Consider the following 72,089-nt stretch of genomic DNA (forward strand, 5'->3'; position numbering starts at 1 on the left):
TTTGGAATCTTTGAAAAACTGAAAAATTCTGTTTTTGGTTTATTTAATCATATTGACCATCAAATCTTACACAATGTTAGATAACAGTGGTGATGATAGACTTGCTTGTCTTGGTTGTGATTTTAGCAAAGTCACTCTTCAAGATAGAAATATTTTATGATGTTAATGAAATATCTTTTTAAATTCTCCTTTAAAGGAATTTTGATCAGAAAAGGACACTGAGTTTTGTCAAATGCTCTTTCAGTATCCATAAAATGACCATTTGCATTTTCTTACTTGATCTATTAATGTAGTATTTTAATAGAACTTCTAAATTAAAAAAAAACCTGTGTTCCTACAGTCAATCCTAGTAGGTCACAGAACAGATTGCAGAGCAATGAATTCTCAAGGGAAGGGCTTTTCCCCAACACATATGCTTTTTGTTGAATTATGTCCCGAGAGGCCATACCACCACCACCTTCCCCCTGGTTACTGCTGGCAGTGCAAGGGTCCTTTGGAGTGTTGGGCAGAAATGGCAAATGAATGCTGGTTTGCTGAGAATTTGGCCCAATCCTAATATAATAATACTTTGGCCACCTGATGCAAAGAATGGACTCATTCGAAAAGACCCTGATGCTGGGAAAGACTGAAGGCAAGAGGAGAAGGGGACGACAAAGGATGAGATGGTATGATGGCATCACCGACTCAATGGACATGAGTTTGAGAAAACTCCGGGAGTTGGTGATGGACAGGGAGGCCTGGCGTGCTGCAGTCCACGGGGTCGCAAAGAGTCGGACACGACTGAGCGACTGAACTGAACTGACTGAATATAACATCCTCACCCACTAGAGTGGAGCTTTAGTTTAGACCCGAGGACTCAAGGACTGCACTAGTAGATTAGAAGCTCCTTCCCCAAGATCCCCCTCCAGAGAACTCACCCTAATGAGGAGACAGTCAAGCCCAGGGAGAAAACTAAAGAAAAGGGTAACAGGGCAGCGCCTGCTCTGTGCCAGCTCCAGTACAATGCTTTACATGTATTATGTGACCGACTCCTGAAACTCTATGAGGTAGTTATCCCCTTTTTAATGATTAGAGGTCTAGAAACCTGCCCAAGGACATAATTACTAAGAAGAGTTGTTCTTTAAAAAATGGGTGTAATCCTGAAGTCTGTGTAAACTGGATCTGTAATTCTCAAGACTGGCCCTCAGGGATGGGTCATGAGGCAGAACTCACTTGCAGTCCTTCCCCATGCCCACTAGGGATCTGTGCGGATCAATCGAGAGCTGTTTCTGGCTGGCCACAGAGGTCCTGGGCGGAGTGCCCATCCCACCCTGCAGGATCCAGGTTCACTACCTAGAAGTGCAGGCAGGGGATCCAGCTGTTCAACTGGCATCATAAAAGCGCACGGTGTGTTGACAGTTTTTGCCCGGTGCTCTGAAAATTCAAGGAAAACAAATATCTGATTTTATTGAGTACCAGAAGTTGTTTTAAGAACTTTCCATGTATTAACAAATTTCACTGTTATAACATCCTTATGAGGCAGGCACCATTATCCCCATGTCACAGATGAAAAAACCAGGCATGAGAGGTTAAGTAACATTCACAGATGGAGGGTAGAGCCAGGATTTAAGCCTAGGCTCTTAACCACTGCGCTCTGTTAAGGACATGAAGGCCGAATGAACTGGAGTCACTAGAACTCACTTAGTTGGTGAGGTTCTGCTCCTGGTCTGGATTCACACACAAATATAAAAATCAGCTAAGTTGTTGCCCTGGTATTCTCGACGAGGTTTCTGTCTAACCTCTCATCACCTTACGCTCTACAATTAACTAAATCTGCAAGAGATTACAGTGTGCATCTTCCTTGGGTTCCAGAAATGGGTTTATTATTAGTGAGTTTCACAGGAAAGGTTGGAAGGTAAGTGATGTTTCCTAATGCTCTTGATTCAATGAGTTTGCTCTAGACTTCTGTGCCAAGCTGACTCCTCCTCTAAATTTTTTCTTTTAAGTATCAAGAGAAATATCAGTATCATGTATCAAAAGAAAGTTCAGAATTTGGCATTCTGAATCAGAGCCAGACTTCCTACTGTTTCTGCAGCAAATAAATCCTGCCCCTTTATTCTCTGGGTGGCTGCCTTCCATGACGGCAGCTTTACTGAGCCCTCGGCCTGGGCGTACATCCACAAAGCCACAGGGCGAAGAGAAGTGGCATCCGATCCAGACAGGAGCCCTCAGTCCACACTTCGGGGATTTCTGGAAGTGCCTATTAGCCCTGGTTTCTCCCTGCATACAAACATTAACATCTGTTTTCAGAAACCTGGAAACCTTAAAGACAGTGAAAGGTTTAGAAAGAAAAAAATTTTATTCAAAGTAAGCAAATGGTAAGAGTGAATCAGCAAGGGAAACCATTCAAAATCATTTCACAGATGTTTTATCAAGAAACCAGTGAAAGCTCAAAGAACCAGGAGTAAGTTATATATGGCATATTTTTACTTTCATGAAAATAGCAAGTAAACAAGCTGCTACTAAGAATATATTCCTTCAAGAGAAGGAAGTTCTAAGTTTCAAGACAGGGTCAGTACAGGTTCAACTCAGTTCCATGGGCTCTGTAACAATTCTTGCCCAGAATCCTCCAAAGAAAAGCAAGTCTAGAGAATGTTCTATATGGTAGTTTTCACTGTGCTGGTCGTCTCAAGCTTTGGAAATTGGTATTCTACCAAAAAAAAGTGAGACTTCAGCTATTTGAATACTCTGCTCCCTGGTCTCTGCCTAAACCTATTTTCTGAACAAACAGCAACATAGAAAGGAAAGAGTAAAGGAGAAAAAAGGAGGGACACTTGGATGCTCTGAAATGTATTTTTTAAGATAAATAACTGCAGTTAAATGATATACTGCCAATTATTGTTAGTCACTCAGTCATGTCTGACTCTTTGCGACCCCAGGGACCCACCAGGCTCTTCTGTCTGCGGAGTTCTCCAGGCAATAATACTGCCGTGGGTAACCATTCTCTCCTCCAGGGGATCTTCCCAACTCAGTGATCAAACCTGGTCTCCAGGATTGCAGGTGGATTCTTTACCGTCTGAGCCGTAATATTCTGCCAAAACTCACTCTATGTACCCTGATTCTTATTTATCCACATCAACTTGAAGTGTGGGATCTTTTATTATATATCTCTAAATTTCTGATTGAAATTACTTACAATAAAGAGTTGGTGGTCAAGAGACATATGCAAAATTTAAATATAAATAATGTTTCAGTGAGAAACTACTTTTATAACTGCTTGGGCATTATCAAAATATAATCTAAAAACCTCTCCTTGTAATCACGTAAATAATCCTTTTTAAGGCACAAATCCAAAGGTTGCAAAATTACCAAAAATTCAGCATAGGGGACCACATTCTCCTAAGGGGCGTTAGGAAATTCAGACAGAAGCTGATGTTATGGCCAGGCTGAAATGGACATGGGCCTCGGCCAGAGGGCCCTGAAAGGCAGTTCATCTTTACAGGGCTGTGGGAAGGCATGGACGGGGCTTCAAGGGGCGCCACTCAGGGAGCTCAGTGCAACAGCTATTTATCAACCTGAAATGAACCGATTCAGTATTTTAGCAACCGATGCAGCTGAACCAGCACAAACTGGCTAAACACCAGCTCTGCCTGCAGCTTTCTGTAAGTGTAACTTGATAAAAACGGTCGACTATGGGCACACTGCTTTACATTAGTTTATTACAAAAGAAAAACAATCCCCAGAGACACAATATACAACCTTCTAACTCCTAAATCCTTTTGCTTTTTCCTTTTTTTAAAAATACTCTTCTGAGTCCACTCTTAGGAACCCAAGCCTGCTCAGTCCACAGGACAACCCAACTCCTTGGCTCCCAGATGCACAAGTCAGAGGTTCCAGCAGTCACAGCCACAGCCAAGGCAGTGAAAACACTCTCCAACGTGGATGAACCCTCTGAGAAAAATTTCAATAGCTGCTAACTCGTTCTAAATAAACAGTGAAAGGACTGTTTCTGCCCCTAAGACTAAACCCCACACATCTGATGCTCAGGCTCAGATCTTCCTGTTTCCACCTGACACCTGGAAAGTATGGTAGAATATTCACCGATGGGTTAATCCTAAGAGTGCTACTTGAGATCCAGATGAGTCAAAATAAATGGTCAGGATATTTTCTAAAAAGCCCACGATGGCCCTTTTGGCTGGGTCACCAGCCAGTGCCTGGACATTGTTTATGTGCCCCAGGGCCGTTCTGACCATCTGGTCTCTCTCCTGCGGGTGGTGGGGTGCTCCGGCGTCATCTTTCTCTGTTCCTGACTTTAAAAACTGTAGGATGAAAGACTGGACCATGTCCCCATGCAGTTCGAGGGTTTCCCTGATGCAGGACAGGTCTGAGGGGCTGGCCAAGCTCAAGAGGTGAATCAGTGCCTGGCAGATTTGGGTCCGCAGGCTGGCACAGTACTTGAACTCTAAAAAGTCTGTGGTGTCTTCACTTTTCTGCAAGGCAGTGACCAGGGCATTCCAGATCTGAGCGTACTGCTCAACCGACCCATAGTGCTCCCTCTTGCGGGGGACAGCCAGGGCAGCGGCTGATCTGATGCGCACTTTGAAGTTCTTGCATGACGTCACAACTGATGTCAGGGCGTCGTAGGCCTGGGAGGTCCACGGGGCTGTTTCTAGGAAGAATCCATAGTCATTAGAGCAAATGAAAGTTTAAAAATAAGTGGGGGGAGAGAGAGGGGGGCTGAAGGAAGCAGATACACTAGTGCTCAAGTTAGTCCTTCCATGTTTTCACTTAATTCTCCCTTAAAAATCAGGTCCTGCATTTTATTGCAAAGGAAAAGAAAATCCTGTCTAGGCAGTGACTGGGGGACAGAGCACTCAAGAGTAACTGGAGGCTCAATTTCCTAATACTGAGGAGATGATGCCCAGATTCCTGTCTTTGCTCCCTTCCTGTTGGCCCCAGAAAGTCAGCCAGCTTTATTCCCCGTCAGAGCTACCACTGCCCGCTCCGTTTCGGGAGTTCTTATTCCTCCAGATGGGCAGCAGGGTGAAATGTGGTTTCCTTAACGCTCCCAGCCCTTCCCACCTCCTCTGCTGCCTCTGAAGACAGGTGGCAGATACACACTTGAGCGAGCGCCAATGCCAAAGGCCACTTCAGGCTGCTTCCTCGGTGAATGGAGCTGTGAGGCTCCCAGCTGACTGGCCCGCCTGGATGCTTCTGGCAGTACATGGAGCAGAGACAGACCTGCCTAACGTGATGCAGGCTCTGCTGGTCCAGAAGAAAGTCACCTCTCCAGGAAGACACCCCTGTGTTTCAGAAATGCTGGCAATTCAAGTGAGAGGGATCTGAAGGCTGTGATCCAGACCCCAGAGCAGCTGTCAGCCGCTGATGATGTACCGAGGTGCAGGGCCTGTCATCCTCAGAGGCAGATCCCTCCTTGCCTGCAGCATTCCACCCCAGTGCCAACATCTCCTGTGGGATTTCCAGTTAAACCCTCTTTCTCCCATGTCTGTTTTCCCCTTTAACTTTTTTCCTGATTGCTAAAACAATGCATGCTCACTGCAGAAAATTTTGAAAAATAAAAGCAGAAAAGAATCCTACTTATCATCCCATCGAGAGACAATCACTGTCAATACTCAGGTTAATTTCCTTTCAGTCTTTTTTCTACCCATTTACTGAGATCATACTGTAGAAACAATTTCCATATCTCATTTTCATTTGCTTAACTTCAGAACTACCTTCCCAGATTATCAAAAACTTTCTGTAAATGTAATTTTAAGTGGCTACACAATACCCCTTTAAATATATAGACTGTGATTTACCTCACCTTTCCCTTAAATTGGGTGTTCAGTAAAATATCATGAATAACAGTGTGGTTTTATTAATAATGGAGACTGGCGTGTATTGTCCAAAGAAGCCCTCCATCAGAGAGAAAGAGGAGACATTCTTACCAAGGGGAAGAGCAGGATTTTTAAATACATTTCCCATCGCATAACAGGCATTCCATCGGACTTTCATGGCAGCCTCAATCAGAACAGTAGAAATCAGGGCCTGGATAGCCTCCTCAATGATTTCAGCAAATCTGGGTTTTTCTATATGAGAAGGTTGCAGAAAATGAAGCAAATTTCCAAGGGCTCGGACTGCATTGCTTTTTACCTGGAGTAAGACGTAAAAGCATTAGGAGTCTGTTTTGCCAAAGATATGTGTCAGAAAGTATAATTTTAGTTTAAAAAAATCAAACAAACAGAAGGCCCAAAACATCTTAAAGCAACGAGATAATGAAAAATGTAACCTGTAAAGGTGCAAGTTCTTAGAACTCTGCAAGGTCTCGTGGGGCCGACATTCTGAGCCATCAGAGAGGTGAGGCTCTACAGTTCCTTGCCCTGATTTTTTAATGTCAGATGGGACTTCAGAGAGGTCCATCTTCTTTGTTTTACAGAGATGTTGTGTAAGGCCCAGGGGCAAAACGATATGGCTGGTTTGCAGCAAGGCTTGGAAAAGCTAGGTTTCATAATTCCAGTCCAATACTTTTCTGCCTAAAGTCTCAAACTTTGCAGCATACTAGAAACATCTGGGAGCTTTTTCTAAGGAACAAAACCCAATTCTGATGGAATTAACTTGTGGTAGGGCTTCCCAGGTCTTTAGAACCACTGACTAAGTCAAGCACTTGGTTTGGGCCTGGCGCTATGCTAGGTGCTGTAATAAAAGGCACCTTGGGAGTCCAGGGAGGTATATGGAATGATTTTCAGGTCACAGATGAGGAAAATCACCTTCAGAGAAGTTAAATAATGCACCAAAGGTCACTCAGCTACTAAGGGCAAGCCAGGATTTGAACTTGGCTGATGTCTGCTGCCCCTATAGTGCGCATCTACACTTTAAAACTGAATAGTGTAACAGGGAATATTCAAAGCCATGCTGCTCATCTCTCTGACTTGCCAATTCTACCAAGAGATTTTGGGAAGAAACAAGCATGGAATAGTCTAACAAATGGCACTCGTATTTTTCACGAGATTGGAAAGAAACTGTACGAGTATGGAGTACAGTGTGCACTATACACCCTGAGTACACTCAATCTCCTCTGAGCAGGGGTAAGTTTGGTGAGGTGAAACTGACACGCTAAGCGCCCAACTGAGAAACACGAGGCTGTGCGCTCAGTCTACCTTGTCTTTATCCTTGGAAGCATCTATAGCTGACCGCAGCATCTTCAAGAGCAGGAGGCCTGAGAACTCTTCCTGGAAACTTGGGTCTGGTGTTTCCCTGTCCCACCCAAAGCAAGCAAAACATGTTAACTGTAAAACCCACCTAAACATACACATCTACAAATGCACTCACTCAGTGTAATTACAGAAACAGCTCCACAAATCTCCTCAGATAGTTATACTAAGAACTTATTTAGGCTTTACACCTTTTGATTTTAGTAGGTCTACATCTAGGGATGTAACCAAAAAAAGTATCTCACAATGGAGATTTCACACACAAAAATGTTCAATGCATATAAAAGCCTCCACTAACACGAATGTTCAGTTACAGGGGAATGGCGAAATAATCAGCACATAGTGATGACTGTATAATAACAAATAACAATTTATAAAAAGTCTGTAAAAGTCAGCAGAATGCTTATACATGTTACATGTATACAGTGAAGGAACAAAAAGCAAGATACTTGTGTATACGTAAGAGCAGTGGCCTCTGGAGAGGGAAATTAGGGGATATATTACTTAAAAAATATACAAATACAATATTTAAAAACAGGGCAACCATTACTAAGGTTTTGATTTTCTACTTTTAGAGTTTTCACATTTTCTATAATGTGGATATGTTACTTGTATCAGCATATAGTATTTTTTATACATATATATTAAAAATAGGTTACTAATAGTACTTGAAGGAATATAAAACAAAACAAAGCAGCAAGACTGACTACATAATGTAAGGGAATTACTGCTAATTCCTTTCTAGTAGGATCAAAGATGTCTTCTTGGGACCTTGGCCTTGGAAGTCAACCGAGACAATGAGCTGAGTCACCTACATGTTGACAATCAGAGTGTCGGTCAGGTTGCCAAGGGACCAGGCTGCTTTGGCCCGGACATTAAGAGACTTGTCCTGAAGTGACATCAATATTGCATTGGCTGTGTCTGCAACAAATATGACATCCTGTAAGGTAAACAAACCAAAATGCTGTAGTTACCTTAGGAGTTCACACTGCTACCTTCAAAGTTCTCAAATTTGTTTTCAGAAAAAGCTATATAAGCCTTTACCACAAACTTGTATTTGTAAATTAAAATTCATTTAATCAATTTACTGTTTTCTTATATGACAATTTAGACACTTATTAAAATTCCAGGGGAAGGTCTCCCATCATTCTGATATGTGCCATAAACATTCAAGGAGACTACAGATTTTGCTCTGGCAAACATCTTATAACTGGGCCTGTGACAGTTATCTCTGAATCCTGCGCTTGGCTTGATGTCTACCTTGGGAAGAGATGTGGACAATGAAACACACTTCTGAGCACATCCTGTTCTTACTTACATTACTTACACACTTCTCAGTGAGATAAAGGTCACAAATAAGAGTGAAGGAGAAATTTCTTTCTTCATACTAAAATTTCTATTAACTTTCTAAGTTATTATTATGGTATGGTAATGTCCCATTTCACTTCTTTTTCTCATTGTCCATTAATTTAAACATTCACTGGCCTAGGGTCCTGGGAAGTGTGAAAAATAGTTAAATGAACTACAGACATTAGCATATTTTATACCAATTAAGGTAACCAGATTACAAAGCAATTTAACCACCTTTACTGTCCACTTCAGGAGCTCTATATCACCACAAAGAGTAACAAAATGACTATAAAGCGGCAAGATGGAGCTATGTGGGCTCACTGACCTGTCTGAGACAAGGAAAAAGCACATAGACCCCGAGGGCCCGTGAGGTGGCAGCTTTCACTAAACGGTTCTTGCTGTCGTTCAGCCCCAGCAGCATCGTGATGCACAGGATCTGCCTGTCACTCTGCAATGAAAAAGGGAGGCCAAGCAGAAGCATGAGTGAAATAGTTGTGAGGCACTGCCTTCGACAAATGACTGTGACACGTCTGTGTTGAATCCAGTCAGGGAGGTGAACACAACTGAGTCTTTGAGGCTAACTTGGCAGAGAACAATGGTTCAACTCAGATCCAGTTAACACCAGAGGACCCACTCAAGGCAGGGCTCACACAGCCTCGTGACTACGTGTAACCTCTACCACTGTGGGAATCAGGTCATTTGTTCTCCTACTTTAATCATGCTGCCTTCCTTATAAAAACTAATTTATATAAATAAGAATGGAAACAAATGTCATTAAGGGCTAAAGGAAGCAGCAGTCTAGACACAACATGTGTTAGGCACCAAACTAGGCATTTTCACATGCTTCACATTATCATGCACATCATTTCCATCTTACAGGTTATAAAACTAAGTTTTAGAGAAGTTAAGATAACCAAAGAGCTAGAAGGCAGAAGAGCTACTAGGATTTAAACCAGCTAGGATTCAAATCCAAAGAGCTAGGATTTCCAACTTTTAGACTTGAAATCCTAAAATGTGGCTTCAAAGCCTCCGCTACTTTCCCTTCTCCCCCGCCCTCTTAGCACAAGGAGGTAAAGCTCCCCGAGACATTAAGATCTCAGTGCTGCGCCCCACTGCTCTCACCCCACACTCAGGCAGATCACGCACCTCCTCCTCAGAGATGATGCTGAATACTGGTTCAAAAGAGTGAAAACCAAACTCAAGCTCTCATGCTCAGCATCACAAATTAAAGATGAGAAAACACCCCAAAGGTTACCGGCAGACTGCTGAAGGCTTCCGGCAAGATGGAAGACAGGGCGTCACAGGCGCTGGCCTGCAGTGTCGGATGCTCTGCGTTCTGCAGGGCTCTGGGTAAAGGACCGTTGAGCATCATGGTCCAGAACGTCACCACCTGGAAAGGGCACAGTTATAAGTGCAGCCCAAGAGATGACAGTGGGGCCAGCACGCTGCTCACACTACCGCCAGGGGCCAGAGTGACGGCGTGTTTTCCTTAAAGCAGTCACTCACTATAAACGCTTTCACTAGTACTTCCTAAGCAGCAATGAAAGGAACTTTAGAAAGCAACTAATTAAATGCTTCCACAGTGTGGTACAGGGAAGCAGCAACAGTGACAGTAGTAATGGGGACAGGAAGAAGAGGACAGCAACAGCTCATATTCTACAGAGCTTCCCATACGCCAGGTGTCGTTCTACGTGCTTTCAACTCTTGCGTTTCAACTTTTGCGTTTTTAAAAATTATTTATTTATTTATTTAGGCTCTACTCTTAGTTGAGGCACCTGGATCTTCTCTTGCTCGTGGCATGTGAACTCTTAGTTGCGGCATGTGGGATCAAGTGCTCTGACCAGGGATCAAACCCAGACCCCCCACACTGGGAGCATGGAGTCTTAGCCACTGGACCACCAGGGAAGTCCCCCCATCAACTCTTTTTAATTTCAGTCCAACTAAATGAAGATATCATTATCTCCATTTTCATGCAAGGAAACTGAGGCACAAAGAGGTAACCTGCTAGTGGGCAGCAGGGCTGGACTAGAATCAGATCAACTGACCCCCAGCCAGGCGCTCTTTCAACCTGCCCCATGGTGGGCACAGGGGTCGGAGTTCCAGGGTGGCCCAGAGGCTGTGTGTTGGATCCAAAGAGGCAGAGCTGGGGCTGAGGCTCCAGCTGCTGCTTCCAGTTTCTGCAGCCTCGGGTGGGCGCTGAACCTAAGTTTTGGTACCTTTTCAGTAGAGCAGGGCAAAGACATCTACTTGGCAGAGTTTGTGTGATAATAACATGTAAGACTGTGTGTAAAGTCTCTAGCACAGTGCTGGGTGCACATAGTGGGGATTCTTCAACTGAACAGTAGCCTCTGTTTTGAGCACTTTGAAGAATTTTCTTATTTCAATGCCCCTCAAGGGAGGCATCTGCAAGTGCCTTTAACAGTTTCCTTTTTATGCTTTTAAAAACCCTGAAGAATCATGCCCCACATGCAAATCTGTCTGGGGTTCTGGTGTCTCCATTTCCTCCCCATGGACTTAGTCCTAAATTTTGCCATGTACCAGTGCCAGTTCTTTCACCTTCACAATCCTACGACCCGATCCCCCAGTCTGGGCCCTCTCGCCCAAACCAGAAGACAACAGACAGGTGTGGTTGCCAGCCTGCAAGCTGGCCCTAAGGATTTTCACCCCTAATGTTTAGGAGGCCGTCCCCGCCCATACTGACTTGGGCTGATCAGTGATCATAAAAACCCTATAGCTCTATGTTGTGCTCTCAATTAAATTGCTATAGTGGTGGCCAGGGCATTCCCTGTGGCTTGGCAGTGAAGAAGCCGCTGCGGGAGATGCAGGAAACATGGGTTCAACCCCTGGGTCAGGAAGATACCCTGGAGGAGGAAATGGCAACCCACTCCAGTACTCTTGCCTGAGAAACCCCACGGACAGAGGAGCCTGGTGGGCTACAGTCCTTGGGGTCACAAAGAGTGCGACACGACTTAGCAACTGAGCAAGGGTGGCCAGCTGCCTCGTGCAGCGCCCTGGGGAGGTCCTCAAGGAGACGGAGCGAGTGAGTGCCTGGCGTACTGCAAGGTATGTGGGTGAGTGAGACACCGCACAAGAGGTGCCTCCCACCCTTGTCAAATTCGGCTGACTGCAGCCCCTGCCAGCATCCTGGCTGTAGTCTCATGAGACCTCAGCCAGAACCATCAGGTAAGCTGCCCCCAATTCCTGGCCCACAGAAACTGTGTGAGAGAATAAATGTAAGATATGGCTTTAAGCTGCTAAGTGTTTAGGGTAATTTATCAGTCAATAGTAAAGCAGTAATACAGAAAGTATATCCCTTTTGACATATGAAATAATACTGAAGTGCGAGTGGTTAAGAGTCTTGCCCAAAGTCACATGGAGCAAGAGAACAAGTCTGGATTAAACCCAGGTCTGTCTGATGGCGAAGGTCAACACAACTCCTTGCAAATGGTGACACTTCAGTTTTAGTGACTGTCTAGGGAAGGACTAGGGCTAGACATTCTTAATTCCCTGCAAGGATGACGGAAACTGTGAAGAGAAAAAGAACAGGCAGGCTAAGGAGGGCAGAGGGAGAAAACCTCACTCATGTTGAGCTGACTTTGCTTTTGGCACTAAGTAGAAGGTTTCTTTGGTAGGCTCATGTGTTCCTCCTCCAGAGAATAACTGGCACAGTGTGGGGGCAACACAAATAATCTAAGATCACAAAATCTAACAGAAATAATGGGGAGAGGGGGCTGGCAGTGAAGGGGTTAAGGAAAATTAAGATTCATTGAACATCTATTTGCCAGTTTTCACACCTCAATCAATCTTCCAAAAGTCTAGTGAATCAAGGATTTTTATTGCTCTTTATAACAAGGAAATTATGTTCATGATGTTCATTAAGTGGTTTAATCTCATGACTTTGTATTCCAAATCCTGGGCTCTTCCCAGCATTCTAGTCTGTCTCTTGGACATACTGAGTAACAGAATTAGGTTTTGTGCAACAAAACTGGTTCTTCCATTGCTGGCTCTATGTTACACATTACCACATATTGAACTGCAATAAAATGAAATGCAAATAAAACCTACTCCTCCTAAATTATAAACCATAATTTCCAATACTGAAAAAAAACAAACTCTCTGATACTTTCTGATACTGAAAGAAACCATCACTGAACCTCAAAATAAAACTGACTGAAGCACTAAGGAGAGAGAAAAACATGAATACACATTTACTTACCAAGGGGACTGGAACTCTCTGATCAGGTGCTACGGAAGAATCTGGTTTATTCTGGTGTATTAAGCTGGTACCCAGTTCTTCCAGAAGCTGCCAAGATAAAAAGAAACAGATTATCAGAGATGAATATTAGAACCATGGAGGTAAAAAGCAACTTCAATTTATAGATTACCTCAAATTAAGGGGAAAAATAATTTCCAATTGCTTTTCTTTCTTTCCTCAGCAACTCCTATCTCAGAGGCATTCTCAATAGGAGCAAAATCACCAGGTATATTTTGTTAATTTATTACCAAATCAATTTTTTGGGTTTATATGTAGAGCTGAAAATAGAAGAATGCATCACTTCCCTACCTGAAATGTCCTAAGAAACTCGGAACTCATGGACATGTGGCAGAGGAAAGAACCTAAAAGGAGGAAAAGAAAAAAGCACATGGCTTTTAATGAAAATTACCTTTGCTCCATGAAGCTGGACAGATGGATCTGCCTCCCCCAGGCACTTGCAAATCACCTCTCCAAGCTCCATCAAGTAGACCTGCGTCATTGAAAAGTAGCCCCTTGCCAGATGAGCCAACACCTGCAAAGAAAATGGGATTAACCCTGAGAATGGAATACAGGACTACAAGATCCAAAAGTGTTCCAGTATTTCAGAAATCACTCACACTCAACAAGGGGCTTAAACCTGATATTGAATAAAACAAAAAACCATAATCTTTATTTTATAACTAAAATCAACTAAGCATTATCATGTAATTTTATGATGCTTTATAATCGACAAAACATGTTTAAGATTATCACTATTGTCTCACTTAAGCCTGGGAACAATTTTTCAAAGGAGGTATTAACTAAATATTCTAGCTGAAGAAACTATGACTGAAAAAGTTTAAGAGGTTAAAGTGTTGTGCATTAGTCGCTCAGTTGTGTCCAACTCTTTGTGACCCCAAGGATTGTAGCCCACCAGACTCCTCTGTCCATGGAATTCTGCAGGCAAGAATACTGGAGTGGGTGCCATTCCCTTCTTCATGGGATCTTCCTGACCCAGAGATCGAACTGGGGTCTCCTGTACTACAGGCAGATTCTTTACCAACGGAACTACCAGGGAAGCCCTAAGAGGTTAAAGGACATGTGTAATATCAACCAGATAATTAGCAGCAGACCCCAAGACCAAACCTGTGTCTTAGGTCATGCCTGAATACAGAAAAAACAAATACTTTAATCTAGGGTGGTTCTCTTCCTTTGAAGGAATAAATATTTTGTTGTCTCTAAGCAGATATAAGACCAAAGAGAAGTAAACATTTATTTTAATTTTCAGTTGCAGATATCAAAGATTAACTCTATAATTTCTTTCAGAATTATTACATAATCTATAACACCTATTGGCCATATAATACCTGAGATGACTAAAATGGCTTGCAACAAAAATGGATGAATCTGACATTTTACAACCAAGCCCCTCCACCTACCCCCCAAAACAAAACAACAAAGCATTCACACTTAAAATTTGAGTTCACAGACAACTCCCACTAATACCAATGACACATGGCTTGGTTTTACATTATTTTCACAGACTTACTCCTCATGAAGTAATCACCCTGTGAAGAAAGAATGTGTATGTGCGTGTGTGTGTGCTAGGACACTTCAGTTGTGGCTGACTCTTTGTGACTGGCTCCTCTGTCCAAGGGATTCTCCAGGTGAGAATACTAGAGTGGGCTGTCATTCCAGGGAATCTTCCCAACCCAGGGATCAAACCTGTGTCTCCTGCAACTCCTGCAATGCAGGCAGATTCCTTACTGCTGAGCCACCAGGTAAGCCCCGTGAAGGAAGAACAATTACTTCCATTTCAGAGAAGAGGAAATGAAACCTCCTACCTGCAAGGCCTCCAACCGCATGGGGAATGGCTCATAGATGCTTCCTCCTGCAGAACCAGCATCGCTACCTGAACAGGAATCCTCCCTGGGCAGAACAACAATGGAAATGCAAAGTCGAATGAGCCAGCAGGGCTCTGAAGATAACTTTGGTGAGCTAACTGCCCCTTCCTCTACAAAGGGTCCTGAAGGGGCCTTCTTCCACCATTCCGGAGGACTCAGGTGGGGGGTGGCCGAGCTGCTGCTGCTGAGTCCGGAAGAACAGGGCTGTTGCAGAAGTAGCTGGACTTCAGGTAGAGGTGCGTGAGTGGACACTATGGCCCCCAACAGTGTGAGACTCGACACACGAACATTAACGTCTGTCAAAGGAATAGTAAGAACCTGTCACCATGGAACGGTGCCCACAGAGATCATAATCATCCCTGTAGGCAATTAAGAGTTATGACTTTCTTGTTTAACCTGAATCTAATTAAACCTCTAGACAGAACTTCCAGTTTACAGGAAACACATGTATAAGTTAAACAACATCATAAGGAAAATATTCCACAAATTGAGGGTGAGACATACTATAAAGACAACTGGTAGGACTTCCCTGGTGTTCCAGTGGTTAAGAATCCACCTTCCAATGTAGGGGATACAGGTTAGATCCCTGGTTGGGGAACTAAGATCCCCAACTCGAGCAACTAGGGAGACGCCCCCGCACGTCACAAAGAAGATTCAGTGCAGCCAAAAAAAAAAAAAGGACAACTGGCTTAAACCCTTCCAAAAGCAATCATGAAAGAAAGAAAAAGAGTGGTGGGCTGCTGTCGAGTCCAAAAGGTGAAAGTGAGGGAACAGGACAAGATGGCACAGTAGGAAGATGCTAGGCTCTCCTCTCATAGAGAGGAAAATTGCAATCATGTAGAGCCACCATCTCAGAGAACGACCTGATGACCAGCAGGAAAAATTTTCCACAACTAAACTTTTTTTTTTATAGCCATACTGAGACAAGTAGGAGGGGCAGAGACATGGTCTGGGGGGGACCCACACCCCCTCAGTGCTACAAACCACAGGCAGGAGGGATCTCACAGCCTTAAGAGGTCCTCCTGAGGAGTGAGAGTTCTGAATCCAATATTGGGCTCCCCAGCCCAGGGGACCTGCACCAAGATGACTCCCCCTGAAGCCTGGCTTTGAAAACCAGGGGGGCTTACACCTGAGAGAGCGAGCTGGAGGGCTGTAGAGAACTGTGAATCCACTCCAAAAGGCTGTGCACAGAAACTCACTGGCTCCAGGTCATGGCCCACGGACAGCAGTCTGAAAAGAAGCTGATCTGGGGAGATTCACTGACTCATAACAAAGCATGCGCCTGAGGGTTACTGAGAAGCTAGCAAGTGCCACTTAAAAAAAATTTCTTCTTCTTCATCTCTCTCTCTCTACTTAGTCAGCCAGGCATTGGCAGGTACCAGTTCTGACTCTCGCCATCTAGTTTACTAGCATGCATCTGTGGATCCCACCCAACACAGGCTAATCTAACTCAGTTCCCAGTCACAGCCAGCTGCGCTGGGAGCCAACGCTATACACTAACACACCTGCAGAAGGTGCGGCCCGGGAACAACAGAAGCGCAGCTGCCACTCACACAGGGGACGCTCCTGGAGCACCTGGCTCTGGTGCCCCGGGGGAACCATACTACGGGCCTCAGAGTTTACTCCCACACCCAGCCACTCTATCAATAACAGGAGATGTGGCTGACCTACCTGAGACAAACAAACAAACAGAGGGTTAGGCAAAATAAGACAAGCCTCAATAAATTTAATAAGACTGAAATCGCATCAGGCAGCTTTTCAGGCTAAAATCCTATGAGACAAGAAATCAACTACCAGAAAAAAAACACAAATAAGTGGAGTCTAAACAACATGCCACTAAACAACCAATCAGTCATTGAAAGAAAATCAAAAAGGAATACCTGGAGACAAATGAAAATGGAAACACAGTGTTTCAAAATCTACTGCATAAAGCAAAGGCTGTTCTAAAAGAGAAGTTCATAGCAATACAGGCCTACCTCAGAAAGTAAGAAAAATCTCAAATAACCATTTAACCTCATACCTAAAGGAACTAAAAAAAGAAAAACAAAACTCAAACGGAAAATAAAGATCAGAGTAGAAATATATAAAATGATACTCATACATACATACACAAGATAGAAAAGATCTATGGAACCAAAAACTGGTTCTCAAAAAGATAAAATTGAAAAACCTTTAGCCAGATTCATCAAGAAAAACAGAGAGGGCCCAAATCAATAAAAGAGCCCAAATAAAAGGGCCCAAACTTCGAAGAGTCAGACATGACTGAGTGACTGAACTGAACTGAAATCAGTAAAATCAGAAATGAAAGAGAAGATACAACCAACACCACAAAGGATTATAAGAGATTGCTATAAACAGTTACATGCCAACAAACCGGACAACCAAGAAGAAATGGATACATTTCTAAAAACATTCAATGACCAATTACTAGTAATGAAATCAAATCATTGATCAAAAAATTCCGCCCAAAACAAAAGCCCAGGACCAGATGGCTTCAAGGGTGAGGTAAATTATAGCAAACATTTAAAGAAGACTTAATACCAACCCTTCTCAAACTATTCTAAAAAACTGAAGAGGAAGGAATGCTTCCACATTCACTGTATCAGGCCAACATTACCCTGATAGCAAAACTAGGTTATATATTCCACTTCTTTCCCAAAAGAGGAAGATGTCTATCTGTCTATCCATTTTCTACTTACATCTAAAGACTATGAATTATTATATACCAGAGCAGAAGTGAAGTCAAAGTCACTCAGTTGTGTCAGACTCTTTGTGACCCCCATGGACTATACAGTCCATGGAATTCTCCAGGCCAGGATGCTGGAACGGGTTCCCTTTCCCTTCTCCAGGGGATCTTCCCAACCCAGGGATCAAACCCAGGTATCCCACAACGTGGGTGGATTCTTTACCAGCTGAGCCACGAGGGAAGCCCCACTAGAGCAGAACCCCTAGGATTTGCTCGGTCTTAATTCTAAAGGGATACTCCAGTCACTGCACTGATGCATTGAAAAGGCATTGAACTTTACAGCTGATTCTCCAAGTTCTTTCTTTCCAGTGGTGCCTACGGGGGCTTTAGGGATCAAAAGTAGGGTTCTGGCGATAGTTGGCTCCCCTCAAAGTTTGAGGATAATAAATAGAATTATCTTAGTGTTATAAAAATATTCTGAATAAACTAGTAATCTAGATTTTATTGATATAAAGAAGCAATCAATTTCAAACTACCACCAACCTTTGTGGCGGATATAAGGCTTTATCTGGTTCCAGACTTTGGTCAGCAGGCTGAGTTTCAGACGGTTATAAGGTGAATTTGATACCAAGTTTGCAAGACACTAGAAAACACAAAGAGTAGCTCATTAATGGGCCTGATTAAGCCACAGCACAGAGACAAAATTTAAAGCATTTAATTAAAAAACAAGTCTTTACATTCATTTGAAAATCAGTCTTTTTTTCTTTTCCTTTTTTAAAGGGAAAAGGGCACTTGGTACAACTTAAAGGAATTGTCTTAGTAAATCATTTATTTGGACATACAAAGAGCGTAGCTGTGATCAGACAAGTAGGAAGAACAGACTTCCAATCAGGTTATCTGTAATAAAATTACTTATATTCTTAAGTCAATTTATTTGTGGGCAATATAAACATTACACAAAACTGAAATAGAGAAACTGCTTCTGCCAACTCACTGATATCTTGGCACATTTACCTTAATTATCTGAGTGAGGGTCTGTGAGGATGATTCCGCCACCAAAGCTAACAAAAGACATCTGTGCAACTCTTTAATGCTGGAAGCGATCATTACGGAAAAGGGAGTGAAAGCCCTTTTGTGGTCACTGGTATCTTCAGCAATGGAAAGAAACTGCTTTGAGCCTTCCAAGATGGCAGATAAAACTTGCAGGGCACAGGCACGTGTCTGAAATTTCAGGAGGATTCACATCAGTGAGTTAAAAATCAGGAGTCAAATCCCCTTCTTCCTATATATACACTTCTCATTTTCAAAGTATTTAGATCATTTTAATTAGATGAAGAAAGGCAATGCAATTTCTATCAGGTCCTAAAAGTAGCTGTGGACTAAGGCACTTGCACTCTCATTCCCTACCCTCACTTAAAAAAAAAAAGAACTTTAAATCACATTGCTGTAAGGTTTTCTTACTGTAGGGAATAAATCTAAACTATACCGTAGTATAAAAACCTGAAATCACGAGCATGAAAATAACTTAAGGACGAGAAGCCTAGTTTAGTCAAGTATAAAGCCAATGGACAAGAGATAAGTCAACAGCCTGTGGGGTAGAAAAAGATAGACTCATCTACAATCTGTTTCATATCAAAGTTCCTGAGGACGTTCTGCTTTACATTCTACCCTAAATCATCCATGAGCGCTCAATGTTAATTAAATAGGATATTTGAACTCCATGCATACTCAGCTTGGCAGACACCATTCATGACCAACTTTCAGAAGTATTCTTAGGTACAGAAAATAACACTACCTGCAATAAAAACCTTTGATACTCAAAGAAATACTATTAAATGTAACCTTACGGATAGAAAGGAAAATATGTGCACCTCTGTCAGTGGACTGCTGTTTATCTGTCAGGAATAGTGCTTTAGCATCAAGATTTTCTTTATAAAGTTAATTACTTTTAATTGGTACTCTGATGATTCTGCAGTATTAAAAATCAGAAAGGAGAAAATAAATGGAAAGAAAACCAAAGTTAACCAAAATGGAATGTAGGTGATAAATGCAGGACTACTAATGAAACAGTACTGTACCCTCTTTGGCCAGCTCACCCCAAAATGCCAATTAAAAAGACTTTTAAAAAGCAAGGAATCAACATTATAACTTTAGGATCTAATCTACATATTTACTCAATAAGAAGCACATTGGAGTTTGGTGTGAAAAAGGTTTTCCAGAAAATCTTCAACTATGTTATCTTCAAATTGCTGTTGTTGTTCAGGAGTTAAGTCGAAATAAATCATTTCTACATGCCTTTTACAGAGTAGAATCATAAACAAAAAACCAAAGTTTTATTGCTGTGAGAACAAATTTACAGTACAGCATAATCACTTTAAGAAAGTTAGGAAGCTGACAATGTATGAGGACAGTGGTGTGTGTGTGTGTGTGTGTAGCTGGGGGAGAGAGAAGGAGACCTCAAGCACAAGTCAGCTGATCCAAGAACTTAGATAAGGGGCTACCAAAATTTTTCTGTAAAGGGCCAGTATTACAAATTTTATATTCTAGATTTTGCACACCACAGAGTCTCTGTTGCAACCACTCAACTCTGCTATGGCAGCACAGACACTGTATAAATAAATAAATGTGGCTGTTTTCAAATAAAATTTTTCTTTTGGACAGTGAAATCTAAATTTCATACAATTTTTGCATGTCACAAAATATTCCTTTCGTTAAAAAAAATTAAAGCATTAAAAACCACTTAGCTCATAGATCATACAAAATCTGGTAGTGAGCCAGATTCAACCCATTGGCTGTAGTCTGCCAACCCTCTGATTAGAGGACTGGCTGGTCTTAACTGAAAAAGGTAGATGTTGTGCTAAAGAAACTGCCATTTCTTTAAAATGTAATAAAAATCTACAATTTCAAGAGCTCGCCAACAAAACAAAATTAAAAGCCAAGCTGTAAAAAGAAACTAATATTCAAAATAAAAAGTTTTCAGCTCAATTAACTTTGCTTCCTAACTGGGAAAAAGCATTCCTGACTATCACCGGTGAAAACAAAAGAATGTCAGTGAGGGGCTTCCCTGGCGGCTCAGTGGTAAAGAAGCCACCCGCCACTGCAGGAGGCAGTTCGGTCCACATCCTGGTCCCGCATGATCCCACAGGCCCGTGCACCACATTGTCGAGCCTGCACCCTAGAGCCCATGCTCTGCAACGAGAGATGCCACCTGTGCACCCCAGCGAGAGAACAGCCCCCACTCACTGCAGCTAGAGAAAAGTCCACAAAGCGAAGAAGCCCCAGTACAGCCAAAGTAAATAAATAAAATTACACATAAAAAATTTCTCAGTATGTCAGTGACAACTGTGCTTCCAACTGCATCTACCACAGGTTTAGATTAGAGCTGCCATGAACTCCAAACCATCATCAGTGTGGACTTCAGGAGAAGATATGATGCTAACTCTCCTGTCATGTTTCATCCTGGCTAAGAGAAGCTTCAGTCTATGCTCTCCAACTCTATACTCAACAAGCACCCGAGAAGATGACCACTCAGCTTTTACACATGGCTGCACCTTTAAACCTAGCTCTGATCAATCCAGAATGCTGTTCCATTCCAATGACATGAACTAGTACTTTTAATTTTCACACATAACTTTCTAGCAGTCTTTCCAAAAAGCCTCTCTCACTGATAAAACACTTCTTACTATCATTAAACATTTCAAAAATAATAAAGATATAAATATCATGAAAATTATGTCAACCTACTTTCTCCTCCATATTCTCAGCTATTTACTGCAGTTCCCTCCAGCTGGGGGGTCTTCAAAAATATAAATACATATATATTTCTTCAATTTTTAAAGCAGTTTTCCTTCCAATTACTAGAATGCCTCATTAGTTATTTATTTGCCACCATCATTTTCCATTTTCCTCCCAGATTCTCATTTGTTAATGACTCAGTCAGTCGGAAACATTTTTACCAGTTTAACTATTTAGTATATAGAGCATTTGAAATTACCCTACAAAACATTTTTTTGTGTTCATAACTGAGGCTAGTTTATTTTTCTTCACCCTATAAAAAATGTCAAAGAGTTGTTTAGAAGTTTTCTTATATAGTAATTAGCTAATCAAGGAGATGATCACAGGGAGTTCCAATGTATTATGAATTGCTAGCCCTCCTCCTTACTTTTAAGGGAAAAATTCTAAAAACAGAAAAGAAACACTACTATTGACCTCCTTAAAACTATTTACTTTGAAAACATAGGTTTAACCAACCTGAGGACACGAGATACCATTCAGCATGACTTTTTAATGTTCATTATCGTAAGGGGAATCTGAACAGCAGACAACTTTCCTTATTTGGGTAAAAAGCTAACTTCCAGAGAAGAGTTAACATATCCAAGAAGAGGCAAGTATCTGATCAGCCATAGCTACCTTGCTGTAGTTATCCACGACTGCCAAATTAAATTTTCTTCTTTTTTAAAAACAAGTTTTTCTATTAAAATATGTATTACTATTTATTACATAGGATTTGAAAAATACGGAAAAGTTGGAAGAAAAAAAACCACGTTGGGATCATAAAATTTTCTATCCAATACTTTCATAAGACATCATCCACATTCCCCAGCCTTACATATCTTTCATAACCACTATATATCATGATATTCCAGTGAGTATATAAGCCATTTTGAATTTTTTTTCTATTGTAAACACCGTGGCAGCACTTTCATAAAAGAAACGGAAGCATAGCTGCTTCAGTGCAGCTCAGAGACAACACTGAAGCAGTAACTCAGCGCCTCACGCTTCAAGCCGGCCCTGGGGCAGGAGACCTCAGCATGGTCTCCCTCGACCTGACGGTCACGTAAGCCCTACCCTCCTACCCCCCTGCCCATCAAGCAGTTCTCAAGTCAGGACTTGGGTCAGTGTTAGTAAGAGCCTTGTTCTGTGATAGGATCAGATGGGGCAGAGGGAACAAAGCCTTGTGAAGCCTTCCTGGCTGTAACACTCAGAATGTGAACGCTCTTACCTTTGGAGAAGGATCTTTTAACGTGAGGGTCATCAGGGACACAGACTGGGGGCCTCCAAGCTCTGGTGTGTCAGGAACAAAGGCTGACCAGTAGCCGTACAGAACTTTTTTTTCTACTGATTTTATAGTAGAAAGAAAACACGCTAATGCTCCTTGGCGAACTTTGGCTTGGTAAGACCTTTAACAATCAAAAGAAGGAAGAAAAAAGTCTTTTAATTGCTTTTAAAAACATGAGCATGAAATGCTATTTTTTAAAGGCAACTCAAATGACACAGTGAGAAATTCAGCATTGCACAGTCTGATGCCAACATATTTTTTAAATTATTTCAAAATGTGGTCAAAACATGTTAAAGCAATTCGTTTACACAACAAGTTAATAAGGTCGATAATTTAAAAAAAACTACTAGCTAGCAAGTAAGAGGGCAACATTTTGATATTAGGAATTAGTATACAATACGAGATACTGCAGAGTACCCACTCATCCAACAGACAAGCACTGAGAATAAATACCTAAGCACGTGCCAGGCACTGTGCTGAGGCTGGCAGACAGAAACAAAGCTCCTGCCCTTGACAAGCTTATTATAGCAAAGAAAGACAGTTAAAGAGACTGCAGCACAGTAATCAGAGACAGTCATAGAAGGGAGTGACTGGAATAGGGAGTCAGAAAAGGCTTTTCAGAGCGTGACTTTGAGCTCACATAGAAGATGAGTAGTGGTTAGTAAGGCAAGAGGCAAAACAAGTAAGAGAAAAAATAAACTCAGGCAGAGGAACCCTATGGACAAAGCCGGAGGAGAGAACAATGCAAACTGCAGAGTAACGCAAAATCGCACACAGATGAGAATCTTCAAGCAACAGCACATGCGACAGACTTTAAAGTAAGGTTATGAGCTTATACACTCAACTCAGAATATAAAGCATAAAAATATAACAAAATACTACTACCTCACTTTACTCTGCATGCCTCCTTCAGCATCAGAATAGTCTGACTCACTACTGCTGACCCTCCTCCAACCGGAAGAGCTGAGGGGTGAAGAGACCCGGTCTTTTCCTGCAGCTCCACTTCCAGCTAAGGGCAGACTCTGAGCGCCTGGGGAACAGGGGCCCTGAGCGTCCCCTCTGTGCAGGTTCAGTCTGCCTGGGCCAGTGGCTGGGGCTACTTCTCTTTCACCACTGGACTCCTCCTCCTCCTCCTCTCCTTGCTGGATTTTCTTCGCTTTTACTTTTGATTTTTTCTTTTTATTCTGATTTTAGGAGCAAATGAAAACATATACATGATAGCTATTGGTAACTTCTCATTTGATAATTACTAAGTATGTCCCCAACATGTAGTATGGATAAAGAAGAGGAGAAGAGAAAAAAGCGGCACTTACTCAACAGTCTCTGCGTCAGGCACTACGCTAAGTGCTGACATACCTGGACCTTACTGGACTATAAGAAACAAGGTATGAAATGCATGGGACAGAGCAAAACGTGTCACCTGGGTTTAAATTCTCTCTGTGACCCTGGGCAAATCACTTAGCCTCGCTGAGCTTGCCCGTCCTCATCTGTTTTAAGTATAGGCTAACACCACCTTCCTTGCATGGCTGTGAAAGCATTCAGGCTTCTCAACAGAGGTTCTGCAAGAGACTGAGGTCTACACAAAATAACGTGGGTGACTGTCTTCTCAGTTCTCCCAACAGGATACACAGCTACTATCACGCTAGATGCCTAGGAGAAACATGACTCCATTACATACAGTCCATGTTTTAGGGCACTGGGGCTTTGTAAATACAATGTAAACACCAATTTCTTCCTTTCTTCTACTTCCTTCTTTCAGACATCTAAAGGTCTTTGGGATCTGTGCCCTCCTCTGCATGCTCAAGGTCCCTAACCTCATCACTTCTACCTTGGATTATTACTGTGGCTCCAGACTTCTTACCCTTTTGCTCGCTACCACAAAGATTTTTCTGAAATGTAAGTCTGATCGTATCACTCCCCTATATAAGATTCTTCATTTCCACCACCTATAAGATAAAAACCCGACCTCCTTAGCACACGGTTGAAAGACCCTTATGATTTGGCCTCTGCTACATACCTGCCCCACCTTCCCCTCCGCATACCTGACACTCTAGCCCACTGGTTAATAAATAGGCTGCATGCATTCACATTCCCCATGGTTGTTACCCATTGCTCTCTCGGGGAAAAAACACTCTCCTTCCTTCTCTGTACTCATTCCTGAGGCTCAGGAGAGCCACTCTGTTTTTTAAAAAAGCTCTCCTTACTCGTCTATTGGTTGCCCTGAATGTGCCCCTGGAATACCCTGGGGATATTCTGATGAAAGAAATCATAAGACTGCAATATGGTTATTTACTTACCCACCTTCACCTTCTCCCTCAAATTCCTAAAACCAGAGTCAATGTTCCTGATGCTTAGATGTAACAGTAAATGTTGAGTAAGTGAATGAGTGAAAGAATTTCTAATTACAAGCATTTCTCTGGTATTACACTTTTAGGTGCAACACCTAGGCCGTGTATCTGTACGGTTCTCCAACAGAAACGTGAGGGAAGTGGCAGCTGTCTGGAAAGACCGAGAAGTCTGACAGCAGCAACACAGGCCTATAATGGTTTCCAGCCAGCCTTTCAGAGAGAATGCCTGCTGAGCTGCGGTCCTCAGAACTTGAAGGATCAGGATGACTGGCCACGGGTATAAAGTGAGTGCCCGTTTTTATAGCTGTTACACTGCCTAAACCACTCAGAAGCATTAAGATGCTCTAACTGGTATTTTTAGCCATTGGATGAATTTAAACTTACTATGCTAAACATCCTAAGCTGAAATAAAATTCAAGGTGAGCCTTGGCACAGCAGTGATGCAAATCATAGAAAACACATAGAGCAAGCAATTAAAAACAATCCATAGCTTAAATCTAAACAGACGTAAGTGTACCACAACCGGGCAAGAAGTGCTGGACTCTGACTGCTGAGGCTGGTTGGGCGGTCGTCCATCGTACTGAGGAAGCGGAGTGGGGTACAACACAGTGGGCATCTCTATGTTTAGTCCAGGGAGTCCATGGAACATGGATTTCTAATAAAGATTAAGGAGACACACACACAAAATGAATCATAAAACAAGGTTATTCATCATATTCTGAATCACACAGATGAACAGATTGATGTTTAAAAGCTTTACAAAGGAAACTAAAATGAGACAGAAAATAGATAACCTGAAGGTTCAGAGCTTAAAGAGGAGTTTAATCTCATCTAGTCCAGAGGGATCTTGGTTTGGCTAGGTTTAACTTTACATTTTCATTTATTTATTATCACTTTTATTTATTAATTTAAAAAACATATCCAATCAGTTTTACCTAATTATTTTATCTGTAATTGTTTAACCCCATCTCTCATATCCATATCCAAATCTAGCTATGTATTTGGAAGCCAGGGAGATGGCACAGGAAAAAAATCAAAATTTCAGTCATGATAAAGCTAAGTTACCATACGTGGCTTTGATCTAAGACCACCACAAAGTTCTTACTATTTCCCAGATGAAATGAAGACAGCTGGATCCTCAGAGACGCTGACCTGACCTAACCACTGACCGGCAGGCTCAGAAGCCAAAGGCAGACAGCCTAATGACACACGTCTTTTTCTTTCTGGCAGCACCTCACGGCATGCAGGGTCCTAGTTTCCCAGTCAGGAAGGGAATTTGGGCCCCCTTGCACTGGAATCCTAACTGCTCTACTGCCGGGAAGTCCCCCTAATGAAACACATCTTGACTGGCCTGCCTACTACATGGGAGCTAAAGGCAAGGAGAATATCTGGTTCTTCTTCCAAGTCCAAACAGATTCAAGATAATCTAAAATAATCTACAGATCATACCTCATAACTATTCCTGATAAAATTTTAGAATTTTGATAAACCTACTAAAGCAAGATTTATTCTTTTCAGTTCTTAATTTTAAATATGTTTGAATACAAACATTTTATTTTTCTTTCTTAAAATATGATATTCTAAGCTAGCTCTGGAGTGATGATGTAAAGTGGTCCTTACACCTGAGGTGTAAACAGGAGAGACACTAACCGCAGTGAGGACCTCGGGTTTAAAGAGGCAACGCCTTACCTTCAGCACAGCTAGAAGAGCTCCCAGCTCATCAGTCTGGGTCAGTTTCATCTTCCCACCGTTTAGGAGAGACTGTATACCTTTTAAGGCATTTTGTAACAACTAGGGGGGTAAAGGAGAAAAAGTTAAAAGGTAAATGAAATTTGGTTGTCCAGGGATCAACTTTCTAGCACTTTGTAGGATGGAAAAGAAGCAGAGTGCTTTTATTGAGTATGAGTAGTCTTTTTGTACATGCTCCTAACCCAGCATATACTAACGGTGAGCAAGGAAAAAAGAAAGATGTTTAGTGGGAAGAATATGATAGGAATAAAAATGTGGCGGCAGAGACCAGAAACAGGAATTTTCTTTTATCATGTGGTAACCACGGGAGCTCTTTTATCTTATTTTTTTTAACAGCAGCTTTTAAAAGCAAAGGAATGCATGTGGGAACAGGATTCTAGAGGGCAATTCTGATCAGAATTAACTTTTTGGCCAGTAATCTCATTTATAGGATTCTGTACTTAAGAAAAACTCTCTACAGGGAGAGGATATGAACTGTACCCTTGTTTAAAGTTGTAGAAATGCTGAAAAAAACTTTCATTCCCATCAGTTATGACAATTATTACTTAAGAAGCTAACCCTCTGCTACATATGAAACTTAACAATAACAGCAAGCACATTCCCAAGCATTTTAAATGCTTTTAGGTCATATAGACCTCATAAGACCTCTGCAAGGTAGCTATAACCTTTGTCCCATTCCAGAGATGAAGAACACACAGGCTCAAGATCTTGCCAAGGTCTCCCAGCCATAGCAGTTGCAAAGCATGAGATACATCAACAGGTACCAAAAAGATGTTCAAGAGTAACTTTAAAAAGGAGAGCTGCAAAACAGCACACTAAATATGATCCCATTTAAAAATTTAAAATATGCTCATTTTTTAGAAATATAGAAAAAAAAAAGACAAAAACAAAACCAAACCTGGGGGCATGGAGAACAAATTGCTCCCAGTAGTTATATCTAAGCAGACTTTATGTAAGAAAATTTTCACCATCTTTGATCTATAATTTTTGAAGTGTTACTGAATTTAAATCACGTTAATAAAATATCATCTTTGCATCAGACTTTTTAAAAAAGAAATAAAATATTGCAGATTTTGTTGAAATCCACCCCTTTCCCTTCTATCTAAAAGACAGTTACTAGTCTGAAACTGTACAGCTTTTAAAGTCAGGAGCGGAAAAGTAGTTTTAAGAACTTAGAACTGCAAAACAAAAAACAATGGCAAAACAAAACAAAAAAAACAATTTCTTATGATTTAAATCTGAAAGATGATTTCAGTCTTTTTAGGTTATAAACATTCCCCTTATGCATATATCTCTAGACAAAAACCAATATAGCAACCAAATTAAAACTCTTAATAGCAGCTTTCATCTACTGCTGCTTCTAGACACATCAGTAACCGTCACAGGATTAGAGGTAGTCTCACCCACCATGCAGAACGTGATGTCATCCATGTCAGACGATTTTGGAGACTGTAAAGTGGTCAAGAAAACTTGGAAGCAGATATTTTGGTAGGGCTCCTCCAAGTACGGCTGTCCGGGCACACTAGAACATACAGAGGAAGCAACTCAAAAGGCAGCTGCCTCTGAAACAGGGCTTGCAAAAGAGTAACAGTAACACTAATGGAACTGGGATATACCCTGAGTCAAACTGTATTACAGAAGATTATGCACTTTGGACTACTGCTGTGGACAGGCACAAGGCTGGAATGAACAGGAAGAAGAATGGTTTCCACAGGGAAAAGTTATAGAAGTTTGTAGTGAAACAAGTATGTAGAAAGAGAAATCTTTTTTATTCTGCTTTTCAGTTCTTAGAGGGAACTTAGAGGGAAATAATGCAGATGTCCAGCTAGACTCACACTGCTGGACCTGCCTCCTGAGCCACTGGACAATACGGCAATGTGGGGACAAGATATTACACATCAGTTCAAGCTTGGGTCGCTCACTTTCTATTGCATGAATCCAGAACTGGGAAGCTGGTATCGGTTCTATTTTCTTTGAATAAATTGGCCGTGGCAGATATATCTCACCAAAGCTTAAATTTGTATGAATATATCCTTCTAAAAGATTTAATATGTTACAATTTATGCCAACAGAAAAACAAACCCTTGACATACTGCATGTATTACCACTTTCACCATATTTTAGAAATAAGGCCCTAGTCTATTTTTTCCTTTCTTTATGAGCTTTCTTTACAAGCAATGTTAAAACCAAAAATAAACAACTTAAGATGATCTTATTAGCAAAGAGCATGAGAAATGCAATGTAGATTATTTTGCTAAGTTGGCTCTGGCTTCAGACAGATTGAATCACCTACAAAGGGCCCATGAGAGGCCCTATCTTATCACAGTTTGGGAAATCTGATTGAATCCACATACCTGAGACATAAGTTTGCCATACAATGCACTGCAGCTCTCCTAACTTCAGGGTCTGACTGAGCCAAGTCGCTCAACTTCATCAAGAGTCCACTCTTGCCAAGCAAGTCTGGAAGGTACTGAAACAAAATCACAGCAAATGTTGGCCAAAGAAAAGCTGCTAGGAAAATATTATTTTTTAAACATATTTCATTTTTTTTTCAACTAAAGGAAATTTAAGTACCAAAAGACTAGTTGCTAGGTAAATTCTTCAGACAGGCATACAAAAATATGCCAAAAAACACCAGTAAGGATTAGTACTCTCAGCCAAGGCTGCTGCTGAAGCTCTCTCGTCTTGGCTTGGCTGAATAGATGAAAGGTAATGATAATAACGATTGATATGTACCAAGTCCCAAGCACTTTACAAGTGAGACTTTATCCTCCGAGGAACTATTTTACACATGGAGAAACAAGGCTCAGAGTGACTGAGTAAGGGTTACTCAAGGTTACACATTTAAGTGATGGCAGGAGAGAAATCTGAATACATGCCTGTGGGTTTAGAGTCTGTGCCCCCAACCTTTCAAAGGAAAGACAGAACACAGTTCACCTTCTGACACTTTGAGCCATTGCCGTACACCAGGGCTGCCAGAGCTTGGAGAATCTGCATATGTGTCCAGGAACTGCACTGCTGAATAGCAGAAATAGTATATGCCAACAGAAAATCCAAGTTCTGCTCGTCAACAATCACCTATCAAGAGAAAAAATACATATGATCTAACTTCTAAAAAATATTCCTTTTCAGACATGAATGCTCACCTGAATCAAGCTGTGTAAGAGAGACAGAGCACGCATGTGTCCTTATTTTTTGTCAGAAAGATCAGCTTTAAAGACCTTGAAAGTCTGATCGAGAGAACCTTCTCCCTGCCCCAGTGCCTGCTCTCTTATTCCCCTTTACTCCTTCCACTCCAAGTAGAACTTGGCAAAGTCCTTGTAACTTTTCCTTGAACTAACCAGACACTGGCAGTTGTAAATACACAGATGTTAAGTCTTGATCCACTGAAAAGAAATTTTAAAAAATTTTATTTTTTGTTTTTAATTTTTACAATGTTGTACTGGTTTCAACTATGTTTCTTTATACCTAGTAAATGCTTGACAAACACACTGTGACTAAATATGCCTCGTAAATAGCTATTATGTCTCTGCTATGACGTGGGAAATATTAACAGGAAGAAATGGCATATTCCTGTCCTTAAGGAGTTTATGATTTTATTGGGTAAAGTACACTAATCCAAGTATCAATTCATGGACAACTGAAATAAACTGTCTTCAAATGCCAGAAACTTGTTCAGGGCTGTGGGTGCCATGCGTGATCAGGAACTTTTCTAACTGTCAGTGTTAAAAAGATAATATAGCTAAGAATGTGGGCTTCCCAGGTGGTCCTAGTGGTAAAGAAACCAACTGCCAATGCAGGAGATACCAGGGACACAGGTTCGATCCCTGGGTTGGAAGGATCCCCTGGAGAAGGAAATGGCAAGCCACTCCAGAATTCTTGTCTGGAGAATCCCAAAGGACAGAGGAGCCTGGCAGGCTACAATCCATAGGGTCACAGTCCACAGAGTCGGACACGACTGAAGCGGCTTTTAGCACACATAGCTAAGGATAGCCAAAGTTCAGACGCCACCACATTAGTCTGAAAAATTCTAAAGTCTAAAACCATCTTATTTCATCTAGAAAGTCATGTGTAAAAAAAAAAGAATAGAAAGTCATGTGTAGCAGACACAGTTGGCCACCTGCAGCACTCATCTCCTCTTTCCTTGCTGGCAGAGAACTGATCTTATTTGGATGTCCACCTTTCCCACAGGAGACCTGGAGGTAGATCCCAATTCTGCTAAGACAGTGGTTTTCCATCAGTGGCGATTCTGTCCCCCAGGGAACACCCAGCAATGTCTGTAGACACTTGACTGGCACAGCTGGAGGGATGCTACCGGCATCTGGTGAGTAGAGGCCAGGATGCCACTAAACATCTTCCAATGCACAGGACAATCCCTCATAACACAGACTCATCCAATCCAAAATATCAACAGTGCTGAAGATGAGAAACCCTGATCGAAGGATTGAGCTGCATGCTGTTAAGTCATTTAGGGAGCAGAAGTCCTCCAGGTGATTCTAATGAGCAGTCAGGGTTGAAATCCCGGGTTTATGCCATTCATGGTAATTCCATTCCCTGATTAGACTGCTACAGAGGGGTCCTAATACGACCTAGGTCTCTCCAGCCTGGTATCAGGGAAAATCTGCTAGAGAGTCTGGGGGATAAGCTTCTTAATTCTTAAATAAAAGAGACAGAAAATAAATAGTTCTTTTGCTTCTGCTGGGTGTTATTTACTTATTATCCATGGGATTCCTGGATTTTAGGCATCTTATGTGTGTGAGAGATGTTAGCTCAGGACAACCCATCCACTTAGCATAGAAGAATGGAAAGATGCCAGAAAGCTTCTTAATTATTAAGTGCCCTTAAAGCTGCATTCCTTGGGGCGTGTGATGTGAGATAATTAAAAAAAAAAATTTAGCTATTCTGGGTTGGCATTTCTGTTTCTTGCAACCAGAAGCACCTCAGATTACATAATGTTAGTTGATAAGTTCTGTGCTAACTACATTCAAATATTCATGTAGTAGTTTACAGTAACAGCTTAAATTTTTGAATTATTCCTAAAAAAGATACCAGGGATCTTTTTATCTGGGGCCCCACCCCCGCTAAGCAACTTCTTAGGTTAGATGACAAAAATGGTAGCTTTGGGAGAGGGAAAAAAATATTGATAGGAAAGAGGTTGGGGATATTTCGATTTATTCTCAGATATACCTTTGGTCAAATATTAATACACCTTTCCTGAAAAATTCTAAGGTCTGAGGGCTTGAATTATATTGGTTTACTGAAACAGACCTACAGGAATCCCTCTGATGGGCAAATTGGCAGATTTTTTTTTTTTTGTCAGTTATATTTGTTTTGATATAATTCTTAGTAAGGCAATTGTTTCTCATATTTGCACAGCTTTTGAAAAGACCAGCCTATCATTCCTACCACAGATGTAGTAACTCAAAGACAGTTACGTATTCTCAAAATTCATGATCTGAATTCTAAAGTTATCTACATGATTACCTGTAATGTGTTAAGCAAATGGTGGATAAGCTGAGACAGTTTGCTGACAAGATGATTCTGATTAAGAGGCACGAGTCGACACGCCTGGACAAGAAGAGTACTGACATCCTACAAAAACAAAAAAAAGACAATGAAAAGGTGCTACACCTATTAGTCAAGGGAAGACCGGCGCCCCAACAGCCAAATGAGAAACTAAAAGTGACATTCACACTCAAAATGAGTTAAGATGAAATTTGAGGCAGAGAGTAGGATGACACCCTAAAAATAGCATGTGCTAAAAAAAAAGGAAAAGAATCAATGATTTTTATACGGTCAAGGACTCCACAGAGTCTCTACATATGTAGAGACAATACAAATAAATAACCTAAGAAAGGATTCCATATATAATAGCACACACCAAAATTAAAAATAGCAAAGGTAAGCAAACTGAATTTGCAATGCCACCGGGAAAATCAGAAACGACACTTCCATGAATTTAATGCAGTTAGAAAATCTATTTCACAACAAACTGTGGAAAATTAAAAAAAAAAATCTATTTTTCTTTTTAAAAAAAGGAAACTATCTGGAAATCACACCATTCATTCATCTCTTGATGTTTATTGAACTAAAAGGCTCTGAGCACCTGCTTTGTGCCAGGAAGTGTGCCAGGTCTTTGGGCTCCAAACATGAACATATTCCTGAACCACAAAGAGCTCACAATCTAGTGAGGGAGACAGAAATACTGCTCACAAAAAAGTAAAGTGAATTGGGTGCTGAAAGAATTAACTGCAAATTCTATGGGGAAACAGTAATTAGGGAAGTCCTGTAGAGACAATTTTTAAACAGAACCTAGAATGATCTGAAGGATGAGTACAACTGCCAGACAAGGCCGAAAAGACAATGCAAGCAAATGGAATGCAGTGGGCAGGTCTGGAACACCTGTAGGTGTGAAACACCAGTACCTGTCTGAGGGACGGCAAGTTTCAAATGACTGCATACAGGGCACAAAAACAAGAGTGGCAGAAGACTGGAAAGGCACAAAGGATACAAATAAAGCAAAAGTCTCCGACTCCTCCCTTAATTCCACTCTGCTCCCTGGTGACACAAACTGCATTGTTATTACTGCATTGTAAACTCTCGTTTTGAACTCTTTGCATCTATAAATGTATATTTATTTTCAAGCCCTCCCCACCCTATATTGGTCTCATACCGTAACTTTGCTTTGGCCAGTCACCAATATGCACTGAAGATCTTCCCAGGTCAGAGTTTTACTTTTCTAATGAGATTCTTTTCCCACTAAAGAAAAGACCACTCTCGCAGGAGAGCAAATACTGGTTTGCAGACGGGCTACAGACCATAAGTTAGAGGAGACTGGTGAACAGTCCAGGAAAGTCATCTTGCCAAAGGCATTGGCAATGCAAATACAGAGGAGGGGATGGAACTGAGAAACATTTCCTACACAGATTCTGAAGAATCCAGACTGGAAGGATCTGGAAGGAAGGAAAGGTGAAACACTAGTGTCTGCACCTGTGCCCTATGTGACTGGGCACACTCTGTATGTTTGTATGCGTTGGGGCATGTGACAGATTGGGGATGGAGCGGGTGTATGGAGACAATGAACTAATTTTTGAGAACTGTCAAGTTTGAGATGCCTGTGAGCACCAGAAGACAGCTTATGACAGGGTTTAAAAAATTTAGTTATTAGTATCCAAGGCCTGATGAGTGTGAATGATATATAGGAAAAGTACTTCTAAACAGGCGGAAGAGGGTGGAACTAGTATGGAGGAACAGATAATAGCCAAAACTCTGAGACTTAGTTCTCATTCTAGTTCTGCCTTTTGCCAGCAATATTAGAGTGGACCCTTGTAAGCGTCCGTATGTTTATCAATAAAATTGACCTAGTAACACCATGTCCCCAAATCCCTGGAACTGTGCACGGTGAAGTGAAGAACGTTCTAGTAGGGAATTTTATACACACAGAATTCCGGATGCGGGGAGCGGAGGGACGGGAAAGCGGCACCAGAGATGACACCTGCGATGTTATCAGAGCACAAGTCAGCAAGCTGGAATTTTAAAGAAGCGACTTTACCAGACACCGCAGTGTCTTCCAAAAAGAGGAGGCTAGAGACTGTACCACGGTCGGAGGGGGCAAACAAGTCTGAGACTAAGCACCATGAAGCAAGGGTGGGAAGAGGCCACAGGCAGAGGTCCCTGAAGGGCGGGGCCCAGGCCAGCGGGCCTACCTCCGGGGCCACGCCGCTGCCCTCGCTGTAGGTCTCGGAGATGAGCTGGTCGAAGAGCAGGTGGATCTCCGTGCGGCCGGAACTGCTATCATCCGGGCGAAGGGCGCAGAGCCTGGCCGACAAACAGCGAAACCCACGCCCCGGCTCGAAGGATAGCTCCCCCGGCGTCTCTGGCGGCGGCCCCCCAGGCAGGGAACCCGCAACTTGCGCCGCCGCCATCTTTCCTACGTAGGACAACAGACAAACACTTCCGGGGCAGCCCCCCGCCTCCACGCGCCAGTTCCGGAAATGCCTGTTTCGGATGGGAACCTGAGGTGGGAGGGGTTCTGAGACTACAGACAGGATCTTTCCTTGGACTAGTACTTTGTGAAAGCGTATCAGAAATTCTCTGGGAGACTGTTTCGGCGACCGCCTCTCCTTGAACCCTGATTAAAAAGCGAGGACTGTATTTGTGTCCCTACCCCCCAGAGGGTTTGTTATTGGGTGGGGCTGACATTCTCTTTTAGTACTAAGCGTTTCAGATTCGGCCTAGGATTGCAGAGGGGCCGCTGTGGTGGATAGGAGTGGCGGAAACTGCTAGTTCGACATTCTTCTCTTCTTACATCATATTGGGGCCCCTAATTTTTTTCTCTAGACACAAAACCACCCTGAATTAAGATTGTGTTCCCCAGTATTCTTTGCAGCTGACCGTGAATCCTGTAAATCTTAAAGCAGCCTCACCACACAAAAGTAATTTGGAAGTTCAGACTGAACCATCTAAAATGTAACTTGCCTAAGGGTGACCTGGTTGAGATTGGACGCCCCAAGATTTCCTGAAACGTTGAAAGGAAGAAAAAGAAATTAGCCATTTAAAAAGAGACGAACAAAATAAATAAACATTTAAAAGCGGTGAACAGTTTCAGTCACCGGACAGGTGAAGGCTTGAAATTTGTATTTGGGCAGACTGGGAAAACCAACTCTAGGGATTTGAGTTATGCAAATACAAAACAAATTCTCACCCATGACTCTTAGAGAAACCCCTGAAGTCGGCTAAATATACGTGTTTTAATAAAACACGTATGTTTAGCAATGAAAATAGGGGCATTGCTTTAGAAGAGGTAGCTGTGGGACTTCCCTGGTGGCCCAGTGGCTAAGACTCCGTACTCCTAATGCTTGGAGCCTGGGTTCCATTCCTGGTCAGGGAACTAGATTCCCACGTGTTGAAACTAAAGTTTCCACATGCCACAACTGAAGAAAATCCTACTTCTTCCTAAGAAGACTGAAGATCCCGAGTGCTGTAACTAAGACTTGGCACAGCCAAAGGAGTAAATATATATATTTTAAAAGCTAGTTCTCTGAAGACTTTGGTTTTGTTTGGGGAGAAATACTTATTTTACATTTGAATTTGGATTTCATTATGCTTGTCTATTACTGTTTCTTCTTGGGGTTTGTGTATACTTATGTATGTGTGTGATAATATGTATCACACATACATATTATGTATGATACTCAAACATCTGCTCAGAGATCAGGAGCTGAGAACGAGTCACTGATGTTTTAGTTTAAATTCTAAAGCAGAGCCTCAAGCGAGGTTGATATGTGAGTGATTTACTCAGGAATGAACAGGAAAGGAGAATCTATACATATATGTGCTATCAAGTTGATTATTGCAAGGGGTGAATGATTGCTGAATCTTTGGGATGTTCTAAGAAGCCTTATGGAATGCTCTCAGAAACCCTGTCCTGAGCAATGGAAGTGGGGAGCTTATGTCTGCCAGCCTTTGACCTCTATTGTCAAGTGTTTCCCCACTAAGCATTAATTCTGCAGAGCTTCTGGGTTGAGCATACATCTGTGTGTGGCAGTTCCTGCAGGAGTCTGCTGTTGCATAGACAAAGAAGTCCTGAGGCAAAAGTGAGAGGTGTGAGCCAGTAGGGTCAGAAGTCTGACAATTTAGCTTGTGTTGAGCTGGTAGATGCAGCAGATAAGCTGGTTGCAATCCCTGGGTTGGAAGATCCCCTGGAGAAGGGCATGGCAACCCACTCTGGTGTTCTTTCCTGGAGAATCCCCGTGGACAGAGGAGTCTGGCAGGCTACAGTCCCAGTCCATGTGGTTGCAGAGTCGGGCACAACTGAGCGACTAAGCACAGCACATAGCAACAATTAGGATAAGACTGTAAGGCCAAGAATATTTGAAGCAGTGCATAAGAGATAGCCAACACACTGGGCTGGAAGGACATGAGGCCTGGTCGTCACCATAGAGAAGGTGGAGGGAAAGAAACCGTGGAAAGAACTGAGGTTTGATGTGGCTCATGTTAGGTTGACACGTGGGCGACCCATAATTTGTGTTATTCAAGACTGAACAACTCAGTTTTCAATTAGCAATTATCGTGCCTCGGATAAACCTCATTGGCTACAATACTGCCACTGCGCAAAGCTCAAGACTGAACAACTCAGATGTTGTAAACCATACCAGTCTGTTGATTTCTGATGGAACATATCCTTGTGAATGGCAGTGTGGTTTCTCAAAGGAAATGAACATTCCTACTCCATGGTGATGACCAACTGAAGGAAACATATATCAAACTCTCAGGGAGGGCTTTGAAACTTTTTGGAATTGATTTGTATTTAGACAGTAACCTCCAAACTATGGAGCTCACAGCTTGACAAAAGCTCTCCTAAGAAAATCTCACACATCCTCACCTGTCCTCACCCTCAATATTTTTACAATCTTACAGTGACTGTGAGCCTTTAAAGGGTGCTAAGTTCACAGACATTTCCTTTTATAAATTCTGCGTAAAGTGATCTGGAGTCTTATTCTGAAACTTAACTTTTTTTTTTTTAATTTAAAGGTTTTTTTTTTTGATGCAGACCTTCTTTTTCTAAAGCATTTTTAAAAATATTTCTTTTTAGTTTTGGCTGCGCTGAGTCTTCACTGCTTCATGCAGGCTCTCTCTAGTTGTGGTGAGCAGGGGCTACTCTGTTGTGGGGCACAGGCTTCTCATTGCAGTGGCTTCTCTTGTTGCAGAGCACTGGCTATAGAGTGCAGGCTCAGTAATTGTGGCACATGGGCTTACTTGCTCCAAGGCATGTGGAATCTTCCCTGACTGCGAATCGAAGTCATGTTCCCTGTATTGGCAGGCAGATTCTTTACTGTTGGTCCTTCAATGGACCGGAACCTGGTGGTCCAGAGTCGACGATAAGAAAGTAAGAGAGAGAAAGAGGCTGATGTCCCCTGGTTCACGCGGAAAGCCAATAGAGTCCTATTCTTAGGGCTCGCGCTGCTGCACGGAGGCACCGGGCGCCCTCTCGAGTGGGTGAAGGCGCGGTGCGCCTTCTCGAGAGGGGCTTAGAAGCCTGGGCAAGAAAGTGAGCTCAGCGGGCCTCCGCGCTCCAAGGAATTAGCCAGAAATACATATATATATATATATATATATATATATATAGAGAGAGAGAGAGAGAGAGAGAGAGAGAAAGACAGAAAGAATAGAAAGAAAGAAAGATATGGGGACCAAAGCTCTGATGGAGCAATGGTGTTTTAATCAACATGGTGTGGGCATATATACTGTAGTTATTCTCAGCAAAGATAAACATTAAAATTCCAGACTTACAAAACATAACATGATCCCTATCAAAGAGAGAGTTGCAAACAATCACCTTTTACTGTATGGCTCATAAAAAGGAAGAGGGCACTTATCACCGTAATGAGAAATGCCTGGATTCCTCAGCCCCGGGAAAGGGGGGAAGGCGTGCCTCTCCTCTTAATTCCTGAATATTCAGGAATCAATAAGGACCAGAGGGTTCCTGACAGATCCAAAACAGCACACAGGAAGCCTCTTGTTAAGTGCTTCCTGACACTTTACAACTGGACCACCAGGGAAATCCTGATGTGGACCATTTTTTAAAGTCTTTATTGAATTTGTTACAAGATTGCTTCTGTTATATATATACACACACACACATATATATATGTATATATATATACACACACACATATATATATGTATATATATATACATGCATATATATGTATATATATATACACACACACACATATACATATATACATATGTATGTGTATATATATATATTTTTTACTCAGAGGCATGTAGGATTGTAGCTTCCTGACCAGGGATGGAATCTGCACCCCTGCATTGGAAGGTGAAGTTTTAACCACTGAGCTGCCAAGGAAGTCCTTCACTTGTTTCACATTTTGGAGCCCTGTTAAAACTTCATTTTTATCACCTCATTAGGGTCTAGATCATTCTAATGGAAGTAGGCTTTATTTTATCCTCTTCCCCCATTTCTAATTTATATCCTTACTTCCTTCAGAACATTGACCATAATGTGTAGTTATCTTCCTTATTTACTTGTTTATTACCTGTTTCTTCTTCTAGAATGTGAGCTTTATGAAAGCACAGATACCGTCTGCCTGGTTCACTACTGTATCCTCATTGCTCGTGTAGCACCTGGGATGTAACAGGCAACCCACAGTGCCTGTTGACAGAATGAATGGATTCACTATTATTTATTCAGAGCCCCTATTTGCCATTTGTTGGTTAATGTGAAAATCAAATGTTCTGTATGTGAGGCTGCCAGGGTTAATACCATGACAGGCGGCCTGGACCTAAGTTTTGGCTTCCCCCGAAATGATAAGATTCCCTACCCCCATCAGGTAACCTGGAGCCAGCCAATATGTGCCCAGTAAGAAACAAAGGGAGAGCTGAAAAGCCCGCGAACGCCCAGATTTGAAAAAAGCCCGTGAGAGTTTGTACCAATAAAATTGCTTTGCAAACATGTAACCAATCCGCTTAAGCCAGCTACTAACCGTTTATGCATACCTTATAAATTTGGATAACAGCCTCTGCTCAAGGCTTTTCTGACCTTGCGCCACTGTGTTGGTTGCAGCAGAAAGCCCTGACTTGAGTCAGTAATAAACTTCCCTTTTTGTAAATTGCATTGTCTTGGAAGCTCTCTCTCCCCGCTCAGGGATTCAGACATCGGGCAGAACACTGTATACTGTAAAGTCCTAAAAACCTTAGGTTTAAAATGAGGTAGATATTGTTATTTCTTCCTTTTACAGCTAAAGAAAGTTTAAGTGGTTTGAAGGAAAATTTAAATGGTTTGTCAGGGGCTATGAAGGCAGTAAATAAGTCAATATCAGACTACAAACAACCTAGGCCAGTTGAATCTTTTTTTTTTTTTCATATTTACTTTTATTTATGTATTGACTTGGCTGTGCTGAGTCAGTTGTAATACATGGGATCTTCTGTCTATGTTGTGGCGTGAGGGATCTTGTTCCCTGACCAGGACTGAACCCAGGTCCCTGCATTGGGAGCACAGAGTGTTAGCCACTGGATAGCTGAGAATGTCCCAGGACCAGTTGAATCTTAAGTCTGTGACTGTGAAAAACATAGATAAGAAATTTTAAGTCGATTTTAACCTCCCACATTTTGTAATGGGGAAAAGAGGAGGTGGGGAGGGCTGGTTTTTAATATTGAGATGAACTAGGAGAGGCTGGGAAGGAGAATTAGCCTTGGGTTCTGTTATAGAGTCTTAAAAATTTAGGACTAAGAGTCATCAGCCCATCAATTTGATAATAATAATGATAATTTACTTAACATTTATTGGATGTTTCCCATGTGTCAGGCACTATTCAATGCACTTTACGTGAACTCACTGCTTTTATCCTTGCAGCTCTATGAAGTATATGTTGTTGTATAGTGGAGGAAACTGAAGCACAGAAAGGCTAGGACATTTGCTAAAGGGCACACAGTTGTGTGGTGGGCCTAGGTTTGAAATTCAAACTTGGATCTCCCAACCACTATGCCATAATGTATAGGACTTAAAGTTTGATGTGGAAATACACTTAAAGTCCTGACACTTTTCTGTTAGATGACTTTGAGCAAATTAATTTCTCCAGACTTCAGTGTCCTTATATGTAAAGTGGTAGTGATAATAAGCATAGTCACAAGGTTGTTGTAGGATAAATTAGATGATACTTGTGGGGCGTATAACATAGTCCTTATTGAATAGCAAGTGCTCAACAAATGTCATCTATTCCCCAATGCCTCATCTTCTTCCTTATCATCCCTCACCAAACAAATCAAGTACTGTGGGTACTTTTAATGATGATGATTTATTAAAAGAAACAATTATTTTCTCTCCCCAACCACATCCTTTGCCCACTCCATCCATAGGTCCCTGTCTTCATCTGTCTTCCTGGGCAAGGACCTTCGAATAGTCACATCTTTGAAAACAGGAACTCTAGGAAGGAATGAACAATTCCTAGAGAAAGGGGGCCCTTAGGGTAAGTCTTCATCCTGTGAAATGTACAAAACAATTATGCATGAGACCTGCTGTTTGGGGACCCGGATCCACAGAATACAATTGAGAGATAAGATTTTCCAGTGACGGGACTCAGTAAGAACCTGCCAGGAGCCAACAAGGCCATAAATGCCCTAGGGGTTGTGGGTGGATAAGACAAATAATACATTCTGAACACAGGCACATTATCTTAAAAGTCTGTGTTGATTCTGTTGTGTTTAACACAATTTGTAATCAAAACTGAATCCTGGTAGCTTTTTCATTTTGCATTGTTTTCAATCGATAGCTACTGACAGTAAAGGATTTATCATGTGAAGCCTCTGAAATATTTTTATAGGAAAGGGGCTCTTATCATTTACTATGGCAATGTCATCCAAGGCTTAAAATTAGCATACTCCTTGGTCATCAATTATACACCTTAGAATTTATTCCAAATAAATTAGTGTGTACACCAGTCAGTATTCACTATAGCCATATTAATGATATTAAAAATAAGAAATATGTTAAATGTGTCTTATGGAGCTTGCTAAGTATATGAGCATACATGGTGGACACACATACAGAGCATACATGAAGGGCATTAAAGATGATGGGATAGAAGCATCAATGTTGATATTAAAAGTTGTTTACTAGCTATTTCTTCTTCTTCTTTTTTTTTAAATGGCTGTAGTGTACCACATGTGGAATCTTAATTACTCAGCCAGGGATCAAACCTGTGTCCTCTGCATTGGAACCATGGAATCTTAACCACTGGACTGCCAGGGAATTCTCTCACTAGCTATCTCTAAGTGAAATAATCAAGAAATCAAAATAGGTGCATGATTATCTTGTTTTCACATAGATATTATACATGTGTGTTACGTGTTTAAAATACAAACCGAAGTGTTAAGCAAACATCATTTGGGGGTGGGTGATTTTTATCTTTTTTTTTTTCTCTCAAATGAATAGTCTTGATTTTTCTCTAGGATATACCAGGTAATGAAATCATTTTAAAGATTTGGAAACCACCATCCTGGGATAGGTGCTTCTTTTTCTTGGGAAGGATGGGTGAAGAGGGAGAGGTCATAAGAGATAGGCTTCTGTCTCATCCACTTCTGGGAAGTTCCATTAGGGCCACGTGTACTGTCTGCCTGGCTTCAACATGGAATGAGGAAGCAGGGAAGGACCTGATGTTTTTACCTGAAGCACAGACGTGGCCACAGCCATTGCTGACACAGCGCTCTTCTGGACCACAGTCCCAGTCACCACTACAGAGCTCAACACAGGTGCCTGCATTAGAACAGACCAGCTGAAAACTGCCAATCTCTAGACACAGGTGTTAGGGAGGCCAGCCCGCGATTAAGGAGCCAGTTCCATCTTCTTTGAGTTCAATACATAATATAATTTATAAATGATTAATCACAGAATAGTACTCATTAACATCTTATATATTTCAGTGAAAAGCAATATGCATTCACACAATCTCAACAAAGCAAGGTCTACTTTAAAGAACAGAATAATTAGTTACTCCTGGCACATACTCAGAGAAAAAGTGAAAAAAAGTGAAGTTTCTCAGTCATGTCTGACTCTTTGCGACCTCATGGTCTGTAGCCTACCAGGCTCCTCTGTCCATGGGATTTTCCAGGCCAGGGCACTGGAGTGGGTTGCCATTTCCTTCTCCAACCCAGAGAAAACCATGATTCAAAAAGATACATGCACCCCAATGTTCATTGCCACACTGTTTACAATAGCCAGGACATGGAAACAGCCTAAATGTCCATCAACAGAGGAATGGATAAAGAAGATATGGCACATATATACAATGGAGTATTACTCAGCAATAAAAAAAAGAATAAAATAATGCCATTTGCAGCAACATGGATGGACTGAGAGATTGTCATACTGAGTGAAGTAAGTCAGACACAGAAAGACAAATATCGAATGAAATCACTTAGATGCGGAATCTAAAAAAACAAGGGTACCAATGAACTCATTTACAAAACAGAATGGATATAGAAAACAAACTTATGGTTACCAGAGAATAAGGGGGGAAGGGATAGATTGGGAGATTGGGATTCGCATATACACACTGTTATGTACAAAATGGATAGCAAGAACCTGCTGTGTAGCAAGGGGAACTCTAGTCAATACTCTGTAATGGCCTATATGGGAAAAGAATCTAAAAAAAAGGAGTGTCTATATGTACATGCATAACTAAGTCACTTTGTTGTGCACTTGAAATTAACACAACATTGCAAATCAACTACATTCAAATTTCTTTTTGAAAAGGAGGGTAATTGCATCTGTGGAGGGGAAGTGCAGAGAAGCCCACTTCAATGCCCCTCACTTCTCTCTGCAAGGAAAGGGGCAGAGAAGGGAAGATTACACTTAGCCAAATGTCATCAAGGGTGCCCTGAAGTTGCTCTGCGCAATGAGTCTGACTGGCCCCTTTTTACAGGCATGGCAGCTGGGCGCACTAAGGTGACTTTCCTACTAGTCAGTACAGAAGTCGGATCCAACTCAGACTCTCTGGCCCCTAGGCCAAGCTCCCTCTGCCATCCCAGAGGGTGAAACTGACCTTGGCATGAAGAGTTCATCTCCAGATTTCAAGGAGTCACTTCTGACCCAAGTGGAGGCTCCCCACACTCCCAGAGCCTCAAGGTTAGTCTTTGAGGACCAATGAAATAGGTCCAGGGAGCTGGTTAAGACCCTGCAAGGGTTTCTAACAAAATGTGTGCAGAGCTGTGGATGAATGTGTGCTGTGCTTGGGTGGGTGGCTCAGCTGTGGTCAGGAGATTTTCTACCCGATTCTGTCTCTGGACATCTCTGGGCCTTTGTTTTTTCAAAGGTAAAATGAAATCCTTGGATCCAGGAGGGCTGGATGAAGCTCCCCCTCCAGTGTCAGCTCCAGTCAATGGGGGTGACTGTTCTGATGCTGTGTGGAGAAGGCTGAGCCGCTTTGTCCAGACTCAAAGAGAAAGAGTGCTATAATTGATTAGCAATGTCTGATGATGTAAGATGGGAGCCTGGTGGGATGTCTACAATGTACTTGCAGACCTCAGAGAAAATCAATACAGTCCCTCCATGCTTTTATTAGCTGTTGTTGATTTATGGTGAGAGAATGGGAGAATTCTTGTCTCTACTCAGCAGTTTGGCCACTCATTAATAACTGTTGATTTCTTACTATGTACAAAGCACAGAGGTTAAGTTATACAGAAAGTATGAATAAGTGGATTGGATTAGTCTGTTTAGTCGCTAAGTCATGTCTGACTCTTTGCAACCTCTCGGACTGTAGCCTGCTAGGCTTCTCTGTCCATGGGGATTTCCCAGGCAGGAGTACTGGAGTGGGTTGCCATTTCCTTTTCCAGGGGATCTTCCCAACCCAGGGATCGAATACTAGTCTCCTGCATTGGCAGGCAGATTCTTTACCACTTGAGCCACCTGCGAAGCCCATGGAGATGTAAGATTAGGTTATTACTTTCTAGCAGCTTAGAGTCTCACAGTGGAGACAAAGTTTATGTTTAAAGTATTAAAAGCAAAGCAGTATGTGACCCATGTCTTGAGAGAGGCTTATCCAAAGGACTAAAGGGGCTCACAAAAGAGAGGACATCACTTCCAGTGAATCAGGAAAGGTGAGTCTTGAAGTATGGGAATCTTTTAAAGGCAGAATTGAGAGGGAGGGTGGAGAAGAGAAAAGAATTACTAGCAAAAGTTCATAAGCAGAAAATGCAACAGGGTGGGACTGGGGAAAGGTGCATGAGGCACCCGGGACACAACATTTAAGGAGGCCCTTGAACAACCCTGAGAGTGAGCGCCTCCTTCAATTGTGCACCCTAGGTGCCTCATCTCCTCACTCTTCACCCTGAAATACAAGGGATACAGGAAGAGTATCAAATGGAAGGCTGGATAAGTACTAGGGAATAGTTGGAAGTCAAGGCACATAGGTAGGCAGCACCTTCCTTCCCCATCACTCAGTCATGTCTGACTCTTTGCAACCCCATGGACTGTAGCCCACTAGGCTCCTCTGTCCATGGGATTCTCCAGGCAAGAATACTGGAGTGGGTTGTTATTTCCTTCTCCAGGGGATCTTCCTGACCCAGGGATCAAACCCAGGTCTCCCGCATTGTAGGCAGATTCTTTACTGTCTAAGCTTCCAGGGAAGCCCACGGCAGGCAGTGGACGAAGTTAGAGATTTCACTTGGTAGGTCAAGAGAGATGTGATGGCAGTTTACTTACAAAGATTATCTGGTGTGAGAGCATAGCATGGACCAGGATTCACCAAGAAGGCAACCTTCAGAAGAAAGAGAGGGGCAGGGAGAGCTGTCAGGAAGCCATTGCACTGGGTTGGGCATGGAGTAATCAGGGCTGAAAAGTCAGTGTGACAATGAGAGTCAGAAAGGAAGCAACATGTGTAAGAACCAGTTTCAAAGAATGACTGGTATTTGGCAACCGATGTAAGGGAAGGAGAACAAAGAAGAGAGGGGAAAGAGTTTCCAGTGACATTTAGGGGGAAGAAGACACGGTGACGATAATCTAAGAGAGAAAAAAGCTGGAGATTTGATGAACTGGCAAGCAAAAAGATGCTGCAGAGCTTAAAGACTTTTAACCTTTAACTGGTTCCTCAAGACAGTTGTGAGGTTTATTAAGAAGATCTGGGAGATGGAGTTCCCTTGTGGTCCAGTGGCCAAGATAGTACGATCCCATTGCAGGGAACCTGGGTTCAATCCCTAGTCAGGGAACTGGATTTAACATGGTGCAACTAAAGATGCTCCATGTTGCAATGAAGATGGAAGATCTTGTGTGCAGCAGCTAAGACCTGGCACAGCCAAGTAAATAAATAAACACGTGTGTGCTAAGTCACATCAGTCATGTCTGACTCTTTGCAACCCTATGAACTGTAGCCCGCCAGGCTCCTCTGTTCATGGGATTCTCCAGGGAAGAATACTGAAGAGGGTTGCCCTGCCCTCCTCCAGGGGATCTTCCCAACCCAGGGATCGAACCCGAGTCTCTTATGTTTCCTGCATTGGCAGGCAGGTTCTTTACCACTAGCACCACCTGGGAAGCACAAAAAAGTAGATTAAAAAAAAAAATTTTTTTTTTTTTAAGAAAAAAAAGGTGAAGAAGGAGAAGATCTGGGAGAGTGGTAGGGGCAGCAATAGAGACTATAGTCAGCCTTCGGGGGATTAAGGGATGAGTCATGGGGAAGAAAATGCAGAGAATGAAGATTACTCCTTTGAGAATGTTGGCAGTAAAAGGAAAAGATGATTCGTGTTTCACATATTTAAGAAAATATTTTCTGTAAGCAATCCAACTTATTTGTAGCAAGAAACTAGTGGAGAGAGGGAGAGGCTGGGGAAATGGACGGAGGCCAATGAGAGGGCAAAAGGCTTCCCTTTTGGAGAGTGCAGACGGAGGGATGACCAGAGGAAAGGAGGGGAGAAAGGAAAAGCAGAAGCACAGAGATCCTGCAGTCAAGGTGGGTCCCTGCAGTGACTCCTTGCCTGGAATACCTTCCCCTCTCTCTTTTCTTCCCCTCCTTCCCCCACACGTACTGGCCCCCATTGGCTTACATTCTGGTTCCTTCATTCCAAAAAGGATGGGGCTGCCTTCTGCATGGACTCACCAAAAAGTCTAAACGGTCTCACCGCCGCCTGAAGCTCCTGCACCACTGAGCTGAGGGTGACTAGGGTCACAAGCAGGAGGAAGCCTCCCAACTTCATGTTGCTGTCGGAGGTCTTCGGATTAAAACCCAACAAGGCTGAGGCTGAGAAGAGCAGCAATTTATCCTCTTCCACCCTCTGAGCTGGAATGAAGGGCCAGGGGTGGGACTAGGAGTTGCAGGAGTCTAAGCCCCGCCCAGAAGCTGACATTTCCTGAGAAATGTGACACACACACCGTGTGTACCTTGGGTAATGCCACATTGTCTACCTAAGTCTCTGAGCCAAGGGAACACCCTCCTCTGACCGACATGTAAGACTCCTAAACCAGGAAAGCAGTGAGTGGCTAAGAAAGGGGGTGAACTGGAGTAGGGGCACTTTCATTCACTCCTTCCTTTTTGAACACAAGTATCAGATGTCTTCTCTGGGCCAGGCACGTGCTGGGCATGAGGAATAGGTCCTGACGGTGATTAATTACAACGTAGGAGCAGGGTGCTAGCTGGGGAAGCTACAGCCTGCTCTTTCCCTTCACCCGCCTTGCTCTGGGCCCTGGAGTCTCTGGTATTGAGGGCAAGGAGGAGCGGTAAGACAGCCAGTGGGGTGCTCCTCGGTCACCTGTTGATGGTAAGGAGGTGACGCTAGTCTTCTTTGGGCGGGGTCTGCTTCTCTCTTCTGCTGAGGTCCCAAGTAAAGGTGGTATGGTATGGTAGCCTTTGCCTGTATGATCAGTGTCATTTGCCTGGCAAGGTGTTCCACCTCATCTTGTCGACCTTCATTTCTGAGAACCCAGATTCCCGATACACGTGTTAAACTCTTCCAGAATGTCTGTCATCACGAAGCACTGGGGTGAGGAGGGGCTGCAGTGACCAACCAGCTAGGGAGTGAATTTCATTCATCCTCTAGATGAGGAGTGATTCTCTGAAACACACACTCCCCTGGGTTTTGGAGGAATGGGTCCTCTTCCCTCCCCAGTGGCAGTGGGAGTGGGGGGAGGCATGTATGAATTTTGGTCATCAATCCTGTGTCCCGTATGATCGCTATCATAATGTGAGATGAGGTTGACTGGACTGGTTGTTCATGGCAGGACCAGTTTATAGTCTCTTAGTATGGCCTCTGGAGAAGGAAATGGCAACCCCCCCCCCTCCCCCCAGTATTCTCGCCTGGAAAATCCCGTGGATGGAGAAGCCTGGTAGGCTACAGTCCATGGGGTCGCGAAGGGTCGGACACGACTGAGCAACTTAACTTTCACTTTTCACTTTCATGCATTGGAGATGGAAATGGCAACCCACTCCAGTGTTCTTGCCTGGAGAATCACCATCCCATAGATGGTGGGCTGCAATCTATGGGGTCGCACAGAGTCGGACAAGACTGCAGCAACTTAGCCGAAGCAGCAGTATGGCCTCAGGGAGAAGGCTGACTTCCCTTTAGAGAGTGCAGTACTCGATGTTTCACCAGGGGCCCTGGTTCCTAATTCTGGGGCTATAGGAAGAGATCTGCCCTGTTATACTCCATTTGTCACAGTTCTTGAAATACACCTGTCAGAGGTCCTTTGGGCAAACCATTGACCTCATTCATTGCAAATACCCCTAGGTGGGTTAAGGGCTACATTTATGGGTTATTCATCAAGCAATTTGGCAAATTACCTGAACTTAATCCTACCTATCCCAAAGGTAAGTTTTGTTGCTATCTAATTTCTGTAATAATTCAGAGCCAAAAACTTTCAGAGATGCTAAACGGTGAAAAGAATATCACTCTATATGCAATTTCACATTTTTAAAAAGGCTAAAAAATTTTAAAAACTGCCCTAAACTCAAAAGTATGTTGAAATTAAATTCATTTCTTTTTAGATGTTCTCTTTTCTGATTTTGTTTTGGGTTCTTTGTTTTGCTGGTGCCGAAAGTACATGCTTAGCTTGCCTTCTAGATTCCTTAGAGCCAAGCAGGGCCTTTGGAGCTTGGCAATGAGGCCTTAGTCTTCCCTGGATTTGCCTTGGTGTTCAACTATTTGGTGCTGTGAGATAAATAGACATTTAAGCCTTATAGGTTTATAAAGTAAAAAATTTTTTTGCTTTGTCACAAAAAAAATGTCAGCAAAACCTATGTCTGAATAGAAGCCCACCGCAGATGTGAGCAAAGGGCATAACAACTTCTACATGCCATTTAGTGAGCACTGGTTTTATTCCTGGCTTGGCTCCTTAAAGATCTCCTTGTGTTTAATTCTGTGAGGTGGTTTGTTGGTTAGGAGTCTGATTGCTAAAAGAGGAAATTAAGAATGAAAATGCAAAGGAGCCATCTCTGCTTCATTTTCACATCTATTTCATCACTTTTTTCTCTGCTGAACATTGTTCTCAGCTTGCAAACCATATGGTAGGGGAATATGACTGCCTCTGAGCCCTCGAGTTCAAGATGAGTCCAGAAAGTGCTAGATTTTTCCCAATCCTAAATCTAAAATGCCAGGGGAGAGAATTTCCTTGGCCTGGTTTGAATCAGGTGTCACACCCATCCCCTCAAACTAACAATACAAGCAAAGCTGCTGAGGGCTCTGTGTGTGTTTGTGTGTGTGAGTGAGTGTGTGTGTGTGTGTTGGAGAGGGATTCAGGAAGCGGACAACACACGGTATAGTTTCCAATACAGACAGGATTATTGCCATTTTACAGATGAGCAAACTGCAGAGGTTTAGTAACATCCCCCAAACAGCATTTCAATGCAGAACCAAGCTTAAGCTCCAAAGATAGTGCTCTTCTCTAGAACTCATTACCATCAGGTTAAGTCCAAATTCTTAGAAAATTTCCTCCATGTGGCACAGATAAATGAGCTTTTGAGGACACAGAATTCCACTTCGCCTAGTAGGCACTAATTGTCAGGCTTTCATTAGCGGAGCACAACAGCTCTGAGCTAGAGAAGATTCTGAGCACACAATCAGATCAAAGGGAGGGTTCATCCACTGAAAACTGTAACTTTGATTTTAGGAGAGTTAAGGAACAACAGATGGCCCTTATTCCTGGCTGTTCACTAGGTCATTCAGAGGTTGTGAAAATAAGACCAAGGCTTATATAGCGCTGTAGGTAAGAATGAGGACTCTAGAGTATGACAGATCCAATTTATATGTGGCTCCACTACTTGCTAGCTGTGTGACCTTGGGAAAATTGCCTTCCTTTTCTGGGTTTTGCTTCCTCATCTCATAAACAGGCATAGGCAACAATTCGTCATAGGGTTGTTGGACAGCCTGATGTATATGGATTTATATGTATTCAATCTTCAGAACTGGCAGCTACTATTATTAATTTCTGTAAAAGAGAATGTATGCCTTTCTATTTCCTATATTAGGGCACCTGCAGACAACCCAAGCCAAAGTGTATCAGTTCATTAAGGAAATACCACTAAAGAAAGAGGAATCAGAATCTTTCCATATTTTATTATGCTGGAAATTATAGATTGAATCACGAAGAGACTCCAGAGCTTAAGCTGGTATTACTGTCAGCACAGTGACTATCTGTGAGTTCATGATTCTGGTATGGAGGTCAGGAAGCTCAGCAGGTGACCAATTTCTGTCTAAACAGTCATTAGCTAGAGGAGGGTCAGTTAAGTCACAGACAATCATCATTTTTCCAAAAGATGCTCAAGAGCCTGGCCAGTGTCTGGAAGGATTTGTCCCCACCCAAAGAGTTCCCGCTCCCAGTAAGAGTTTTCATAATATTACGATCAGCAACAATAGCGGCTTCTTATCAGCAATGACTATTCCACATACCAGATCTGTTTTTCCCTGTGTTCTGTAATTATTGCCTGCCCTACACTGTTGAAGTGAGAATTCAATTGAATGATGATATTTGGAGCAGTGCCTGGAGGATAGCAAACACCCATTAAATGTTGCTGTTTTCAAGGATTCGAAAGAATTTTATTTTAAAAAGGAATCTTGCTCGTAACTCAAGGAACCCAGGCTTAATGGTCAGAGTCACCTTGGATTAAGTCACGCCCTCACTAGGGCTCACGATTCCTCATCTCTAAGAAGGTTGTTAGCTTAAACCTCCACAGATGTGAGAGCCTTTCTGTTTATTTTTTTATTTATTTCATCAGGGATTGAACCTGTAGCCTCTGTACTGGAAGCATGGCGCCTTAACCACTGGACCACCAGGGAAGTCTCTAGCAGCTTTTCCTTTTAAAGGATGTTTCTCCTTTAAATGAAAGGAACTCTGTGTTATTGGTATTACTGGGCATTCATTACGTGCCCAACAAGACAGTAGGTGAATACAGATGTGTGCAGCAGCAGCAAAGCAGGATTGTGGGAAGGGTGAGGAGTGCATTTGGAGGGCAAGAGTGTGAGCAGGCACAGAGCTGGCACTTGAGATGTCCACCCGCACTTTTTCTTCCTATACAATGTGCCCCTTGATTTTCCCACTCCTTTCCCCTTCCTGCCTTTGTCCTGGGCCCCTGACTTCCTCCTCCTGATGGTAATAGGTAGTTGCTGCTGTAACAGGAGGGAAAGGGGCATGGCACAACTTTTGAAAGAATGACACAGCCCAAGGACACAACAGTATGAAAAGGCAAGAAGTTATGACACTGAAAGATGAACTCCCCAGGTCGGTAGGTGTCCAATATGCTACTGGAGATCAGTGGAGAAATAACTCCAGAAAGAATGAAGAGACAGAGCCAAAGCTAAAAAAAATGCTCAGTTGTGGATGTGACTGGTGATAGAAGTAAAGTCCAATGTTGTAAAGAACAATATTGCATAGGAACCTGGAATGTTAGGTCCATGAATCAAGGTAAATTGGGAGTGGTCAAACAGGAGATAGTAAGAGGAAACATTGACATTCTAGGAATCAATGAACTGACATCAACTGGAATGGGTGAATTTAACTCAGATGACCATTACATCTACTACTGTGGGCAAGAATCCCGTAGAAGAAACAGAGTAACTCTCATAGTCAACAAAAGAGTCCAAAATGCAGTACTTGGGTATAATCGATATAATCTCAAAAAGGACAGAACGATCTCTGTTTGTTTCCAAGGCAAACCATTGAATATCATGATAATCCAAATCTGTGCCCCAAGCACTAATGCCAAAGAAGCTGATGTTGAATGGTTCTATGAAGACCTATAAGACCTTCTAGAAATAATACCCAAAAAAAAAGATGTCCTTTTCATCATAGGGGACTGGAGTGCAAAAGTAGGCGTAATAGGCAAGGTTGGCCTTGGAGTACAAAATGAAGCAGGGCAAAGGCTAACAGAGTTTTGCCAAGAGAGCGCGCTGGTCATAGCAAACACTCCCTTCCAACAATACAAGAGACGACTCTATACATGGACATCACAAGATGGTCAATACTGAAATCAGATTGATTATATTCTTGGCAGTCGAAGATGGAGAAGCTCTATACAGTCAGCAAAAACAAGACCAGGAGCTGACTGTGGCACAGATCATGAACTCCTTATGGCCAAATTCAGGCATAAATTGAAGAAAGTAGGGAAAACCACTAGACCATTCAGGCATGGCCTTACTCAAATCCCTTATGCTTATACAGTGGAAGTGACAAATAGATTCAAGGTATTAGATCTGATAGACAGAGTGCCTGAAGAACTATAGATGGAAGTTTGTGACATTATACAGGAGGCAGTGATCAAGACCATCCCCAAGAAAAAGAAATGCAAAAAGGCAAAATGGTTGTCTGAGGAGGCCTTACAAATAGCTGAGAAAATAAGAGAAGTGAAAAGGCAAAGGAGAAAAGGAAAGATATACCCATTTGAGTGCAGAGTTCCAAAGAATAGCAAGGAGAGATAAGAAAGCCTTCCCCAGTGATCAATGCAAAGAAATAAAGGAAAGCAATAGACTGGGAAAGACTGAAAAGTTGTTGCTGAATCACGAAAAGATGCCGGGATTCTTGACCTCCAGAGGAGAAGATTTCAATCCGGGGTCAGAGACAAGGCTTGATCACTCAGAACTTTTGTGTAATAAAGTTTTATTAAAGTATAAAGGAGGTAGAGAAAGCTTCTGATACAGACATCAGAAGGGGGCAGAAAGAGTACCCGCTTGCTAGTGTTGAAGGAGGAAACAGAACAGGCTCCAACTTGAAAGCAGGACTCCATCTTGGGCCGGACTGTGGCCTTTGAGCTATATGCCCAGTATCTATGGAAATGACATACCAACTGGAAAACCAGGCCCTCTGGATGGAAGGGCCCCAGGGCTTGTGCCTAGACTCTCTGTTGCCTAAAAGAATACCCTAATTATCTGTGTAACCAAATAGTATCATAAATTCTATTATGCTTATTGGGGTATGACCACAGGCCTATTGATAATTGTCCACTGTCAACTACCTAGGCTTAAGGCATATGAATCGCGGGTTAACTTTGACTGTATCTTTCTTTTCCTTTGTTCAGACTAGTTTCAGGGAATTTGGAGAGGTGGGTTTGGGCACGTACACTTAGGGTATATAAGGTTTTCAGAAAAACTGGTCGGGGTCCTTGGCTAAGAGGAGACTCTGCCTTGGGCCCACCAGTGTAATAAACTGCACTCCACTATCTGCATTGTCCTTCTGAGTGAGTTTGTTTCCCAGAACATGTGGCTACAACATTTGGTTCATGGGCCAGGAAACTCCTCACTTTGAGGAGACAACTCCCATTTGGGACTTCTCCGAGGCCTTGCGGCTTGAATCTTCTAGAGGGGGAAAAGCGCCTCGCCCTTCTGGAAGGATTCTGCTTCTCAACACCCAGACCTTTCACGTTAGCAGGTAGTGGACGGCAGCAGGGGAACTGAGCACTCAGGGGAGGAGGAACCCACCCAGCAGGGTGGAAGACGGGGCGTGATCACCCCCCTGGGAGGGATTAGAAGGGGCACAGACCCCCAGAAGCCTGGGATAGGCAGGTGGCAAGGATTGCTTGGTACAGAGGTTGACGAGCGTGTTAGGGCTTAGGAAGGAAATTTGTGAAGGTCGTTGAGGAGGTGGTGTCCACACCGTCTTGGGAAAGATTATTACCAAGCGATCGCCAGGGGACTGTTAGGAGAAGAAACTTGGTTTTTGTGTGTTCATATTCTGCCCTCCCCAGGGAGGTGTCCCATCTGCTATGAAATTCTTGACCCCCTTGGAATTGTCAGGGTAGAAGGAGGGGGATACATAAGTATGAATTGGCTTTTCCGGAGATGGCCTGGGATGTGGGATATGTAACCCATCTTTATTTTCATCCGCACCTGATCAAGCCCACCAAGGCAGAATGGACCTTAAGAGTTAAGGGAGAAACAATCTTGGCTCACGTGGTGTTCTGGTTGGGCTGTGCTGACTGGCAGGTGAAGACACGCCGATCCCCCTTCTCCCTCTGGGATCTGGCAGGTAAGGCTCTTCTCACCCCAATTAGGAAGGAGGCAGAATGGCAATTTAAGTGTCATTGAGTGGAAGTATCAGAAGCACATAGGGTACTGAGAACTTCATAGAACAGAAAGGAAAAGTAGAAGGTCTGAGAAGGTAAGCAAAATGGGGGGAAGTGAACCTAAGGTGACTGTATTGGAGTGCATGATTAAACGGGGATGACCTGACCCCTCCCCCATACTGGATAATGATGCGCCTGCCTCCCAGTTCTCCACCAGGACCGGGGGCTGCCTTAATGCCCGATCCAGGGCCGGGTGAAATTCCTGCAGCAGCCACTTCTTCTGCCAGCTCTCCCGGAGTTCGTAGAGCCGCCGTTTTGGCAGGCTCCAATGCCAGCAATGGAGACCTCTGGTCAGCGCCCCCAGAATTCCACCTCAGCTGGACCTCCTAGATTATTTCCACCTCTCCCGGTGAATACCAATGGGAAGAGGGAAGAAAACACAGCAATTAGACAGAGGCTGCGCTCCGCCAAGGAGCAGGGGGAAAGAACCCCACTTCAGATGCCCCTCCTAGAGCTACAACAGCCTCCAGTTCAGGACACATGTGGGCACTACCATCAGCCCCCTGTAGCCTATTATTACCAGCCATTTTCCTCTACGGATATATTAAACTGGCAGAGACATGCTCCACCGTACTCGGGGGAGCCACAAGCCATGATTAGGCTAATGGAGACTATTTTTCTAACACACCGCCCTACATGGGATGACATAATCCAACTGCTAGTCTCCCTTTTCAGCCCTGAGGAAAGACACAGGACCCTAACTGAGGCCAGAAAATGGTTCAGAGAAATGGCACCTGAGGGGACTGCAAAGCTGCAGCGGTGGGCAGAACTAGCCACCCCCCGACAAGAGGACCGATTGGGACTGTGACCCAGAGGAAGGGAGGGGCCACCTAGAGATATCGGGTGACTATCTTACAAGGTCCCAAGAGGGGGGCCCAAAAAGCTATGAGTATCGCAAAGCCCACCGAAGTAATTCAAAGGGAAAGCGAATTAGCCTCTAGTTCTGCGAGACTGTGCGAGGCCTATAGACTTTATAGGCCTATAGACCCAGCCAGAGGCTGCTGGGTCTCAGATTGTGATAAATGCAGCCTTTATATCTCTAGCCTGCCCTGAAAATGTCAGAGGAGGTGACAACAAGTGACTCATGAATTTTTATACATCCCTGAATGCCCAGTACCTTTGTTAGGAAGAGTCTTGCTGTCTAAATTGGGGGCACAAGTGACCTTTCCCCCCACAAAAGACCCACTGTTGGAGTGGGCTCAACCACCTATTTACTCTTCCTCTCAGTAACCCCTCAAGATGAATGGAGGTTGCACAATCTCCCGGAAGGGACACCAGATGGGCTAAACAGTTGAGAGTTAACTCAACAATTCCCTGAGGTCTGGGTGGAAGACAACCCCCACCCCCACCCAGGCTTGCAAAACAAGCAGAGCAACACCTTTAAAGCTCGAATAAATTTTTCTGGGTCCTCTAATTAGTCTCCCAGATCCTCCTTGATTCTTTGTATTTCTTGATAAGGAAAAGGCTTATTAACTCTCATAGACTGATTATTTCTCCTGGTGGGTACTTCATGAAGAGGCAACAGCTTGTGTGGCTGTTCCGTAGTCTCTCTGGCTGCTCTGCGCATATGATCCCAGGGATAGATTGGAGAAACCTGCTTTTCTTTATCTCTTTGTCTCCTGTCCTCCATCTCATCTAGCAAAGTAGGAGGACAGGAGGGAGCTGAAGGAGTCACACCCAAATCTATACCCTTAGGACACAAGTCTGGCATATTTCACAGAGAGAAAAAGGGCAACACATATGCTACTTCTACCCATTTCCCTTGTTTTCTACAGAACCAGTCTAATTGTAAAACAGTATTATACTTAAGAGACCCTCCAACCAGCCACCGTTCGCCTTCCTCCAATGGATACGTAGCCGTACAGTATCACAGAGGAAGACTAGGTGTGTCTTCTTTAAGCCCTGGGGATCAAATCTATCCCAGTTTTTCAGGATACAGTTCAAAGGAGTGAGGCTCTAATTGTTAGCTCCCATCTGTAAGAGAGGAAAAAAAGGGACCAGTGCCATCTTTCTACCGGAGGCATCCCTCTCTGCTCTAGATGGGGGTGTAGACAGACTTTACACCAAAGCTTTCCTTCCCTGGTCGGACTTAGTCTGTCCCTTACTGACACAGGCATGTACTCGTCCCTCCCGGTTCTACCACCGAGACGGGGTGGAGATGCATCAGGGGTAGACCTGATGGCATCCCTGACTGATGTCCAGCTCCTCAACATTAAAACCTTGCTTACCTCTGATGTCACCCGGGGTGCAATCAGAGTAACCTTCCAGAATGCCTCCCAGGCTAAACCGCTGGGGGAAACATTTGTCACCTGAGTGCCTGTGCACGACCCTGAGTCTATTCCTGACCTCAATAAGACCGATACGAACATAAAACTGAGATGTTTCTAACAAGCGTCACCACACCACTATAAGAGCCTCCTCTGGTCCACTAAGAGCCAGTGTTACCAAAGGGAGGCGGGGGGGAAACCCATTGTAGTTCCAACCTGAGTAACCTCTAACCTCAGAGATGCTCCTGTAGCTAGACCATCATCTAACTTCCGAACTTTTGATTCCTAGCGAGGCTAGGTGCTTCCTGACTACCAATCCAAATTTGGAATCTAAGTAACAGCATACAGAAACAGCATAGATCACAAGTCCCTTGAAAGTCTATGATGTGACAGATTAGGTTAGTACTTCTAATTTCCAAGGAGTTATGAAATGATCAAAGAGACTGAAGTGTTTGACCGAGAAAGGAGAGTTCAGTCCACACGCTTTGCCCATTTCTGGTTGGTCCCCGAAGGAAACGTTGGGTGCCTCTTGGCATTGGCAGGTCGGAATAGACCCCCGACAGGTTTCTGCCATAAGCTATATGAGGTCACTGTGAGACCGCAGAGCAGGGCTCCTCACTTGCTTTGCGCAGGGCGTGTCATTCATTCACACAAGCACACCGTAGAGTTAGTAAAGTACAGCAGAAAACGTGTTCGCTAGGAGAACAAAGAACTAGAGCTCCAAGCATCCTTACCTTGTCCTGAAAAATTCCGGACAAGCCCCTAAGATGAAAGGTTGTTGCTGAATCTCGCAAAGATGGCGGGATTCTTGGCCTCCGGAGAAGAATTCAATCCAGGGCCAGAGACGAGGCTTGATCGCTCAGAGCTTTTGTGTAATAAAGTTGTATTAAAGTATAAAGGAGATAAAGCTTCTGACACAGACATCAGAAGGGGATAGGAAGAGTACCCCCTTCTAGTGTCAGCAAAGGGGTTATATACTCTCCAATGAATCCAAAGATGTCTGGAGGTTGTAAAGACCTCACCAGACCTACTCCTATAATTTACATTTTAAGATAACAGGATTAGCCAGAAGGTTTAATCCAGAGACTGTCCTCAGGCAGGATACATTATTGTTATATAATCCTAAGGAATATAGAGGGGAAAAAAGTTTGTCCTTTCTTCCTCCTTGAGAATTCCAGACCCCTCTCTCCTTGGGGACCCCTAGACTTCTTATCAACCTGCCTAGGAAATGACTCTTTCAAGACTAGAGGTCTCTTCAAGAAAATTAGATATACCAAGGGAACATTTCATGCAAAGATGGACACAGTAAAGGACAGAATTGGTATGGAATGAACAGAAGCAGGAGATATTAAGAAGAGGTGGCAAGAAAACACAGAAGAACTATACAAAAAAGATCTTCATGACTCAGATAATCACAATGGTGTGATCATTCAACTAGAGCCAGACATCCTGGAATGTGAAGTCAAGTGGGCCTTAGGAAGCATCACTATGAACAAAGTTAGTGGAGGTGATGGAATTCCAGTTGAGCTATTTCAAATCCTAAAAGATGATGCTGTGAAAGTGCTGCACTCAATATGCCAGCAAATTTTGAAAGCTCAGCAGTGGCCACAGGACTGGAAAAGGTCAGTTTTTATTCCAATCCCAAAGAAGGGCAATGCCAAAGAATGTTCAAACTACTGCACAATTGCACACATCTCACAGCTAGAAATCCTCAAAGCCAGGCTTCAACAGTACATAAGAACTTCCAGATGTTAAAGCTGGATTTAGAAAAGGCAGAGGAACCAGAGATCAAATTGCCAACATTCGTTGGATCATAGAAAAACAAGAGAGTTCCAGGAAAACATCAACTTCTGCTTTATTGACTACACCAAGGCCTTTGACTGTGTGGATCACAACAAAATGTGGAAAATTCTGAAAGAGATGGAAATACCAGCCCACCTTACCTGCCTCCTGAGAAATCTGTATGCAGGTCAAGAAGCAACAGTTAGAACTGGAAATGGAACAAGAGACTGGTTACAAATTGGGAAAGGAGTACATCAAAGCTGTATATTGTCACCCTGCTTATTTAACTTATATACAGAGTTCTTCATGTGAAATGCCAGGCTGGATGAAGCACAAGCTGGAATCATGATTGCCAGGAGAAATATCAATAACCTCAGATATGCAGATGACACCACCCTTAGGGCAGAAAGTGAAGAAGAATTAAAGAGCCTCTTGATGAAAGTGAAAGAGGAGAGTGAAAAAGTTGGCTTAAAACTCAGCATTCAAAAAACAAAGATCATGGTGTCTGGTCCCATCACTTCATGGCAAATAGATGGGGAAACAGTGAAAACAGTGACAGACTTTATTTTCTTGGGTTCCAAAATCACTGCAGATGATTGCAGTGATTGCAGGTGACTGCAGCCATGAAATTAAAAGATGCTTGTTCCTTGGAAGGAAAGTTATGAAAAACCTAGACAGCATACTAAAAAGAAGAGGCATTATTTTGCTGGCAAATATCTGTCTAGTCAAAGCTATGGTTTTTCGGGTAGTCATGTATGGATGTGAGAATTGGACCATAAAGAAGTCTGAGCACAGAAGAAATGACGCTTTTGAACTGTGGTGTTGGAGAAGACTCTTGAGAATCCTTTGGACTTCAAAGAGATCAAACTGTCAATCCTAAAGGAAATCAGTCCTGAATATTCATTGGAAGAATTAATGCTGAAGCTGAAACTCCAATATTTTGGCCACCTGATGCCAACAACTGACTCATTGGAAAAGACCTTGAAGCTGGGAAAGATTCAAGACAGGGGGAGAAGGGGATGACAGAGGATGAGATGGTTGGATGGCATCACCGACTCAATGGACTTGAGTTTGAGCAAGCTTGGGGCTTGGTGATGGACAGGGAAGCCTGGCGTGCTGCAGCCCATGGGTTTGCAAAAAGTCAGACACGACTGAGTGACTGAACTGAACTGACTGAAGGACACAACATACACCGATGAGAATCAAATGGGTCCAAGATGGCAGACAAGTGGATTTTGGTGAGACCTTGATCCTCAATCAGCAATCTAAATGACACACCCAGAGGCACCATGACAGTTCCAAGGCACTGTCAAAAGGCCAAGGAGTGGGCAGTGGCCCAATTCCTGGAAATCTCCACCCCTTCCCCAAAATAGTTGGGGTAATCTCCCACTTGTTAGCATATGAAATTACCCAGACTATAAAAACTAACCTGCCACACTCACCCTCTGTGATGACCCATACTCTGTCTGTGGAGTGTGCTCCTCTCTAAATTTGAATAAATCAACTACTTACTTACCACTTTGTCTCTCGCTGAATTCTTTCTGCAATGAGACATCAAGTACCTGAGCCTCTTTAGTTCCTGAAACCAGGAACAGGGCGGGGTTTTGGCTGGGTTTGAGTCCCAGTCACGTGGGAATTCAAGTTCCAAGGAGGATTTTGGCCGGGTTCAAGTCCTAGCTGTTGGGACCAGCCCAACAATGAACCAACCTGAAGGAGTGGTGCCACAGAAGAATAAGGAAAAATAAGACTCAGAAATAAAAGTGGGGATCAGGGGGCTGATGCCATTTCCAGGTAAAAGCCCAGATTCTAATCCTTGCATGCCGTTTATTGCTAACATCTACTTCCTTGTTTGTGCTCTAGAGATATCTGTTGTTTCCAATCTCAGATCAAAGGTAAAGATATACAAAGCACAGTCCTCAATGTCATTTCTCAGCAACTCCCTCAAGGCTCTGGTTACGAGAACAGTCACTAATGGTTTTCCACCAGTCACATCAGTACTTCAACATCTTGTTTTCAAGATGTCTTTCCATGATGTACATTTTCCTGCTCCCAGCCCTTTGACTGGAGGTGATGAGAAAGTCATTCTTATTTTTCAAAGAAGCCCTGTTAATTATAGTACAGGCCTGTGCATAGCATATTCCCTACACTAGCCACACAGGTTCACGTGCCAAACAGGATTTTGGCTGGGTTCGAGTCCCAGCTCATGGGTTCAAAGCCCAACCTGAGGTAAACAGTTTCACTGCCAGGATGCCCCAATCACTTTGCCAGTTTTGAGGGCTGAACCTGCAGCTCTGTGTTGATGGCGGGGAGGATGACAGGCTCGACCCCTGCACTCACATCATGCTGCTGCATGCACTCTCCTTTGAGGACAACGCACATGGGCAGCAATGGGCTGTGAGTTATACTCATTCTCTCTGAGCTCTGCTTCTTGGATCCTGGATCAGGACACAGGTAACTGCAACTGTAATCCCTGACAGGCAGCTGACCTTTGTGGATTAATCAGACCTGGGTTTAGCGTTGAGTAATGTTCTTCTTTCAAATAAGCTCCCTGAGCCAAAAGAAATAGCTTGTTCCACATAATCATCGAAACTACTGAAGAATGGAGGCTACTTTGAGTGACAGAGGAAAAGGAGGTGGGAAGAAAGGGACCTGGTATATACTAGGCACTTCTATGCACCAGATTTTATAAACAGATGCACATTGATACATATATGTATTTTAAGTATATATAATTGTGTGTATGTGCTCAGCCGGTCAGTCACATCTGACTCTTTGCAACTTCATTGACTGGGGTCTGCCAAGCTCCTCTGTCCATGGAATTTTCCAGGCAAGAATACTGGAGTGGATTGCCATTTCCTATGCCTGGGGATCTTCCTGGCCCAGGGATCAAACCTGCATCTCTTGCATTGGCAGGCAGATTCTTTAACACCACGCCACCTGGGAAGCTTCTATATATATATAATTACTTGTCCATATAATTATATATATACACACACATTATCTTCACTCCTTTTCAATATCAAAAATACTCTCTCAAGGGTTATCTCCATTTCACACATGGGGAGATAATCACTTCCCCAGATTCACACAACTTCTTAATTACCCAAGTCTTTCTGACTTCAAATCTCAAGCTCTGTCCTCCACCCAACACTATTTCTGCCTTTTCCTTACATATCACCACTCACTAGAGTCTAGACCCAAATCTTAATTTTACAGGGTTCAAGGCTTGACCTAAGAATGGGCACTGGCACCCTCTCATTTCCCCCAACCTCCATGGAACTCTGGAATTCCTTCCTGAGTCACATAACCTGAACTGCTAACAAGGAGAAATTCCCTTTGGTAAGTTAAGTTTCAAGCCATGCTCAGGTGGAAGGAAAACCCCATATCTGAGTATAATAGCTGTTTTCCCTCCTTCTACTTTGTACAGAATCCTCACGGCCCCTTTTACCACAGGTTCTCGGAAATGTGGACCTAGTTTTTCCACCTGCCAGTGCATGAGACATGGGTTCAATCCCTGGTCCGGGAAGATCCCACATGCTGTGGAGCCACTAAGCCCGTGGGCTACAACTGCTGAGTCTGCGCTCTAGAGCCTGAGAGCCACAACAAACGAGGCCAAGTACTGCAACTGCTGGCTCCCAAAATACCACTTGGAGGAAATCTTGCCTGCTGCTCAAGGATACCCATTTTCGATTTCACATAGATGATGAGAAAACATAACTGATTTAAGTCAGTAAGATTTGCAGATTTATTTGTTCTGACAGCTATTTAATACATTGTGAACTCTAATTAGTCACATCACTCTTTTTTAATTTTTGTATTTTGATCATATGACATGCAGAATGGTTCCCCGGTCAAGGATCAAACCTCAGCCTCTGCAGTGAAAGCTCTGAACCATAACCACTAGGCCACAGGGGAACTCCCCTGTATCATATCGCTCTTGACAAATCCATTTAATCTCTTGCCCCATCCTCCCCCCGCACAGCTCCCCCCACCAGTCGACATAAACACACACTCCACTCCTAAAGATATTTGGGGGGGGGGGGTGGAAATTCCAATTTCTTGAAGTCACTTATTTTTCCTGAATAATGGTGGTAGTGCAGTCATTACAGAATACTGCATTCTTATGGCATTTAAGACGTGCCAGCCTGTGCTATAATTCAGCTGTGATTTCCTTCTTTCCTTATAGGCTATGAGGCTAAGGACTTTGGGGTGACCCCATTGTGCATTTTATTGGCCTAGGAAAGGGAATATTTGTGAGCCCTGGGATTTCAGCTTGAGGTTGAGAAAGTGAAGCTCAGTGAAGGGGAGAAAAGGGTAAGGTGGACAAATATTTTGGAGTTGGGCCAGCTGGAAATAAGTACAGATTTCTGGGCTACCGGTGACTTTCCATTGCACAGACACAAATGTACCAGCCAGCTAGCAAATGCTTCTGCAGGTAGCATCACGTAGGCTTTAGACTCCAGGGACATCGCAATCCTCTGTCAGCTGAGATGGTGCTATTCTCACAACCCAATGTTAGAGGTTTCCTCTCCCTCCCCTCCCCGCATAATGCAGCATGTGGGATCTTAGTTCTCAGACCAGGGATGGACCAGCACTCTCTGCGGTGGAAGCATTCGAAGCGTGGAGTCTTAACCTCTGCACTGCAAGGGAAGTCCCAGAAGTTCCCTCTTTATCTCTCAAACTTTCAGGAGGACCCCGTACCCATACCCTCTCTGTTAGGGACTGTTTGGTTATCTTTGCCCTGAGACTATGTAATTGCTCCAGGTCTTTCAAGCTCTGATGGCTTCCCTGATAGCTCAGTTGGTTAAAAATCCATTTGCAGTGCAGGAGACCTTGTTTTGATTCCCGGGTTGGGAAGATCCCCTGGAGAAGGGAAAGGCTACCCACTCCTGTATTCTGGCCTGGAGAACTCCACGGATTGTATAGTCCTTGGGGTCGCAAAGAGTTGGATGCAACTGGGCAACTTTCACTTTCATGTTTCAAGCTCTTGGTGGCCCAAATGGTAGCACAGATCCTGTAGCAAGTCACTAACCAAGTGTTATGAAACCCTGCTGTGTCAATTCCTAAGGCCTCAAACACTATGAATGCTTCCCGCTGTAGGAGCATGGTGAGTACAATAGCTTTCAAAGTGGTTGGTTGGAATTAAATTTCCAGACTGACAGTGGGGACTGGCAGGCTGCAGTCCATAGGGTTGCACAGTGTCAGACACAACTGAAGTAACTTAGCACACACATGCATCCTGCGTTTTTGAATGTGGTATAGTGAGAATCCCCATGGACAGAGGAGCCTGGGGTTGCAAAGAGTCGGACACGACTGAGCGACTAAGCAAGCACAGCAGAGCACATATTATAAGAAGAAGAAGGAGTTTTGGAGCCACTAAAATCTGGATTTAAATGCAGGTTCCGCCACATCCTGGCCATATGACCTCGACCATTAATCTCTCCGCATTTCTCCATCAAGAGTTAGAGGCTCAGCATACTCAACTGATGGGGCTGTTATAAGAATAAGGAAATAACATCGGGGAAGTATCTGACATGAATAGTATACCAAATAAAATATTTTCCTTCTCCTCTAAATGCTTCCTTACCCTCAGTTGGATTTTAAACTCCTAAAGGCAAGAGGTTATCCTTTGCGACCTCTCTGGAGCATCTCTTACCATGAAAAGAACCATAGGTTTGAGAGTTGCCCTGAGGATCTAGGCCTGGATATCCACTATGGCGGCCATTAGCCACCCGTGGCAAGTGAGCACTTGAATTGTGGTTTGTGCAACCAAGAAGCAGGAGAGTTTTACCTTTATTTAGTCAACTGTTAGGTCATTTAAGTTTGCTTTTAGAAACAGATATTCAGCTTAGTCATTGGAAACATTTAAGCATGTTTGGAACAAATTTGGTACTTGAATCTTCTTTTTCAACTGTACATTCTGTGAAATTTAAGTACAGGTGAAGAATTTTTGATGAAAATTTAAAGCCCAGATTGAGATACACTATAAATGCAAAATACACACTGGACTTCAAAGATTTAGTGTGAAAAAAAGAAGGCAAAATATCTCACTAATTTTTTTTTTTTTTGCACTGACTACATGTAAATGTTGAGCTAAATGTTAATTTTACCTATTAAAAGAAAAAAAAAGGAAAAGAATTTAGTTGTCAGTCACTACTTTGGGCATCATCCTCCAGACCAGGGGTCCAACAAGGCCCTCAGCTACTCTACTATCTCAAGAGATCATTTGTTTTGGAGTGTGCTAGCTTTCCATTCCATGTGCCCTGCTCAGAGGGTCCCCGTGGGAAGTGCTGTTTCGACTACATGACTGGCCTCATGCAAGTTTCAGTGTGTGTGGTAGACCACAGGAACATTGGTTGGAGTCCCAAAGTGTGGTGAGATGGAGCTTGGAGCCAATCCCAAGGAAGCAGGAGGCACGAACTTTGAGGAAAGAAAGTGGGGGGAGGGGGGACAGTGGCGAGGAGGTAAAGAAGTAAACATAAACAGACAGTGGTAGCTGGGATTTCATCTGTGGAGTGGATGGTTCAGTTCAGTTCAGTTCAGTTCAGTCAGTCAGTCGCGCCTGACTCTTTGTGACCCCATGAATCGCAGCACGCCAGGCCTCCCTGTCCATCACCAAATCCCAGAGTTTACTCAAACTCATGCCCATTGAGTCGGTGATGCCATCCAGCCATCTCATCCTCTGTCGTCCCCGTCTCCTCCTGCCCCCAATCCCTCCCAGCATCAGGGTCTTTTCCAATGAGTCAACTCTTCGCATGAGGTGGCCAAAGTATTGGAGTTTCAGCTTCAACATCAGTCCTTCCAATGAACACCCAGGACTGATCTCCTTTAGGATGGACTGGTTCGATCTTCTTGCAGTCCAAGGGACTCTCAAGAGTCTTCTCCAACACCATAGTTCAAAAGCATCAATTTTTTGGTGCTCAGCTTTCCTCACAGTCCAACTCTTATATCCATACATGACCACTGGAAAAACAGATGGTAGCTGGATTGAAATATGGAGTCATAGGACTTCCTGGTGGTCCAGTGGTTAAGATTTGCCTTCCGCTGCAGGTGGTACATTGGATCCCTGGTCAGGGAACTAAGATCCAACATGCCTTGGGGCCAAAAAACCAAGACATAAGCAATATTGTAACAAATTCAATAAAGACTTTAAAAAAGGGTCCATATCAAAAACTCTTTAAAAAAATCTCAAAAAAAAAGGAAATATGAAATCAAGGCATAGTTGTATGAGAAGTAGACAGATTCAGTAGCAAGGGAGACTTCTACCACTGGAGATAACAATTAGAGAAGTCTTTGATGGATAAGAAGGGATGTTATCCAGACTGTATAAGGAGGCAAGTTAAGCGTTAGTCGTGACTGGTTCTTTGGGACCTCATGGACTATAGCCGCCAGGCTCTTCTGTCCATGGGATTCTCCGGGCAAGACTACTGGAGTGGATTGCCACTTCCTTCTCTAGGGGATCTTCCTGATCCAGGGATCAGACCCCCGTCTCCTGCTTGGCAGGCAGGTTCTTTACCACTGAACCACCAGGAAAGCAGGGAAGCCCATAAAGCAGAGTAAATGGGTACAAATATACAGGGATAGAAAAGGAGGGAATTTCTGTTACAAATTGTAAACTCGCACTTTTTTCTCTTTAAAAAAAATTGATTTATTTTTGGCTCCATCAGGCCTTAGTCATGGCTCTTGGGTCTTTGTTGCAGCCTGTGGGCGTCTCTCCAGTTGAGGCGGGTAAGCTCCAGAGTGGCATGTGGGACCTTAGTTCTCTGACCAGGGATTGGACCTGTATTCCTCACATTGGAAGGCAGATTCTTAACCACCAGATCACCAGTGAAGTCCCACAGCTCTTTTCTTAATGAAAGATGTGGCGAGAAAGATGGTGAGACTGGAAGGGTGAAGGTTGGAGTGAGAAGCAAGATGACATGGGGGTTTGAAGAAGGAGAAGTGTGACATTGTCACCTTGGTGGTTGGGAGAGTGAATTTTCTGGGGCGGGAGGGAAGTGTGGTTAGATATCCAGGCAGTATTGAGTGCCTGGGCTGGTCCCAGAAAAAAGGATGAGGAGGAAACAGGCCATGAATTGTGACGGATAATGAAAAAGAGAGAAGGTCCACAGATTGGGGTTAAATTCTTGTTTGCAGTGGCGATTCTAATGTAAGTGAACTAGAAATTTTACATAGAAAGGATGACTCAGGTTGGATAATGCCACAGAAATCATTTTATTCAGAAAAAAACACAATTTTTGAAGTAGTCACGCCATGAATCATCAGACAATTGCCAGAATTCAACACTTAAACTTAGCTATTTTGGATCCACATCCTGTGATCCTGGGGTTCCAGAAAAGACAGTAAGAAAGCACAGATCTCAGAGTAAAGATGACATTTGGAAACAATTACTGAAGGAGGCCAAGGTTCATTTATCATCCAAACGGATAGTGAAGCCCAGATCCTAAAACGCAAAGATCATTATGTTACTTTCCAGAAATTCCTGCTCTTTGCTACCAACCAGCTTTTTCCATGTACCACCCGGACTCCCACGAGCAGAGGGGCAGCTGGAGTCCCTTCTGGGCTGGCAAAGGCCAGCAGGGACTCAGCCTCCCTGTAAGTAGCTCTCCTATACTCCCAGGGACTTGGCAAGATTTTCCACAACCATTGCTGCAGCATTTTTGGCCAGGGGGACAGGATCCGTCTCCTGTGCAGCTTTCAGCACAAGTTCCAACAATTCCTTCTGGCACCCCTGGACACGTTCCAGGTCTCTGTTCTGCTAAAAAACAAAACAGACTTTCCACAACCCAGGCTAGCTCTGTAGAAGGGGGTGGGACCCAGTGTTGAGAGAGAGAGAGCTTAAGAGTCTCACTACCTGAGGGACCTCTAGCCTCTTCCCTTCTTGATGTCCCCAGTCACCCCCCTTTCTCAGCTTTGGAGGCACACAGGACTGCTTTGTCTATGAGAAAACACACTGATGATCAACCGCTGTAGTGTCTTGGGAGAAGAGGAGAGAGCCTTGCCACTAACCCCCTTCTTTTTGTTCCAGTTGAAACTAGATAATTAAATCCCAGGTCACAAACAGCGCCAGCTTCCCACCAACTCTACACGCCTTCAGGTGCCAATGCACACTGAGTCCCAAAGTGAGAAAAATCATCAGACCATCAGCAGCATCATTCTAGTACAGGGTTCTGATGACTGTGTTTGGAAAGAAATAGCAGATGAAAGACAAAAGGCCAGGTTTCAAATTTTTAAAAGGGTGCTCCCTGGCAGTCCAGTGGTTAGGACTGGGAACTCTCACTTCCATGGACTGGTTTCAATCCTTGGTCGGAGAACTAAGATCCCCAGACCAGTATCCAGGCCTACTCAAACTGGGTCCCATGACCCGGCAGGATCAGCATCCCCTAGCAGCTTGTTAGAAATTCGATTCTTGGGCCCCACCCCAGACCTACTGAAACTCTAGGGTTAGGGCAGAGCAATCTGGATTTAACAAGCCTCCCCCCCAGGTTATCCTTACACATGTAGATATTGGAGAAACTCTGCTGTATATCATCCCCCAAAAAGTCTACCCTATCGAGTTTGGGGCGTGGAAAATGCAGGCTGGTTATTACCCTTGTGCATCAAGTGAAATGGGGGGTTGACAATTCTGTCTCCTCCGTGTTGGGCAAAGACCTCCTTAATCTGTGGGATTCCCTTACAGGCTCCTCCATCACACACATCCCCTAAAAAACATCCAAGTGTGGTGCTTGAGCCGAGACAATGGAGAGGTGTGTTAGCAAGCTGTTCTTTGGATTATACATGCAGTCTCAACTCTACAGCCTCCCTAATTCCCAGGCCACTTTATTTGTTTGTTGATTGCACTGCATAGCATGTAGGATCTTAGTGCCCTGACCAGTAATTGAACCCATGCCCCCCTGCATTGGAAGCTCAGAATCTTAACCACTGGACCACCAGGGAAGTCCCTCTCAGGCCACTTTGATTCACCCACCAAAATTACAGCAGCAATGCTCAACCCTAGCCTTCAGTCAAGAAAGCAAGGGAATTGAAGGTTCTACGGGGAAAGCACAGCCTGGATCATGAGGTAAATGGGACCGTGCACAGAGCAGTTTATGATAAGCTTCAGTCATCAAGATGTATTAAAATAGAAAAATATTAAAATAGCCATGTTGAGAAAAATCACAAGTTGCATGTGGTGTAATATTTATATAATAGTATGTGTAACTCTATCATGCTCATGAAATCACATGTATGTATAAACTTATAAAAACAAGCAGGAAGAGATTAAAAACCAAGTCAAGTTCACTATGACCTCTGGGAAGGGAAGAATGGAATGGGAAAAAAGATACTTGTTCAAGTGGTTTCAAGTGTCTTTGAAATGTTTATCTATCGAAAATAAAGATATGAAGCAAATATAGAAAAATGTTAAAAAAAAAAAAAAAAGAGAGAGAGAGAGAGAATCAGCCTAGGCAGGTGTACACTCTGGTGGACTGAATGAATGGAACTGTGTGTCACACCGGTGTGTTCGGGTGTGAGACATCAGCTAACTTGGTCATAACCGTGTTCTTTCCAGCCCTTGTGGAAGAACAATTTGGTACCTGAACGTTATTTCACTTTTAAGAGTACTTACAGCCTTTTCAAGTTTTCAAACACTTCTAAAGCAAGATATTATCAATCTGTCTTCATCGTCTCCTAGACTTGGGAGGCGGGGCACCTTTTCCTACTTTGTCAGAGGCTCTTTGGCCCCACTGTAGCAATCTCCTCTCTCTGTGTGCAGCGGGTCTGATAGCCATCGTCCTAGCAGGGCTGAGCATTCAGTGGGTCAGGGACGTGGAAGCCTTGCGGCTCTTACCTCGCTGGTCCTGGGTGGGTGAGCAGACACGGCCACATCCATTGCTGACACATTGGCTTCCTGCCGGGCAGTCCCGGTGTCCTTGGCATTGGTCCAAGCAGATACCTACCCCTAGAGAAAACTCAGCTGAAAACTGCTAAGCCTGGCAGGATAGTAGGGGAGGGCTGTGAGAAGGTTTGTTTGTTTTAAACTTTCATTCAATTCAAAAAATATAGACACGTTATCTACATATTTTGCATGATCATGAAAGTAGTACATTTCAGAAGTTTTAAAATAAAAAGTACTCAACTATATAAAGTAAAAAGGAAGTCTGTCTTTCCCCCAACCCATTCAGTCCATTTCCCAGGAGATATCTCCTATTTCCTGTAGCTCCTTCTGGAATCTTCTCTGTGCTTTTACAAATATAAAGGCAAACACATCAATAACGCACACATGTACACACACAATGCAAGGAGATGTTTGTCTATTAAATTACAAATATGTGGCATGAGACTACATATTTTTGGTATTGAAAGATGTCGTCATTAGGCAATTTAACAATGTATATCAAAAGCTTTCAAATGTAATTTGGCCATTCCATGTTGAGGAATTTAGCCTATGCAATGTGATTTAACTCAAGGACATTTATCTTGTACTTGTTATGAAAAAGTAACTCAAAATGACAGATTATCTAATTCTTCAATAGTAGAAGAGGGCATGGAAATAAGGCATATCCACATACTGGGAAACAAAGAAGCTCTTTAAAATGTGTGATAGAATTGTGTTTATTGATTAGGGATGGTCTGTGACACCATATTTGTAAAAATCATATATCCTGGAGTTTTGTTGGTTTGTTTGTATGTCTGTCTCTGCTACTATGAGATCTTTAAAGATGCAGATCTCTGCTTTGCTATCTCCCAGCACTCAGCACAGTTCCAGGCATGCAGTAACTACAAAAATCAATATCTATTCTCTGTGAAATCTGAAAAAAATATATCTGTGTCCATATGAAATATGGAAGCTTTTATTGTAAATGCTAACATGGTTATCTGAGAAACAGGATCATGGGTCATTTATCTTTCTAATTAGTAGTATTTCTGAGTTTTTTTTTTTAATAACGAACATTATAAGTTGTACAACGAAATAAAAAGAGTTTCTATGTTCAAAAAGTTAGGACACAGCTCTGTGATATGCTTTTCCCTCCGGAAGGACAAGCCTGACCGTGGAGACTGTGGGACTTAACCATCTAAGGAGGGAAGCTTGGGCAGAGCTAAGCACAAGGTTGTGCTAAGCTAAGTCTCCCTGGGTTATGTGGGGTGTGGGGACCTGGGCAGGACTGGGTGTTTTTACCTCCTGTGAGGACTGGAGAGCAGACCCGACTGCATCCCTTCCTGATACATCGTTCTCCAGCCCCACAGTCCCAGTTTCCTCGGCAGCGTTGCACACAGATTCCTAACATCAGCAAAGGATCAGTGAGTTGGTGGGAATGTAAATTGGTCCAGCCACTGTGGAGAACAGGATGGAGGTCACTGTAACTAGTGGTCTTTGGTTCAAAGGAATGTTTCCTCTTTAAGCGACTTGACTGAATTTGCTCCTTGTGCTTCTAGAGTCACGTGGCTCAGTGGTAAAGAATCCTCCTGCCAATGCAGGAAATGCAAGAGACACGGGTTTGATCCCCGGTCAAAGGAACTAAGATTCCACATACCTTGCGGCCAAAACACCCCAACATAAGACAGAAGCAATGTTATAACAAATTCCATAAAGATTGTAAAAATGGTCCACATTTTAAAAAACCTTAAAAAAATAATTTAAAAAAGAAAGAAAATCACTCAGAGGAACAAAGGTTTGATCTATGGACCTTGCTTGAGGGCAAAGTGGGGGAACAATTGGGGATGTAACTTGTTAAGGGACCTCTCAAATTTTCTTCTGATCCAGCTGTGCAGAGAATTGAGCAGAATGGTTGTTAGGGGATGGTGGGGGCCGGGGTAGGATGCCTGAAAGAGTGAGCCTAATTAAAGGGAATGTGCAACCAAAGCCTTTTTAGGGGATGGGGAGTGGGGCTCCAGAAGAGGCAAGGGCAAGGAAGGAGGAAACGTCAGGTCCCAGCAGCCTGCAGGGAAATGGACATCTTTGATCAACAGTGAGACTGTCACCCCTGTGGCTTTGAGAAACCACGCTGATGTGGGCACTAGCTCACCGCCAGTGAGTTTGGCTGGGAAACCTTGGCTTGGGGTTCTGGTCAGAGGCCCCCAGCCCTGACGGGAGGAGAGTTCAGGTCCCAGGTTTCCAGCTCCTGGCTCCTGTCTGGAGGATGGTCTAACCCTGCACACCCTCATTCTCTGGTCTGGTGGGACTGTCCCATAAATGAGTTCATCTCCTGTAAGATTTCCAGAGCTTTGCCATTAAGGGAAGAGAAGAACAAGTAATTCCTGCGAAAGCTCTGCAAGTTGAGCCTGTATGCTCACACCAGCTTCCTGTAGCATCTATTTCGTCTCCAGGGTAGATTTGTCATTTGAGATGTGGAGTTTCTTACATAAAGAAAGTCATCTGGGAGTAGACGTTGATCCGTATCCAACAGACTATATGTCAAAGCTGAGTCTCATCTGTTCCTTTCCAATTTGTATTCCATTTCCCTCTTCTGAGTGACCAGAATTAAATTAGCCAGGTTTAGAGGGATAAAATGTATAGGTGGGGTGGACACTAAGATTCTTTTTGTTTGTCCCAGCTCATGAGTTCAGGTACAGGGGGGCCCCATGCAAGGAGTCACTGGTTATCTGAGCACATATGCTTTGCCAGAAGTTTATACTGTGAAAATGTGTTAAGGAAACCTAACTCAAAATCAGAGTGAGGATAGAAGGAGAGTTTGGGGGAGAATGGATACATGTATATGTGTGGCTGAGTTCCTTTGCTGTCTACCAAGTAACATTGCTAATCAGCTATTGTGTTGTGTTAGTTGTTCCGTTGTGTCCGACTCTTTGCAACTCCATGGACTATAGTCCTCCAGGCTTCACTGTATATGGGATTCTCCGGGCAAGATTAGGTTGCCATGTCCTCCTCCAGGGGATCTTCCCAACACAGGGATCGAACCCAGGTCTCCTGCATTGCAGGCAGATTCTTTACTGTTTGAGCCACCTGGAATTCCAATCAGCTATACTCTAATATAAAATAAAAAGTTCAGAAAACAAACAGAGCGAGGAAACCACGAAGGGAGGGCTCACACACAGGTACCACTCAAGGCCGCTTGTATTCTCTAGCAGGGAAGAGGGAATTTCCTGTTGGCTGGCAACTGGGAGCCGCCCTTGCCTGCAGCCAATGAGAAGCCACCACCACTTTGGACTCTCACTTTCCTCCAATGAATTTCTGTTTAAAACAACCCTTCCCAAATTTCTCCTGTCCGCTGTAAAAGTCCTTCGCTCTCCTGACTTGCCCCTGGTTTACCACATTTTTCTTGTCTCCAATTTTAAGTCCTCTGCTGTTCTCAAAAAAACTTGATTTTGCTGGCTGAATTGCTTACCATTTTCTTGTAAAAGGCTGACAATACTGTCTAAATTCATATATTTCATTTAGTCCTCACACAATGCAGTAACAGAGATATCATTTTCTGGGTTTCCTTGATGTGGAACTGAGGGTAATAAAATATTACATACGGGCTTCTCT

The 72,089-nt window shown here is 43.2% G+C and overlaps 1 protein-coding gene, 1 long non-coding RNA gene and 1 pseudogene across 5 annotated transcripts; all 3 read right to left on the reverse strand.

Moving 5' to 3' along the window:
* Nucleotides 1–3,681: 3,681 nt before the first annotated feature.
* HEATR6 (HEAT repeat containing 6) lies at nt 3,682–34,455 on the reverse strand. Of its 3 annotated transcripts, none has more exons than XM_070478650.1 (20): nt 34,227–34,455; nt 32,005–32,112; nt 29,458–29,598; nt 28,875–28,990; nt 27,928–28,042; nt 26,461–26,562; nt 25,295–25,426; nt 23,309–23,607; nt 22,367–22,544; nt 18,379–18,585; nt 17,908–18,007; nt 14,619–14,974; nt 13,205–13,327; nt 12,757–12,843; nt 9,796–9,930; nt 8,866–8,988; nt 8,006–8,130; nt 7,137–7,233; nt 5,928–6,132; nt 3,682–4,648 (listed from the first exon to the last, which is right to left on the reverse strand). In XM_070478650.1, exons 1-20 carry the CDS (start codon nt 34,443–34,445, stop codon nt 4,077–4,079), a joined length of 3,540 nt encoding a protein of 1,179 aa, XP_070334751.1. In that variant the 5' UTR covers nt 34,446–34,455; the 3' UTR covers nt 3,682–4,076. The 3 variants fall into 3 exon arrangements, with proteins under 3 accessions (XP_070334751.1, XP_020740819.2, XP_070334752.1); XM_020885160.2 differs by having other exon boundaries at nt 25,289–25,426; XM_070478651.1 differs by lacking the exon at nt 32,005–32,112 and having other exon boundaries at nt 25,289–25,426.
* Nucleotides 34,456–36,524: 2,069 nt separating this feature from the next.
* LOC139039352 (U4 spliceosomal RNA) lies at nt 36,525–36,640 on the reverse strand (annotated as a pseudogene).
* Nucleotides 36,641–40,321: 3,681 nt separating this feature from the next.
* LOC110132054 (uncharacterized) lies at nt 40,322–59,162 on the reverse strand. Of its 2 annotated transcripts, none has more exons than XR_011492046.1 (3): nt 59,142–59,162; nt 41,708–41,797; nt 40,322–40,524 (listed from the first exon to the last, which is right to left on the reverse strand). It is a non-coding gene; the product is annotated as an uncharacterized lncRNA (long non-coding RNA). The 2 variants fall into 2 exon arrangements; XR_002312348.2 differs by lacking the exon at nt 59,142–59,162 and adding an exon at nt 46,131–46,312.
* Nucleotides 59,163–72,089: the final 12,927 nt, after the last annotated feature.

Source organism: Odocoileus virginianus, chromosome 17 (genome assembly GCF_023699985.2).
Source record: "Odocoileus virginianus isolate 20LAN1187 ecotype Illinois chromosome 17, Ovbor_1.2, whole genome shotgun sequence".
NCBI lineage: Eukaryota > Metazoa > Chordata > Mammalia > Artiodactyla > Cervidae > Odocoileus > Odocoileus virginianus.

Excerpts from the sequence above, each read along its gene's own strand:
- HEATR6 (XM_020885160.2), bottom strand. The coding sequence starts at position 34,445 with ATGGCGGCGGCGCAAGTTGCGGGTTCCCTGCCTGGGGGGCCGCCGCCA. Across the intron at positions 29,599-32,004 it reads ATTTGCTTAACACATTACAG|GTGATTGTTGACGAGCAGAA; the intron begins GTAATCATGTAG and ends TTCTCTTGATAG. Across the intron at positions 8,989-9,795 it reads AAGCCTTCAGCAGTCTGCCG|AGTGACAGGCAGATCCTGTG; the intron begins GTAACCTTTGGG and ends TTTTCATTGCAG.